Consider the following 72,089-nt stretch of genomic DNA (forward strand, 5'->3'; position numbering starts at 1 on the left):
ACTAAGGTCTGTCTAGTCAAGGCTATGGTTTTTCCAGTAGTCATGTATGGATGTGAGAGTTGGACTGTGAAGATGGCTGAGTGCTGAAGAATTGATGCTTTTGAACTGTGGTGTTGGAGAAGACTCTTGAGAGTCCCTTGGACTGCCAGGAGATCCAACCAGTCCATTCTGAAGGAGATTGGCCCTGGGATTTCTTCGGAAGGAATGATGCTAAAGCTGAAACTCCAGTACTTTGGCTACCTCATGTGAAGAGTTGACTCACTGGAAAAGACTCTGATGCTGGGAGGGATTGGGGGCACGAGGAGAAGGGGGACGACAGAGGATGAAATGGGTGGATGGCATCACTGACTTGATGGATGTGAATCTGAGTCAACTCCAGGAGTTGGTCATGGACAGGGAGGCCTGGTGTGCTGCGATTCATGGGGTCGCAAAGAGTCAGCCACGACTGAGTGACTGAACTGAACTGAACTGAGGCAGCAAGAAATTTTGATCAGCTGTGAAGATGAGTTTTTAATTTGGAAATGTTTGTATCCCCAGAAATGTGAGGCAAAGCCATTCTATGGGTGTTTTGTTGAGTCAGATACCGGCTAACAGAGAGGGGTCAAGTGGAAGTATGAGGAATCCTCCAGAAAAAGAAGCTAAAGGTGTACACCTCAGATGCTTTAAAGCAGATGACATGTATTTACCCAAGAGCAAGTAAGAAATTTGAGCATTTGCTCATTGGGAATGGAAATGTTTCCAAAGAACTCATAAACAGTCAAGTGCAAACACCTGCTAAGCTCAGAGAGCATCAACAGAACTGTACTAGTCTTGTTAAAAACCCTCTTGTCATTTCTTGTGTTTCGTCTTGGAAGAAGTAAGGCAACTGAGTTGGTGGTGGTGGTCGGAGGGGCATGAAGAGAGATTTTAGATTGGGACATAGGAAGTCAACCATTCCCCTTTAACCATGGCAAGCTCAAGCTGGCAGACAAGGAAAGGGGGATTCTAGAAAACATATTCATATAACTTTTCTTCTTTGCTATTTACCAGTATTTATCATGATTGAACATTTAGGTTTCCTTTGAACTACAATTCTATTTCTATGAATTCATCATAAGGAGTTAGTCAGGAAGCTACACAAAATGTGTGCATGTACAAAAAGCAACAGTTAGAACTGGACATGGAACAACAGACTGGTTCCAAATCAGGAAAGAAGTATGTCAAGGCTGTATATTGTCACTCTGCTTATTTAACTTATATGCAGAGTACATCATAAGAAACGCTGGGCTGGATAAAGCACAAGCTGGAATCGAGATTGCTAGGAGAAATATCAATAACCTCAGATAGATGACACCACCCTTATGGCAGAAAGTAAAGAACTAAAGAGTCTCTTGTTGAAAGTGAAAGAGGAGAGTGGAAAAGTTGGCTTAAAACTCAACATTCAGAAAACTAAGATCATGGCATCTGGTCCCATCACTTCATGGCAAATAGATGGGGAAACGATGGAAACAGTGACAGACTTTATTTTGGGGGGCTCCAAGATCACTGCAGATGGTGACTGCAGCCATGAAATTAAAAGACACTTGCTCCTTGGAATAAAAGTTATGACCAACCTAGACAGCATATTCAAAAGCAGAGATATTACTTTGTCAACAAAGGTCTGTCTAGTCAAAGCTATGGTTTTTCCAGTAGTCATGTATGGATGATAATGTATGGATGTGAGAGGTGGACTCTAAAGAAAGCTGAGCACCAAAGAATTGATGCTTTTGAACTGTGGTGTTGGAGAAGACTCTTGAGAGTCCCTTGGACTGCAAGGAGATCCAACCAGTCCATCCTAAAGGAAATCAGTCCTGAATATTCATTGGAAGAACTGATGCTGAAGCTGAAACTCCAATACTTTGGCCACATGATGGGAAGAACTGACTCATTTGAAAAGACCCTGAGGCTGGGAAAGATTGAAGGCGGGAGGAGAAGGGGACGACCGAGGATGAGATGGTTGGATGGCATCACTGACTCAATGGACAAGAGTTTGAGTAAACTCCAGGAGTTGGTGATGGACAGGGAGGCCTGGCGTGCTGCAGTCCATGGGGTCACAAAGAGTTAGACACGACTGAGTGACTGAACTGAAATGAACAAGAATATTCATTTTAGTATTTTTACAGTAGCAAAAACTTGGAAATAATTTAATTTCCCGCCCATGGTGGTGGTGGTGGTTGGTGGTTTAGTCACTAAGTTGTGTCTGATTCTTGTGACCCAGTGGACTGTAGCCTGCCAGACTCCTCTGTCCAGGGGATTTCCCAGGCAAGAACACTGGAGTGGGTTGACATTTCCTTCTCTAGGGACTCTTCCCCAAGCAGCTACTGAACCGGGTCTCCTGCATTGCAGCAGATTCTTTACCAGTAACTGAGCCACCAGGGAAGCCTAGAGTTATGTAAATTATTGTATTTCCACACAACTAAATACTTACAATTATTTTAAATCATGAATATTTAAGATGACAATACTTTTTATATCTAGTATAGAAGAGTTTATCATTATTTTGCTTGTTAAAAAGTTATATAATACATATATGTGAGGCATGTCAATACACAGAGATATGTAGAAAAGAACTGTCAAAATTTTTATGTGCTAAATAATAATTTTAAGCATCCATTCAACATTCATTATTCACTCATTTAGCATTATTAAGCTCTTAATATGTGGTAGGCATTATGCTAGGTGCTGGGAAAACAAAAAAAAGCAATCTTTCAATTTAATCTACTAAATTTACAGTGATTTTGAAAAATGACAACAAGCAATATTGGTGAATTTAAGAAAGGGATCACTCATACACAACGGTTGAGAATACATTTTGGTAAAACATTTCTCCAGAGCAATTTAGTACTTTTTATAAAAGCCTTAGAAATATCCATTTCATTTGACCCTACAATTCCATTTTCAGGAATTTATTCTAAAAAAAGGAGTGCAATGTGTATACAAAAGATATGTCATAAATAAGCTGCTTGGGAGAGGGGTAACCTAAATATTAAAGACTAGGAATTTGGGTAAATAAAATATCCAGTGCATAATACTAGGGAGTCATGTTTAACCTAGAAAATGTTTAACATGAAGAAATGTCCAAAATATATGTTACAAGGTTTAAAAAAAGAGTCTCATACTAAATTGCTGGGAACTTGAGCAAATCACTTAAGTGAGCTGAGTCTCTTCTTCACCTGCAAAGCTTAGATACTTAAGGACCCTCTCAACTCTTCCGTTATATGACTCTAGGTATGCATCCTTTCTTTTTTATAAAGAAAATACCATCCTTTGTGGTTCAGTTGGTAAAGAATCTCCCTGCAATGCAGGAGACCTGGTTTCGATCCCTGGGTTGAAACGATCCCCTGGAGAAGGGAAAGGCTACCCACTGCAGTATTCTGGCCTAGAGAATCCCAGGGACTATATAGTCCATGGGGTCGCAAAGAGTAGAACACGACTGAGCGACTTCACTTCACTTCATCATTGGCAGTCGGTAAATGTTAGGTTGGCAGCTGATTGCACAACTGTCCTAAACTATTTCATTTGAGGATTTACTAAAAATTGCTCACAAAGGAGAAAATATGTGTCTCGGAAGAAAATGTCCACCTTTTTCCTTAGTTGCCTAATCTTTCAGCATCGTGCTTGGTTTTGAAGGTACAGAAAGACACTGGCGCCCTCAGAGTGTAAAGTCTCTTCAGGTAATAATAATGTTAAGAAGACTGATGATAACAAATCCTTGAAAGATGAGTTCTCCAAGGAGTAGGAGAAAGGATTCCAAAGTAGAAAGAAAAGCATGTTCACAAACAAGATAGAGGATGGTTGGCACAAAAACGGACCATTATTTGTGGCCTTTCTTTCAGTATCGTTCTTCTCATATTACACAACACCTCATACATCGTTTCAGGGGAGACTGAGCCACACACTTGATCACCTGTAGTCTCTGGTGCATCTGGTCAGGCCGGTGGAAACTGACAGGAGTCAGCAACACGGAGGTAACTTCACCAAGAACCCAAGAAGGGGTACTTGGTAGCCGCAGCCCAGCAGCTCCTAGTTCCCGCGGGCACTCCTGGCCCAAGGTTTCCAGCCAATCTCAGTTCCTCTAGCTTCCCAGGCCCCTCCCACTTCTGAGCCGCCTGAGAGCTTTGAGGGCGGGGAAGCAAGAGAAGCCTATCGATATCTCTGGAATAAACTATTCTACCCTGCGCCGCCGCCGTCAAAGTCCGCAGTCTTCTCTGTAGATCGCCGAGCGGAAGTTTCGGCAGTGCTGTTCCATCCGCAGGTTTGCAGGAGGCCGAAGCCAGGCTCGCGCCGGAACCATGGTGCGTTGGATTCCGAGCTTAGGCAGGGTTGGGGAAGAGGTCCGCTGGCTGGGGAGGCGGGGGAGCTTCTTCTCATGCCTTCCTTAGAGCGGTCCGGGGCCATGGGATTTGGGAACCGTTGCCGACGGGATGGTTCAGGCGGTGATTCAGCATCTCCGGCCTGGCCCGGGAGAGTGGAGGTCGGTAGTCTGTGCTGCCCGCTGCGACCTTTCCCTGGGGTTTGTTTCGCTTTCCACGGGGCCTTGAACAGTATCTTCTCGGTCTACCAGCCGATTTCGCTCCTCAGGTTCCTTCAGTCGAGTAAATTCCGAGCGGTCCAGAGAGGGCCCTAGTGCTCTGTGTGGCAGAAAGGAAAAATAGGGGCTTAACTTCAGACCTCCTTGTACTGCCAAGTGCGGACTTGATTCCAGGGTTTGGGTTGCTGCCCGGACCGCGTTCATTTTCTTGGCGGGTCCCTCTGCAATCTTTTTCTTAGAGCTCTGTCAGAAAAACCCCTTTTCGATCACTTTGTTTGCTGTTGCTGCTAAGTCGCTTCAGTCGTGTCCGACTCTGTGTGACCCCATAGACGGCAGCCCACCAGGCTCCCCCGTCCCTGGGATTCTCCAGGCAAGAACACTGGAGTGGGTCGCCATTTCCTTCTCCAATGCATGAAAGTGAAAAGTGAAAGTGAAGTCGCTCAGTCGTGTCGACTCTTAGCGACCCCATGGACCGCAGCCTGCCAGGCTCCTCCATCCATGGGATTTTCCAGGCAAGAGTACTGGAGTGGGGTGCCATTGCCTTCTCCGACAAATGAGTGAACCGAAGCTGATATTAGTGATGAAATCAGGGTTATAGTGTAGAGCTCAGGGATTCCAGGCCTGTGCCTGCCATTCCAGCGCTCAGCCTTCTCACCCCCATGATTAGTCTCCCAAGTACTGTGCTGGTGGACTTAATACCGTCTTTAAAGCAGTAATGGGTCTGTTTTTATGGCAGTTTGTGTCCAGTTCTGACTTCCTGGGGATATTCTTGTGTTCTCATTCAGAATGAATGAATGAAAGGCAGGTTCAGTGTGTGCCTTTACATGTTCAGTATGAATGTTTTAAGTGCAGTGAAGGTTCCAGATTAAATTAGACATATCCCAAATCATAGTATGAGGCAGAAAAGTGTAGATAAAGAACTGGTGGGAGTATGTTTTGAGATTTGGGGAGAAAAGATGGAGAAGATTTCAAGAGGTAGACATTCGAGCTGACTTAAGAAAAGGTAGTAATGTTTTTGACCATTTATTAGGGTCTGATATAAGGGAAGAATATTAGCAAAGATAGAAAGGAAAGTGGACACATAGGAACTTTAGTAATTGACTAAACCCAAACCAAGTACTATGAACAGTGTTAGAACTGCAAGACTGATGGGGAAGCTAGGTACCATTTAGATCCGCCCCCACCCCCACCCCATCTCCTTATAAATGTAAAATTGACTTGCAACTGATTACAGTAGTAATCTTCCAATGAGACTACAGTAGCAGCTTTTCCTTAATGCTGGATGGAGAGAGATGGGAGAACATTTTTTAATGATAGAGCTTGTGAAGATTTTGAATTTGTAATGTTCTTGTGTTAATAGGTCTTTTTTCATTTACTTTCAGTTTCGCAACCAGTATGACAATGATGTCACTGTTTGGAGCCCTCAGGTAAACTTTTGGTTACTGCAATGTGTTTAGAAGCTTATGGGATTGTAGGAAGTGAGAAAACGGAATATAATCATTTTATATGTTCCTGAAACCTAAGTTTATCATTAAAGTCAGTCTTCTAGTTTTAAGAAACAGCATTTGAGATGTAACTATGCCCACTTGAGATTTGGGATTGCTAAATTATTTTAAATATATAAAAGGGTCTTGTAATGACTAAGGTGTGTTGGTGTTTTGTTTTGTTTTGTTTTTTTCATTTTAGGGCAGAATTCATCAAATTGAATATGCAATGGAAGCTGTCAAACAAGGTTCAGCCACAGTTGGTCTGAAATCAAAAACTCATGCAGTGTTGGTTGCATTGAAGGTAAGTAAAGCAATAAATACATCTTCCTCCTTTAGAAAACACTGTAAAATGTTAGTTTCACTATATAAATAATAAAATTATAAACTTACTCTTTTGTCTTAAATGATGTTTCTATTTAGAGAGCACAGTCAGAACTTGCGGCTCATCAGAAAAAAATTCTCCATGTTGATAACCATATTGGTATCTCAATTGCGGGACTTACTGCTGATGCTCGACTGTTATGGTGAGTATGATCCTGGAAAACAAAAGAAATATCCCTTTTGATTCATAATTGATTACATATCTAGAAACAATCCAGATATTTTAGGAAGTTGTCTGCTAGAGTGTTTATAAGTTAAGATTACTCATACCTTAATGTATTCGGGCTCAGTTACTAAGTATTCCATTTCTTGATCACTGTAGCAGTAATTAATAGGATTAACCACATTAACATTAATGCTTTTTAGAAGTCATTGAATAATGTATTACTTGTTAACTCAGTATATATAGTTTGATGTTAGATCTGGGAAGAGCTTGACACCAGGTTTCTGAAGGATCAGCTGAACCACCTTTGCTGTCTTTAATATACCAGTATTCATTTGACGTTTATTTTTTGCAAAGCTCAATACTGGATACAAAGAGTATACAAAGGTGAATCAGACATAGATCTCATCTTCTAGGAGCTTAAAATCTAGTAGAATATCTGCAATACAAGGTAGAAAGTGGAGAGCAACAGGTATATTTCTTTGGAGGGGGTGGGGGATAAAGATTATTTCCAGTTGAGAGGCATATTGCAGATGAAGAGCTGGGGCTTTGGGATCACACAGTCTTTAATTCCCACTTTTAACACTCAATCTGATGTTGCTCTAGTTACTCAAACTCTGAATTTTTTTAGTATTTTTTTCCAAGGTTATTGATAAATAGCCTAACATGTAGAACACTTCATACAGCATCTTTCAGTGTATGTGTTGGTAAGTAGGAGGTAGGTAGCCACAAGTAATCTCGTCTGTGATTTAATTAGGAAAGGAGGAATATAAACACCGAAGACAGTTAATAATGCTGATGTTTAAAATTTTCAAGTTATTTGGTGAGTTCCCTGTTCTCTTAGGTCAGCAATATAGTGATTACATTAGTGTTTTCTGTTAGCTGTTGAAAATATACGTTGCATTGTCAAACATTTTACTTAACCCAATCTTTCAAAAATATTGTCACATGTAATCGTTTAAAAGCTTTGTTGGATATTTTACATTATTGCACAAAATATTTGAAGTTTTATGTATATTTTGTACTGAAGATACATCTTAATTCAGACTAGCCACTTTTTCAGTGCTCACTAGTCACATGTTATTAGTGCCTGCCATATTGAGCAACGCAGTGTTAGACAGCCTTGGGAAAGGAACTTAAGTGAAAGTAGTGAACAACTAGCTTGGTTACAGCAGCCAACATCTGATCATCGGACGTGACACACACATAAACTAGACAGAGCGATATGAAAGAAAAGGTTATCCTCTTGGCTTTAATAGGTGTGAATTTTCTTTTCCCCAGTGTTGTATTTGCTTGCATCTTGTTGGGTTTGAGACTTAACAGTGTAGTGTCTCCTCTAGAGTACTGCTATGGAGAGAAGTAACAATGACAGGAACATGTTAACAGCACCCTAGTATGGATTCAGTTTCTTCTGTTTGTTCTGTTGGGGAAATTTTTGTCAGCTTTCAAGGAAAAAAGCAAAGTTATTCTTTTTGCTAGCTCAAGACATGGAATTAAGACAGTCTTGCTGACAGTGGGAAGGGTAAGAGAAGAGAGATTGCTCTTTTCCTATTGTGCAGCCTTTTCTTCTCTGTTATGTAAAGTGCTCTGAGGCAAAGGTTATCTAGAACCAAGAAATGTGTAGTCATAAACTTAGGTAAAATTGTGAAAATTTTAAGGTTAGTCACTTTCAATAATAGAACATTTAAAATATAGAGATTTGATAGAAAAATTTATCCTTGTCATTATATGTTTATGGTTCCATTGTATGGATGTACATGTAAACATCTGGAAGAAAGCAAAAAGAAACCAAATTACTTTGTTTGATTAGAATGACTCTGTGATTTGAAATTACCAGTTTTTCTTGTTTCTTTTTCAGTAATTTTATGCGGCAGGAGTGTTTGGATTCCAGATTTGTATTTGACAGACCTCTTCCTGTGTCTCGTCTTGTATCTCTAATTGGAAGCAGTATCCTTTTCATTTATGCATTTATTGTAGCATTTATGGATGTAGACTTTAAAGGGTCTTGATACTTAATCGTTATATTACTTATTAGGAATATGATAATATATAACATAGGTAAGATTGTGCAAACTTTAAGTTGAGTCACTTTTCAGTAAAAGAATGCTTTAAGTCTTTAGAAGGAGAATTGTAGGGAGTTTTACTATGGAAGAATAGATTCTAACTGAGTTGGTTTGTTCTTTTTATCAGCCTTTATAGATAAGCAATTAAATTGTTCCAGATATAGATAAGCCCAATTTCAGAAAAACTGAACATCAGTTTTAGAAGAGATTTAATGTTTGTTTATTGATGGTTATAGATGCTCCCCCTAAATCCTTAGATCCCTTAGATCCAAAATGAATGAAATTCTCTACACCAGAAAAGATCATCTTGCTAGCACTCACTTGGGGTTTGGTGGATAGTCAAACATCTTTTAACACTAAGCCAAAGAAATATTTATTTTCTTCTTCTTGGGGTAGTGGATTATGCAGCACTTAAAAAAACAGAACTCTTTGTTGATAATATTTAATTTGAAATTAAAGACAGTACTTTACTTCTTGTTAGGACAAACTCTTTAACTAGTTTAAGAAACCCAGATACCAACACAGCGATATGGCCGGAGACCATATGGTGTTGGGCTGCTCATTGCTGGTTATGATGTAAGTTCATAGAGTATTGTTATATTTTAATGATTTTTTTGAAACTAACAAATTTTCTAATTTTTAGCTCAATCAGAGTCAAGAATTATGCAGTGTATTTTTCTTCTATTTGTAGGATATGGGTCCTCACATTTTCCAAACTTGTCCATCTGCTAACTATTTTGACTGCAGAGCTATGTCCATTGGAGCCCGATCTCAATCAGCTCGTACTTACTTGGAGAGACATATGTCAGAGTTTATGGAGTGTAAGTAATTTTTCTTTTTTGCCCTTCTAGTCTTTATATAGTGAATAAACACAGTATCCTATGTGAAAAAAAGCTCTACTTTTCTTAAAAAGATTAAGCCCATGAAGCGTATATTATTTCTGCCATATATACCAGTTTTTACTTTCTCTGGCTACCAGGGCAGTTTCAGTCACTGGTCGAACTTTTTTAAAATATAACTATGTATTCCTTACCTTGAAGATTTTTTATTCAATTGGTCTGAAGTGTTGTCCCAGCCAGAGTTGAGAGCCACTGTAGTAGTTACTACTTGTAAATTCTGTTTACAGCTTTTATTTTCTGTGATTCTTATTTTTAGCCACATAGACATTTCTGCAATAAGTAGTTCATAAATAAATAAATCAGTTTAGTTGTGAGAAAGAAAAGTAAAAGATGTAACGTGATGATAGGGCAGGTTTTCAAATGGTTTGCTTATGCAAGGGTCTTAGATTTTAACACATGCTTTTTATGCATCAAGGTAATCATGCATCCACCGCCACCCCACCCCCCACCCCCCAGCATTCTATTGTGGTGTATCGCATTCATTGACTTTTTTTAAAATTTATTTTTCTATTGAAGGATAATTGCTTTACAGAATTTTGTTGTTTTCTGTCAAACCTCAACATGAATCAGCCATAGGTATACATATATCCCCTCCCTTTTGAACCTCCCTCCCATCTCCCGCCCCATCCCACCCCCTCTAGATTGATACAGAGCCCCTGTTTGAGTTTCTTGAGCCATACAGCAAATTCCCATTGGCTATCTATTTTACATACGGTAATGTAAGTTGCCATGTTACTCTTTGCATACATCTCACCCTCTTCTCCCTTCTCCCCATGTCCATAGGTCTGTTTCTCCATTGCTGCCCTGAAAATAAATTCTTCAGTACAATTTTTCTAGATTCTGTATATATGCATTAGAATAAAATATTTATCTTTCTCTTTCTGACTCACTTCACTCTGTATAATAGGTTCTAGGTTCATCCACCTCATCAGAACAGACTCAGATTTGTTCTTTTTTATGGCTGAGTAATATTCCATTATATATATATATATATATATATGACAACTTCTTTATCCATTTATCTGTCAGTGGACGTCTAGGTTGCTTCCATGTTCTAGCTATTGTGAATAGTGCTGCAGTGAACAACATGTGTCTTTTTCAATTTTGGTTTCCTCAGGGTGTATGCCTAGGAGGGGATTCCTGGGTCATATGGTGGTTTTATTCCTAGTTTTGTAAGGAATCTCCATACCGTCTTCCATGGTGGCTGTATCAATTTACATTCCCACCAACAGTGCAAGAACATTCCCTTTTCTCCACACCCTCTCCAGCATTTATTGTTTGTAGACTTTTGATGATGGCCATTCTGACCGGCAGAGAAGGCAGTGGCAACCCACTCCAGTACTCTTGCCTGGCAAATCCCATAGACGGAGGAGCCTGGTAGGCTGCAGTCCATGGGGTCACAAAGAGTTGGACACGGCTGAGCGACTTCACTTTCACACATTGGAGAAGGAAATGGCAACCCACTCCAGTGTTCTTGCTTGGAGAATCCTAGGGATGGCAGAGTCTGGTGGGCTGTTGTCTGTGAGGTCGCATAGAGTCGGACACGACTGAAGCAACTTAGCAGCAGCAGCATTCTGACCAGTGTGAGATGATATCTCATTGTAGTTTTGATTTGCATTTCTCCTTAATAATGAGCGATGTTGAGCATCTTTTCATGTGTTTGTTAGCTGTCTGTATGTCTTCTTTGGAGAAATGTCTGTTTAAGTCTTTTTCCCACTTGGAAAAAGTTTGATTGGGTTGTTTGTTTCTCTGGCATTGAGTTGTATGAGCTGCTTGTATACTTTGGAAATTAATCCTTTGTCAGTTGTTTCATTTGCTATTGTTTTCTCCCATTCTGAGGGTGTCTTTTCACCTTGTTTATAGTTTCCTTTGCTGTGCTTTTAAGTTTAATCAGGTCCCCCTTGTTTAATTTTGTTTTTATTTCTGTTACACTAGGAGGTGGGTCATAGAGGATCTCGCTTTGATTTATGTCATCGAGTGTTTTGCCTAGCATTCATTGACTTTTGAATGTTCAGCCAGCTTTGCATTCCTGGGACAAATCCTTCTTGGTCATGATGTATAACATAAATTATATATACGTAAAATGTTTATGGAAGCATAAACATTGCTGGATTTAGTTTGCTGATATTTTGTTGAGGTTTTTGTGTGTTTGTTAATCAGGGGTACTGATCTGTAGTTTTAATTTCTTCTGGTAGCTTTGTATAGTTTTGGTATCAGGGCAATACTGACCACATACAAGCAATTGGAAACTCTTTTGTAAAGAGCAAATACAGTGACAAACATTTCACAGAGTACATTTTACGAAACTTTGAGCTGTAAAATCCTGATTGTATCAGGATTTTAATTTAACTTAGCATAAGAAAGGGTAACTTTAGTAACAAAAATCATGTATTCTCTCATTAAATAAAACAATAGCAATCTAATAATAGATTGTTAGAGGATTATATGGCCAAACATTAGACTTTTTTTTATTATGATATATTTAGTGTGTGACTAAAACCATGATTTCAGACTATAGACCTGATAAATAAATAAAGGAAGCCTAGCATGAAAATAGAATTAAGAAATAATTGTTAATTTATTATATTTAGGCAATTTGAACGAACTGGTTAAGCATGGTCTGCGTGCCTTACGGGAAACCCTTCCTGCAGAACAGGACCTGACTACAAAGGTAAATACCACATTTTCCAATTGGGGATACTAACATTATAGTTTAATCATTTATTATACAAATGTAAGTAATAGAGGTGTGTCTACTTATAGTTCTTTAATTTGTAAGATGGTTTCCTCAGCTCATTCTTTCTCTTTAAGGTATTCACTAAATGACTGATTTTTAAATGATTTTTAAATATTTCTTTTTGGTATGAAGCAATAAAACATATAATTCGGTTGCAGAATGTCTTTCATCAAGAGATAGGAATATCTTTGTATTTTTAATATACATTGAGCACCAATCACGTGAAGGCAGGAGGCACGGAGAAAATATAATGCATACAACAAACATCTTGGCATTCCTGGGACATATATCCAGGTGGGCAAAGAAAGACAGTGTACCCACAAGTAGATTATGTAGGATATTAGAATGTGATAAAGGCTTAGAAAAAATAAAACAGGTTTAAAAGGAGAAAGAATGGCCAATAGGGTATAAGAAGGAGACATGGTGGGTATAATTTAACATAGAGTGGTGAAAGATGGTCTCACTGAGAAAGTGACATTTGAGGGAAAGATCTAAAAGAGTTGAGTGAGTGAGCTATGCATATGCGGGCCTTGAGTTCAGAATGTTGCTAGTATTCAACATAAAGAGGCCAGTTGTGTTGGAGTCAGTAATCAAGAGGAGAAGAAGGAATAAAGTCAGAGAGGTGATGGAGGCCACATAGCGTATGTCCTGTAAACATTGTAGGCACTTTGGATTTTACTCTTGAGTTTGAGCAGAGCAATACTGTGGCTTGATGTAGATTTTAAAAGTCACTCTAGTTGCCATTTTGAGTGGGGGCATGGGTGGAAATAGTTTCAAGGCTATTAGAGTAATTCAAGTGATAGACTGTGGTAGATTAGAGCAGAGTCATAGAGTTGGAGATGATGAGAAGTGGTTCTCTTCTGCATGTTTTGAAATTAGAACCAGAAAGCTTTGCTAATGAATTGGTTGTGAGGTGTGAGTTTAGAAAATGCCTTCAGCGTTTTTGCCTGATTAGAGGAAAGATAGACTTACGATTTACTGAGATGGATGAGACATTTGGAGGAACAGAAGATCAGGCAGTTAGTTTAGAACATACAAACTTTGAAATGCCTCTTGTTTGTCCATTTGGTGATACAGTATAAGTGATTATTGGATGTTCACCCCCTAGAGTTTGGTGGAGATTGGTTTATCCTAGAACTAAGGTTTTGAAGTCTTTGTGGAAAAATGGTCTTTAGAGACTGGCTAGGATTAGATTTCTGAAAGATTAGAATAAGTTTGAAGACAAGTTTGAAGACTTGGTCAAGGGTACTCTATCCTTTAGAGATTAGAAGGTGAGAGTAGGAATCAGCCAAAAGGGACTGAGAAATATGCCAGGGAGGTAGGAGGAAAACATGGAAAATGAGGCATCTTTAAAAGGAAATGAAGAAACTGCAGTCATCCATTGACATCAGTGGTGGGGGGATTAGTTCCAGAATCCCCTACCATGGATCCCTAAATCCAAGGGTGCTCAAGTCCCTTATGTAAAATGATGTCATACTTGCAAATAGCCTATACACAGTCCTCCTGTGTCCCTGAAATTATCTCTAGACTACCTGTGTCACCTAATAAAATGTAAATGCATGTAAATAGTTGTAATTGCAATATAAGTGCTGTGTAAACAGTTGCCAGGGCACAGCAAATTTAAGTTTTGCTATTCAGAACTTTCTGGAATTTTTTTCCCAAAATATTTTTGATCCATGGTTGGTTGAACCCACAACTAACAAATGAAGAACCCACCAACAGAGAGGTGAACTGACTTTTAAGGAGAAGAGAGTGAAACATTGCCAATAGGCCATGAAAGATGTGGACTGAGAATTAACATTTAGACTAGCAGTGATGTTACTGAAACTTGACTAGACAGTCTTAATGGAATGGAGGAGAAAAGTGTGCTAGGAATAGAGTCAGGAGAAAATGAGAGAAATTGGAGACAGCTCTTTGGAGGAGACTTTCTGTTAACGGATCCAGAGAAAGAGGGTGGTGGTTGGTAGAGAATGTAGTGAAAAAAGGGTTTTGTTTTGGTTTTTTAAGGTGGGAGAGATTACAATAGTTTGCTGCATGGTTATAAAAAAAATCCGATATCAAGAAAAAGATTATGGAACTTCCCTGGTGGTCCAGTGATTAAGACCGCACTCCAATGCAGGGGGCATGGGTTCCATCTCTGGTTGGAGAACTAAAGTCCTGCATGCTGCATAGTGCAGAAATAACAAACAAGTAAAGATGTGCACTAAGTAGATTAAACATCATTATTAAGAAAACACAGATAAAAACATCTGTATAGGATAAAAATGAGAACCGCTGGACCAATCACCAGTAGCACCTAGGTGAAAAGGTAGGCTTCAGAGAGGACTCGGGCTCTTCATTCCCAGTAACACGAAGGGAGAGAATCTAGGGACATAGATATAGGAAAGGTTGGATACTATGGGAGATTATGAACATTCTCTTCTGATTGCTTCTGTTTTTTCAGTTAATTAGAAGCAAGGTAGGTTTTGAGCTGCAAGAGAAATGGAGAATGTTAGAAAGAGTTGTCCAGGGGAGGGGAGATTGAATGATCTAGAAACTTGTATAATACAACAACAACTAAAGGACTCCTTGAGGTTAATGATCACTAGAGAGATCAGTTACTGTATTATAAAATATGTCTTGTTATGATTGGGTAATTAATAGTTAACATGTGTATGAAGACTTTCAGTTCAGTTCAGTCGTTCAGTCCTGTCCGACTCTTTGCAACCCCATGAGTCGCAGCGTGCCAGGCCTCCCTGTCCATCACCAACTCCCGGAGTTCACTCAGATTCATGTCCATCGAGTCAGTGATGCCATCCAGCCAACTCATCCTCTGTCGTCCCCTTCTCCTCCTGCCCCCAATCCCTCCCAGCATCAAAGTCTTTTCCAGTGAGTCAACTCTTCGCATGAAGTGGCCAAAGTACTGGAGTTTCAGCTTCAGCATCATGAAGACTTTATAACCTGCATAATCTTTTTAAATAGCATTTCCTATCATAAAAATAATTTTCTTTCAAAAAAATTAGGAAAGTTACATTAAAGTACATTAAATTGCTTTTATTTGTTTGTTTTAAAAATACCTATAATGCCATCACTCCAAGATGACTGTCTTTTAAATTTTGGGTATACAGTTGACTGTTGGCATTTACAACTTGGAAAAGTTGGCTCAGGTGTCTGGCTTTCTGATTTTACATTTTTACTGAATCATAGAGAATGCCGTATATATCCTTAATGTCTCAAGTTCTCACTGAAATTTTAATCTTACAGGAACTCTACTGTACTGGTTAGCATTCACTGAACATTTTAAGAGTTGCTTTTTAATTTTTCCATGTAGAACACAGTTCTAAGTTCCCTAAACTCAATATTTTAGAACCCAAAATTTATTTCCTTAAGAACCATTATGTCTTAACATATACAAGGGTAGGCTTTACCTCTCAGATGGTAAAGAATGAAGGCTTGCTGCCTAGCAAATGGTTTGTGTCCTCACACTGGTCTTCACATTCTGACTGTGAGCCAAGTTGGAAATTTCTAGGTGACATTGACCTTCAGAATTGTTCGTGGTTATCAAAAGTGAATATTAAATCTGCAGATTACAAAAGTTTACTAGTTTTCTTCTTTTTTTCCCTAAGTTTTTTTTTTGTCTCATTCAAGTGGTATATAAATTTTTATTCAACTTTTTTCTTTTTATCATAAGCATATTTCTAACCTAAATTCTCTTGATTTTTAAATTTTACCTTTTTTTCCCCTTCAGAATGTTTCCATTGGAATTGTTGGTAAAGACTTGGAGTTTACAATTTATGATGATGATGATGTGTCTCCATTCCTGGAAGGTCTGGAAGAAAGACCACAGAGAAAGGCACAGGTATATAACTAATTATAACCAAGAGACTAATTCTATTGTAAATTGCTATTCCTACCACAACAGTGTAAATCTACTGTTTTTGTCTTTAATTTTTGAGATAGGCTTATAATTCATGTGGCAGTAGGAAAACTAAGAACTAATACTGAGGGGGTCAGTGATCTCTAAAACACAAAAAGGGTGATTTGGTTCTCTGTTGTAGCTTCTCAGTTCTGTGTGTTGATGGGCTCAGCTAGATGGTTCTTTGGCTCATGTCACTTTGGGTGTCTCAAACATGCAGTCAGTTGAGTGGGTAGGGCTGGAACATCCAAGATGGCTTTACTCATTTGTCTTCTTTACTCACATTTGCTAGGTATCTTGGAAGGACAGCTAGAAGGGTGGCTGGGCCCTGGTCCATGTAGTCTCAGGGCCTCTCCTTCACCAGAGTATCTCTGGCAGGAAGCAGCTCAGAGGTTGCAAAAGTTCAAAAGCTCAGAAGCGCAAGCTGCCAGGCATTGTTAAGGCTGAGGCCCAGGATTGGCACAGCATTTCTTCTTTACATTCTGTTGGTTAAAGCAAGTCATAGGGCTATCTGAGATTCTATCAGAGGTGGGACTGAGAGAAAAACTCACTGGTGACCAGTTTGGGAAACTAAGTTGACTCTTCACAAATATTGAGAAAAGGATCAAGAAGTACTGGTGAATCTCAGGTTAAATACCAGCCTTTTTTGTCAAAAGTTTGAATACACATTTGCTTTTATAGGTGCTTATTTAATAGCTGTGTAATTGGTTAAAAAAAAGTATCTTGTTCAGAAATTTCTTCTACAGCATGAATTCTTTTTTTAACTTGAAAAAGATGTTGGTATTATTTGGAGCGGCGAGATTTGCATTATTTAACTGCTGTTGGGAACAATGCAGGATATTACTTCACAGCTGCTTTGTTGGAAAATATTTTTGCTGTGTTTATTAGTGATAAGAAAAGCCTTTATTCTTGAGCAAAACAAAGTATGATGCAATGTTGGAATTGTTCATTGCTTATTATGTAATATTTGTGAGTAAAAGTATATATTGGTTAAGTGTTCTTTTTACATACTTTCTTTTTTCTTCCTCTCTTAAGCCTACTCAACCTGCTGATGAACCTGCAGAAAAGGCTGATGAACCAATGGAACATTAAACAATAAGCCAGTCTGTATATGTATTGTCATACATGTAAGAATGCAGAAGCAGACACTGATGACAGTAATCTATACTTTGAACCAAAAGATGCAGAATGGTGGGAAAGAGTGGTATGTTTTAGGAATCAGTTCAGATGTGAGTTTTTCCTAAGCTGCCACCAAAACCATATAATTGGGTTCATTTTTCTTTAAGAGGGCCTCTATAATCATTTTCTAGAAAGTATAGTTCTCTCTACTAATGTTTTTATATGAAGAACATAGTGTCTTTGTGGTTTTAAAGATAACTGTGAAATAAAATTGTTTCACCTATGATGTATCAGGGTTTTGCTTTTTAAGTAGCTTCAACTGTAAATAGTAGTCTGCGATTACTCCGTGTCATCATCATATGTGGTCACCATGTTTGCCAATTAAATTGCCTTATTTTTAGTGACAGGAAAAATATTACCTCTTATATATAACAGCCTTATACTAATACCTCAGTGAATAGACTGGCTGCATGAGAAACCTCCATGGAGGTTTGGTCCAGAATACTGGTTTTTAGAGTTTAACCTTGGAGATTCCAAGTAAAACCTAAGAAAAAACCACTTTCTAATAATCGTAGTGGGAAGATTATTAACATGGGAATGATTTTTCATTAAAACCAGCAGATGGCAGTAGTAGTATCTGTAGTCTCAGTGTAGGGAATTTTTGCAAAAATCAGTTCAGTTCAGTTCAGTTCAGTCACTCAGTCGTGTCCAGCTCTTTTTGACCCCATGGACTGCAGCACACCAGGCCTCCCTGTCTATCACCAACTCCCAGAGCTTGCTCAAACTCATGTCCATCGAGTTGGTGATACCATCCAACCAACCCATCCTCTGTCGTACCCTATTCCCTCCTTCAATCTTGCTCAGCATCAGGGTCTTTTCCAATAAAAAGTCAGTTCTTCGCATCAGGTGACCAAAGTATTGGAGCTTCAGCTTCAGCATCAGTCCTTCCAATGAATATTCAGGACTGATTTCCTTTAGGATGGACTGGTTTGATCTTGCAGTCCAAGGGATTCTCAAGAGTCTTCTCCAACACCACAGTTCAAAAGCATCAATTTTTCGGCGCTCAAAGTCCAACTCTCACATCCACACATGACTACTTGAAAAACCATAACTGACTAGATGGACCTTTGTCGGCAAAGTAATGTCTCTGCTTTTTAATATGCTATCTAGGTTGGTCATAGCTTTTTGTCCAAGGAGCAAGCATCTTTTAGTTTCATGGCTGCAGTCACCATCTGCAGTGATTTTGGAGCCCAAAAAACCCAAAGTCTCTCACTGTTTCCCATCTACTTTCCATGAAGTGATGGGTCTGGATGCCATGATCTTAGTTTTCTGAATGTTGAGTTTTAAGCCAACTTTTTCACTCTCCTCTTTCACTTTGATCAAGAGGCTCTTTGGTTCTTCTTTGCTTTCTGCCATAAGAGTGGTGTCATCTGCATATCTGAGATTATTGATATTTCTCCCGGCAATCTTGATTCCAGATTGTGCTTCATCCAGCCTGGCATTTCGCGTGATGTACTCTGCATATAAGTTGAATAAGCAGGGTGATGATATACAGCCTTGACATACTCCTTTCCCGATTTGGAACCAGTCTGTTGTTCCATGACTAGTTCTAACTGTTGCTGCTTGACTTGCATACAGATTTCTCAGGAGGCAGGTCAGGTGGTCTGATATTCCCATCTCTAAGAATTTTCCACAGTTTGTTGTGATCCACATAGTCAAAGGCTTTGGCCTAGTCAATAAAAATAGCAAAAGGGAAATTTTAATCTCAAACCATCATTTCCTCATATCCTGCCCAGCCCTACTTTAGCATAATCTTTAGCCTGCCTTCCATTATTCCTATGAACTGTGTATGTAAATACTGCAGTACAATTTTTATCTTAGATCATACAAAATGAAGTTAGAGGAAATCTGTTTTTAAAAAACAAAGCCAGGGACTTCCCTGGAGGTACTCTGGTTAGGCCTCCACACTTCCCCTGCAGGTTCAATCTCTGTCAGGGAACTAACATCCCACAAACCCTGTGGCACAGCCAAAAAATAAAAGACAAAGCCCGTAATCCAGAATTTCACTGCTCAGAAGCCCAAAGGAGTTCTTTTCTGAGATTCCTCTTTCTAGAGAGGAACAGTTCATTTATAGACAGGTAACTTGGATTTTAGACTTAATCCTACTAATTAGCTGCTTTTGACTTGGAGCAGTTGACTTAACCCTGCTTTAGGGAAATCCTTTGGAGAATTATTGTGAAGGTTAAGTGGGAAAATTTATGTGAATCTTAATAGGTTTAACTCCTGTGACTTCTTGAAGGGAGAGTGGTAAGAGAAACTCTGGCATCCTTGTTGAAGGAATGAAAAGTGAAAATGTTAATTGCTCAGTCATATCTGACTTTTCAACCCCACGGACTGTAGTTCGCCGGGCTCCTCTGTCCATGGAATTCTCCAGGCAAGAATATGAGAGTAGGTAGCCATTCCCTTTTCCAGGGGATCTGCCTGACCCAGGGATCAAACCCATGTCTCCTACATTGCAGGCAGATTCTTTACCATCTGAGCCACCAGGGAAGTCCATCTGTAACTAAATACAGGGATGTGGAGATGTTCGTCTCCACTCTGGAATCAGCTTCAAGAGCCTGCCGTTTGAGTTTGCAATGAGCCCACCAGTGCCATTTGACCTACAGTAAAGCTGTGTCAAGCTCATGAAACACAAACACAAAACAGAGAAAGGGAGTCATTCCGTCTGTCTCCAGACTCAGTGGGTGTACTGATCTGTATTGTACTTTGAGGGAAATTTTAGTAATTTTTTTCAGTATGTAATTTTAGTCTGGCACACTGACTTTAGAACTTAAAATCCTCCCCACCCCAATAAGATTCAATTCTATTTGTACAGAGTTCATTTTGATGTCTTTTCATGTTTTATCCAGTGTGTTATACTCGGCCATTCCATTTAGTCTGTGTTAAATAATAAAATTCTTAATAATATCTTCATAAAACCTATCACTTTGATATAAAGATAACATTTAATTCACTTTGAATTTATTCAGTTCAGTTCAGTTCAGTCACTTACTCATATCTGACTCTGCGACCCCATGAATTGTAGCACGCCAGGCCTCCCTGTCCACCACCAACTCCCGGAGTTCATCCAAACTCATGTGCATCGAATCGGTGATGCCATCCAGCCATCTCATCCTCTGTCGTCCTTTCTCCTGCTCCCAGTCCCTCCCAGCATCAGGGTCTTTTCCAATGAGTCAGCTCTTCGCACAAGGTGGCCAAATTATTGGAGTTTCAGCCTCAGCATCAGTCCTTCCAATGAACACCCAGGACTGGTCTCCTTTAGGATGGACTGCATATATGCATCTTTAAAGAACTGGTACAGTTAAAAATAAGATGCAGTAAAGTAGGTAACAGGATTCATGCCAGTTTTTTCAGTATTGAGCCATTTTGTGATTTGGGGTACAAGTCCCTTTTCTCTAGGCCTTGATTTTCTAGACATCTAAATTTTTCAATTCTTATATGACAGGTTCTTGCTCTTAATTTATAATTTACAATGCATTCAAAATGATATAATTACATGCTAGATAAAAAGAAGTCCCAAAACAAAGTGCATGTTATAACAAGTGAGGAAGAATTAGGCTCTATAAGATCCTGATACCTGTTAATAAACTCTGTATTTAATACACAATGGAATATTACTCAGCTATTAAAAAGAATGCATTTGAATCAGTTCTAATGAGGTGGATGAAACTGGAGCCTATTATACAGAGTTAAGTGAGTCAGAAAGAAAAACACCAATACAGTATAATAATACATATATGTGGAATTTAGAAAGATGGTAATGGTGACCCTATATGAGAGACAGCAAAAGAGAAACAGATGTAAAGAACAGACTTTCGGACTCTGTGGGAGAAGGTGAGGTTGGGATGATTTGAGAGAACAGCACTGAAACATGTATACTACCATATGTGAAACAGATCACCAGTCCAGGTTCGATGCATGAGACAGGGCACTCAGGGCCGGTGCACTGGGATGACCCTGAGGGATGGGATAGGGAGGGAGGTGGGAGGGGGTTCAGGATGGGGAACACATGTACAATGATGGCTGATTCATGTCAATGTATGGCAAAAACCAATATTATAAAGTAATTAGCCTCCAATTAAATAAGTTAACTTAAAAAATATATACAGTAATGCATATGCACTGGCAATGACAATTTCCAGTGCAGACTCAAACTGCTGAGCTTTTGTTACTGCTAAGTTTAGTTTTTAATGCCTTATGGGTCATTTCATGCTGATAGATTGCCACTTCTTGGGAAGTGGAATTGGAAACTAGATAACTGCATTTGTGAAAATTCCATGTTAAAAATAAAGACAGAAATGGAATAACTTGTTGCACACATAGCTTGGGTTGATCTCAAGGGAATTAACCTTAAGTGAAAAAGCCAAACTAAAAGGTTACATTGTGTAATTCATTTATATTGCATTCTTGAAATAAATAAATTACATACATGGGGACCAGGTTAATAGTATCCAGGGGTTAAGGAGGGAAGGGACAGTGATGGAAAGATGATAGGAGGGAGATTTGTAATGGAATTATTAGTGGTGATCATATGAATCTTAGCTTGATATAATTGCCCAGAACTAAATACACAATGAGTACATGTAAAACTGGTAAAATATGAATGAGGACTGAGTTGTATCAATGTCAATTTCCTGGATTTGATATTGTACTATAGCTATACAAGATTTTCTTTTTTTTGTTTACAATTGGAAGAATGGAAAAACAGACTGGTTCCAAATAGGAAAAGGAGTACGTCAAGGCTATATATTGTCACCCTGCTTATTTAACTTCTATGCAGAGTACATCATGAGAAATGCTGGACTGGAAGAAACACAAGCTGGAATCAAGACTGCCGGGAGAAATATCAATAACCTCAGATATGCAGAAGACACCACCATTATGGCAGGAAGTGAAGAGGAGCTAAAAAGCCTCTTGATGAAAGTGAAAGAGGAGAGTGAAAAAGTTGGCTTAAAGCTCAACATTCAGAAAACGAAGATCATGGCATCCGATCCCATCACTTCATGGGAAATAGATGGGGAAACAGTGGAAACGGTGTCAGACTTTATCTTTTTGGGCTGCGGTCACAATCCCTGCAGATGGTAACTGCAGCCATGAAATTAAAAGACACTTACTCCTTGGAAGAAAAGTTATGACCAACCTAGATAGTATATTCAAAAGCAGAGACATCACTTTGCCGACTAAGGTCCATCTAGTTAAGGCTATGGTTTTTCCAGTGGTCATGTATGGATGTGAGAGTTGGACTGTGAAGAAGGCTGAGCGCCGAAGAATTGATGCTTTTGAACTGTGGTGTTGGAGAAGACTCTTGAGAGTCCCTTGGACTGCAAGGAGATCAGCCCTGGGATTTCTTTGGAAGGACTGATGCCAAAGCTGAAACTCCAATACTTTGGCCACCTCATGCAAAGAGTTGACTCATTGGAAAAGACTCTGATGCCGGGAGGGATTGGGGGCAGGAGAAGGGGACGACAGAGGATGAGATGGCTGGATGGCATCACTGACTCGATGGACGTGAGTCTGAGTGAACTCTGGGAGTTGGTGATGGACAGGAAGGCCTGGCGTGCTGCGATTGATGGGGTTGCAAAGAGTCAGACATGACTGAGCGACTGAACTGAACTGAGGTGAAGAATATATGGGATCTCAAGAAAAAGAGTTTTAATAAAATGAATGATGGGTTTGAGGAGCAGGTGGCTTTTGTGATATATTTTGGGTTATCAAAGAATTTACTTTTGTCTGATGGTTCTAGAAAGAACAAACCTCAAAATATCTGGATTCTGGATAGAGAAGCACTGTTTGTGTTCTGTCTCCCAGAGGTGAGCCTGTTTATGTTAGGTTCTGTCAGGTCTCTTTGTAGTCACAATATTTTGCTTAAGGCCTCAAAGAAGTTTTTATTATTAATGATTGGTCAGAAAATCCTCCTGTGGGGGGTGGGGGGGAGGTGGGAGGGGTGAGAATGTGGAACCTTAAATGTGCAAAATCAGAGGTACTATGGCTGATTGTAGCTGTAACAATTAGGTCTTTGGAAACAGGTAAAATCCTTTAAAACAGTGACTGTCAGTCTCCCTTTATGCATAAAAAAATTTAATCTAGGTTCTTCTAAAGGATCATGAAAGGGACCGTTACTAAACAAAGACCAGAAATCAAAACCAGTGCGACTTTGATGTTCAAGCAACTCCCTTTAACCGCAGAGGCAGAGGCGTTAAGAACTGAAATGGATCTTCATACAACTAGTGTCTCTCGGGAGAACTGAAGTTACTTCCTCAAATTGTATTTAGTTACTTTCCCAGTTTATTCGTGGGTGAGCTAGAAAAGGGATTCCAGCTCCCAGGATAGCATTCTTTCCCACTAGGCCATCAGTCCTGTAAAATGTTCTTGAGTCCAAGCACTCCTTCTCCTCCATTGGCTGCTGTGGAGTTTCTGGCAGAAAATACAATTTCTAAGTAGTGTTTAAATGACCTCAACACCTAATTCAGGCTTGCAGGGAAAACTTAGCTTGTGTTTCCAGTGTCCTCTTCGGCCTAAAACAGCCGACGATAACAAAACAGGAAGAGGCTTTTAAAGTTCCTTTGGAACCAGAAACGCTTGCGACGTACTCGGAGCGCGCAGGCGCAGGACGGAGACGGCTTGTCCTCTCTGAGTTGCCGTAGGGTCTAGGTGGCTGCGGCCTGGGTCGGCTCCCCACCCCCTTCCACGTCAGCGGAGGACTCTGCGGGTCCGCCGCCGCTGCTGCGGGTTGGAGCCGGAGTTTACGGTTCCGCGGTTGCCCCAGCTGCTGCCTCTCGGAGTCAGGTAACGGCCTACAAGCCCCCTCATCTTGGAGGAGCTCCCTGGGCTGGGCAGAGTCGGAGGAACCGGGCTCTAGCGGGGAGATGAGGAAGGGGAGCGACTAGGCCGCTAGCGTCCGGGCCTGGCGAAGTGGAGTGCAGGGTTGGGAAGCTCTGAGCGGGCCGCCCCATCCTGGCCTGCCTACTGGCCGGGGGTCTTCTCCCTTCCAGCCCCGGCTGGGGCTTCCTTTGCAGGAGGGAAGGAACGGGGAAGGGGCGTGGGGGTGCAGAGCACCAGTTGAGGGACTCCTGCTCCACAGAGTCGGGTCGCATAGGTGAACGTATTAAAGCGCTGTAAGGGTTTTAAGCAGAGTATTTTTGCACGGGATCTTTTTAACTTCAGAAGTTCAGATTGTGTAGTATGTTTAAAAATCACTCTTGTATCGTGATGGGGTGAGGCTGGGGGACTTGTCACTGTATTGTGGGCTTTAATTCTGCAGTACAGCTTTCTAGACTCTGGGCGGGGTTGTGGGGTGAGAGATAATGTAACTTAGGCTAAGGCTGACAAGTGTGTGTTTTAATACATCAGGATTTATTTCTATGCAGCGTAATATAGATGGACCCTCCCCGTCTAATGCTGTAAAATTCATAAGCCAAGCTGAATGAACTTTAGACAGAAAAGATCACGATAGTTGCTGGTTCTGTTTTTGTTTTTTCGATTGTAATATCTTTATATTTCTTTTTCTAGGTTTTTTTTTTTTTTTTTTGCATCTGTTATCTTTAAATCTTGTATCGAGAGTAGGCTGTAACCGGGAACCATGACGGCTGCCGAGAACGTATGCTATACGTTAATTAACGTGCCAATGGATTCAGAACCACCGTCTGAAATTAGCTTAAAAAATGATCTAGGTAAATGTTGGTAATATTTTGAAAATGAAAGTAAAAAGTTCACTTGCATTTCAAGTTCCTTTATAATTAGAAATACTTAATTTTTTTTAAGATCTCTTCAATGAAACTTTGTCTTGCTAAAAATGGAAATGTGTTACTTTAGGCCTGCAGTATTGGTTTTTGGAAATAAAAGAACATCTCAGCTTAGCTTATATCACGGTGGGGTGGGGCTAAATAAATATAAGGGTTTAGTTTTTAGCTATTCCTCAAGATAACATAATGGCTTGTTTAAATGTAGCTGACAGTTCTCTGTAGATAACAGATTAAGAGTGTATTAGAATGTTTTAATTTCTTTGCGCACTTAGCTTCATATTACTTAGCTTGTTCTTTTTGTTTTACTGCCTGTTGAACAAATGAAGTCAACACTGGAACATATATATGTTTTCTCAGAAACATTTATGCTTTTGATTTTTAAAGCATTTATGCAAGGAAGAAAACAAAAACTTTATTTCTGAATTTTAAAAGTATGTACTGTATCTCCTTTTTGTGAGTAATTCTGTCAAAATTTTTTTAAAGTAATGCACGTTCCAAGATAATAATTCTTGCTTAACTGAACTAATAAAAATAAGCTTTACTTAAAATGATAACTGCTGTTTAAAACAGACTAAAGGGAAATTTATGCTTCAAATCTTGATAGTGTCTTTTAGAAGATAGTTTACAGTTTGAAAGAAGATGATATTTTAGTTGCATGTTCCTGCTCTTAATCAGCAGTAATGGAATACCTTGTGATTTTAGGTTACATAATATTCGGTTTCTATTGAGGCCTATTTCTAGAGAAGGAAAAATATATTTTTTTATGGCATTTAAGGTGATCTTGTTTGTTTACAAAAACCACACATACTGTATTTCCTTTTTCCCCCCATATTCATGTAAGAGTAGAATGGAATACAAATTGAATAAACTTTCATTACTTTTTTTTTCTAATTTCAAAATCTTCAAATTTTCATAATTTAAAGGTTTTCACTTTTAAACCCCCCAAATACTTAAGTTTCTTGGTGGGTGATAAGGTAAAGGACAAACTTGTCCTTAACTGTAAAAATACTCTTTTCTTAACTATACTTTACCTACTAAGTAAATAAATAAGTAGTGTTGAATTTTACGTTTATTTTTGACTGTATTTCAATAGAGTTGAGATGAAAAGATTTAGAAATAGTTTTCAATTTGAGTAACAAATAGTTTTGTTTGGTGAAACACTGATATGGTTTAATTTCACTTTACCTTTGATCACTGGATATGAGCCCTGATGACTGTACATTTCCTGGAGTATATTTTGGTGAATTAAATTGATATTTAAAACTATTTTTCATAAAGGAGAAGAACCTCTGAAAATTTTGAGGATGTGAAAAGAAGCATTCTTCACCTCAATTTGCATTGTTAGAATAAAGGGAAATAAGGATTGAGGAACTTGAAATAAATGGTGCTGATTTTTTACAAGTTTACTAATAAACTTACTTTTAAAACTTCTTAACCTTTAGTTACAAGTGGATTTTTCAGTGGCTAAGATTGCATGCTCACAATGCAGTAGGGGCTGGGTTTGATCCCTGATCAGGGGACTAGATCCCATGCTGCCGCTAAGACTCAGAGCAGCCAAATGAATAAATACATATTAGAAAAAAAGAAAAAACTGGAGGTCTGCCCAGATTAATGCTTAACTTCATCCTTGTACGTTTGTTCATTTCTTGATTTGATATGGCACACAGTTTTTTGGGTTTTTTCCCATGTGTAGCTATTGTGAAGCATGGAGAGATGCATAAGAAGTTAGTCTGTTTTAAACAAAAACATTGACACTTAAAAGGCTTCCCTGGTGGCTCAGACGGTGAAGAATCTGCCTGCAGTGTGGGAAACCTGGCTTTAATTCCTGGGTCGGGAGGATCCCCTAGAAAAGGGAATGGCAACCCACGCCAGTATTCTTGCCTGGAGAAGTCCATGGACACAGGAGCCTGGCGAGCTGCCATCCATGGGGTGCAAAGAGTTGGGCAGTCAGGCACAACTGAGCATAACACTTTTTCACCTCACATTGACACTTACGGTATAACTTTGGCAGTAACCCTCACTGTGTTCGATTCTTTTAAAGAGGTTATTTATTTATTTATTTTTGGTTGCGCTGGGTCTCTGTTGCTTCTCACAGGCTTTCTCTGGCTGCAGGGAGGTTGGGCTGGCGGCTGCTCTTGGTTGCTGTGCACTGGCTTTTCACCGAGGTGGCTTCTCTTAACAAGCATGGACTCTAGCCACACTGGCTTCAGTAGTTGTGGCTCACAAGCCCTAGAACTTGGGCTCAGTAGTTGTGGCTCAGGCTTAGTTGCTCAGAGACTTGTGGAATCTTCCTGGACCAGGGTTTGAACCCGTGTCCCCTGCACTGGCAGGCGAATTCTTATCCATTGTAGAATTCCCACAGGACCAGGAAGTCCTGTGTTGCATTTTTAATGCATACCTTAAATTCGTTAGTATTCAGCATACTTGTCTCTTAAGTTTCTGCCTTCAAATTTTGGATCCAAAAGATTTTAACCGTAAATTCTTCAGTATGCAATAATGATGTGAAATTATAGATTGTTTTGCATAACACAGAGCGCTTATTTTTAGGTTAAGTAACAGTAAACTAGCATCTTATCTTAAATGTGTCATCCTTAATTATAAATAATGGTTGCTGATCCAGTACATTTTAACTTTCCTCCAATTTTTTAGGTAATTTCTCAAGAAAGATTCTGAAGTTTTATAATCTGTAGAAATATGATGAGATTTTGGAATTAATTTAGTCTGTTAATTCCCAACTTTTTCGAGTTTGAGGTTCTTCCTAATGTTGAAAAAAGGTCACTTATCCCCATCCCCACCCTTCATAATAGTGGCTGTAACTTTGGTTTAGAAAATAGGTACTGACTAAAAGCTACTTTGAATTCCAAAGCATATAACGTATCTGTTTACATTTTGAAAAATAGCTACAGGTGTGTTTGAGATACACGTTTTTTGGTATACCTATAGATTCATGGCTTCCACATTAACTCCATTGGTTTGGGGTCAAAGATCTAATCCAGTGCTTTTCTATTATATGTAAAGAATCATGAGGTTCAGAGATAAATGACTCTAAAATCATACAGCTTGATTTTGGCAGAGCCAGGTGGAAAACCCTTGTCACTTGGGTTGGTACCTTTATTACTATTGCCTCTAATAAAGTGAGAACATGTTTTATTTTGTTAATTGCTTTTAAAATTATCTGAGGAATTTTCTTTTAAAATAATTGTGCTTAAAAAAAATTTTTTTTTTTAATCAGAAAAAGGAGATGTGAAGTCAAAGACTGAAGCTTTGAAGAAAGTAATCATTATGATTCTGAATGGTGAAAAACTTCCTGGACTTCTGATGACCATCATTCGCTTTGTACTGCCTCTTCAGGATCATACCATCAAAAAATTACTTCTGGTATTTTGGGAAATTGTTCCTAAAACAACTCCAGATGGGAGGCTTTTACATGAAATGATCCTTGTTTGTGATGCATATAGAAAGGTAAACTAAACCGTAATTATTTCCAAATAGTGCTTAGATTTTTAAATAATTGTAAAGTTGGTGGTGTGGGCTCTGTTTTAATTTTTTAAATTAAATCTCAGAAATGTAAGTTTTAGATATTTGAAGCAGAAGTTGTAAAAAGTTATTGTGAAAAGTTTTATTGTTGCCTTTTTCCAGATACTTTCCATGCATTTTTATGTGTTATTAATAAAAAACAGTGACACATAGAATACAAGACATTGATGTGATAAGTAAAAATTGCTTTTATCTATAGGAATCTGATGGAAATTGTGTAATAATCTAGGTATTTGTCCTGAAACCTACTTCCTAATTTTTTTTTATTGAAAAATTTTGTATATAAACATTGTGGTTTTTTGTAAAATACTGGGACTCAGCATTTCATATTTGATTTTTATATCAGGATCTTCAGCATCCTAATGAATTTATTCGAGGATCTACTCTTCGTTTTCTTTGCAAGTTGAAAGAGGCAGAATTGCTGGAACCTTTAATGCCAGCTATCCGTGCTTGTTTGGAGCATCGACACAGCTATGTTAGAAGAAATGCTGTTTTGGCCATCTATACTATCTATAGGTAAATAAAGGTCCTCCTTTGGCTTACTTCTCTATGGACTGTTTAGTCTTTCAGACCAGAAGAAGTTTCAGAGTGGTTCCTTACAGATTTTGTGTACCTTGCAAATATGTTTTGATTAGCCTGAACATTTTTCCTTATTGAGTTGTTAACATTGAAAAGTCAAAAAAATCTGGCAACACCAGGTCCTGGTTTCTACATGACAGTAATCTGCTGGAAGTGAATGGCAGGGCCCCCATTTAAACAGGTTGTATGCTTTCCAGTTTACGTCACTACCTGTCTTTCTCAATTTTAGTACTCCAGCCCAGTTAATTAATTTATTAACTTGCTTAGCCCATAACTTTGAGGTTTTGGCCTTATTTTAGAATTCTCTTTTTGCAGGATGTGGGTCTTGTCTTTTTATACTTAGAGGTCTTAAGGAGGAAACTTTTTAATAGGAAGGGTTGCAGTTCTCAGCTGATTCCTGTTCTTAGAAAACTGAAAATTTTGGACTTTAGGCTGGAATGCTTGGTTTTTACAGTCACTGGTGTCAGTCTATTTAGAATTAGGATGTAATTTATATAAACATCTTTGTACTTTAATAGTCAATAATTTAGTAGTTTCACAGTTATATTGGATTTTGTATCTGTTCAGGAAGGTGGTAATCTGGTTAATAATATAGAGTTCTTTGGAAGTTATCATTACAGATTACACAGGTTTCAGAATTTAAACTTAGAGTACACACAAAAAAATTATGATGATTATAGGACAGCTGGAAATTTGAACAGTCTGTATGATGATAGTAAGAAATCATTAGTTTTTACTACATGATAACGTTAGTTTGAAAAGAAAGTTCTTAATTTTAGAGACGCATACTGATACATTTACAGAAGAAATGTTAAATGGTCTCGGATTTGTTTCAGAATAATATGGGAGGAGAGGAAGTGAGACAGGTGAAACCAAAATGACTATGAATTAATTATTGTTAAAGTTAGGGGGGAAAAGGGGCTAGGGGATGGTTTTTATTAAACAGGTGTTCATTGTTCTGTGTACAATACAAACACTTCCAAGTTTTCAAAGTAAGAAATTAGTAGATAAATACAGTGCATAAATAGTAAAATTGAAGGGACTATTTCTTCTCCAATAATTCTTTTTTTTTTTAATATTTAAAAAATTTATATGGCTGCAAGGGATCTCAGCCGCAGCATGCAGAATCTTTTAGTTGTAGCATGTGGGATCTAGCTCCCTGACCTGGGATTGAGTACTGGCCCCCCTCCATTGCAAGCACAGAGTCTTAGCCACTGGGCCACCAGGGAAGTCCCTCCAATAATCCTCAATGTAGGATCTTTCAGTACCTCAAAGTTGTCATTATGAGCATCAATATTATAGCCCTAAAGTATATGAAAGAGAAATTAGAGCTGTCCAGTTGATAGATAGCATGTTGAGTAAATCAGCTTTCTCTAAATTGAACTAAAAAACACAATTTGATAAATAGATGAATATGTAAATTTCTGATTCATACTTACAATTTTCTAATTGATTTAAAGTTTAAAAAAGCAAAACAATTAATAATGGTATAAGGTTTGATAAAGGTTAATTTTGGTAGAGTCCAGAGAGTTACTAAGTATGAATGTTACCTGTTTTATTTGAAGAAACTTTGAACATCTTATACCGGATGCTCCTGAATTGATACATGATTTTTTGGTGAATGAGAAGGATGCAAGTTGCAAAAGAAATGCATTTATGATGCTAATTCATGCAGATCAGGTGAAGTATTTTTTAAAAAATACTTTTATGACTATTTAAGTGAGAATTAAAGATATTACATAAGTTTTTAGTAATTTTGTTTGTAATACATATGATTTGTATTATTTTGATTTTTTTTAGATTTTTGAATTTAATTTATATAAAAATAGAGTTTAAAAATTCATTTTGTGGTATATTGCTTATGTATGTGTTCTTTTCTTTTTTTAAGTACACATCAGACAGACATTTTTAATAACAGCCATTTTACAGTTCTTCTGGATTGAAATTATTGTGGCCATATGCTTAGGCACCCAGGTTTGGGGCTTTATTTTTCCTTCTGTTGGTAAAGATCTAAAATTGTTTAATAGAGAAAAACAGAAGTTCTTTATAGGGTCTGTCCCGAGCCATAGCTTTGAAAGAGGGTGGACTTCAATGTAGATGTATGTTTTTGTTAGGCTTTTCAAACTTCGTATGTAAATGTCAGCCCTATATCCAGCTCTGCTGGTGATGAAAGTTTATTCTTCTGCTGGTTAGCAGAGATTCTGCACACATTGGTGGCATTTAATCTTAGAACTTTTGCCATCCAGTATTTATTATCAAAATATGCATGAAGACTGAAAAAATAATGGAATCTATCCATTCTTCTGAAATCTATATGCTATCATTTTATCTTTGTAAACAGGATTATAAGAATGCTGCTTATTTGGGCCACAAAGTTTTGTCCTTTTGTACAGTTGGTTTTATTGACCTGTGTTTTTGGTGTTATGCTATTTACCTACATAATTAGAATTTCAATAAAATTTATTGATACTTTTACTATAGAGATGTTGATGAGACCATAGTTCTCTATGTTACAGTGTTAAGGGTGTGAGAATCAGTGAGATTTTTATTTTAGCTCTCAGAAATAGAAATAACTGTATTCATAGGCAGTTGGTTTGTTTAGGTTGTGTAGATATCCCAAATCAGGTAATGTGTTAACCTTTATTTTTTTCCTTCAATTAATTTTTCTTTGCCCTGATTCCCTCATTTGTTTTAGGTTTAGTTGTGTATGCTTTTTAAAGTTCTTTAAGTCCTTTTATTGAATGAGGTTGAGTTTGGTAAATATATTCTTTTTTTTTAGGATCGAGCTTTGGATTACCTAAGTACTTGTATTGATCAAGTTCAGACATTTGGAGACATTCTTCAGTTGGTTATCGTTGAACTAATTTATAAGGTAAAACTAATCTATAATGGGTAAAATTAAGAGTTTGAGATAAGGTTAAACAGTCTTGAGGGCACAACTTAATTGGTGGGGTAATATGTTTTAACAGTAGAAATATTTTGCAGCATGGCCTATTCAAGTCTTCCCTACTCCCTTTGGTTTGTCATATTTTCCAGATTCTTCCATTCTTTCTAAATCTCCATAAAGAATTCTGTAAAAATTCATGGTTTGACCCAATACATATGTGAAGAAATTGTTGTGTACTGCTTTGTCACTGAATTGACTATGAATTAGGCTTTGAACTAAAAATCAAGATCTTTTTTTGAATACATACCCAACTACTTTGGAAATCTAAAGACAAACGAGAAAAAAATCTTAAATATATTTTTGTTCCTTGTTTGTAAAAGAGAATAGAGAGATTTTAAATATGTTAAAATGACATTTTATGCCATTGACTCACAGGAATTTTAAAACTTGATCAGAGATTTGGGTTTTAAAATGAAGTACTTTATTGACAACATTTTAATTCAATATATCCTTCAAAAAATTGATTGTATCTTAATATTCTGAGAAAATAAAAGATGCAGTAACATCCAGTGTTGCTTTTAATACCATTGGAGGCCAACAAAAATATATGTTAGGAATGACTTTTACTGCATAGAATGGCATGAACAGAATACATAGCGGGCCCTGCTAACTCATTACATCCTCTTTGCTTCTGCAGGAAAGAGGCCCCTTTCAACACAGGTTATCCAGTCATTTTGAATTGGCATTTAAGATGAAGCCAGAACTATGAATATTACATATGTAAATATATAAATGTAATTCATCTGTATGGTTCAGGGATGCCACTGAGATTCTCAAAAGTAGGAGTTCTCTGCTGTCCAATGACTTCTTTGTGTAGTAGGGTCCAGGTTATAGTGAGAGGAAAGAGGTTTTGAGTCTTAGTGGAGTAATAGAGATTTGACTGTGTACATTTTAGAAAAATCTAACATAAACGCTAACTTCAAGAGAGAAAAAATAAGAAATATTTACTTCACAGATAAAAGTGTTAAGATGCATTTAGAGTGGAATAGAAAATGTTAATTGTCTTCTCAACGTTGAATATGGTCCCAAATAATAAGTACAATAGTAGTATTTGAAAAAGAAGTGCTCTTGCTTTATTAAAAAGCTAGTATTTTTCTATTATTATTTATTGAAATTCATATAATCCATCATGTTTACCTTTTTGATGTGACATCCAGAATAGAATGTAGGACAAAATTTAATACCTGTTACAGTACGCATGTTAGTTACTTGGTTAATGTCTTGTGTATAGTGTGCATGTCTTTAATTATAAGCCATCTGAAAACCTTTTATGAAAGAGTGGAAATATAAATTATTATTGAATGAATAAATGAATGAGTAGCTGTAACAGTTAGTTATTTGAAGTAAAATCTATTTCTTCCGGAAATTACCGGTGTTGTATCATGGTGTCTCACCCTGCATTGGCCGACATCTCTTAGCTTTCAAATGAAGAAAACTATGGCAGCCCACTCCAGTGTTCTTGCCTGGAGAATCCCAGGGACGGGGAAGCCTGGTGGGCTGCCGTCTGTGGGGTCGCACAGAGTTGGACACGACTGATGTGACTTAGCAGCAGCAGCCGCGTATCCCATAAGCTGACATCTGTCTTTAAGAATGTGTTTGAAAGCAAGTGTTCCTGAATTCAGTTGAAACCTAAATGTTTTCTTGTCCAGGTCTGTCATGCTAATCCATCAGAAAGGGCTCGTTTCATTCGCTGCATCTATAACTTACTGCAGTCATCTAGCCCTGCTGTAAAATACGAAGCTGCGGGAACATTAGTAACCCTCTCTAGTGCACCCACTGCCATCAAGGTACTGTCCTGCTTTGTGTGTCTGTGTGCCAGTTAGATGATAGATATGCTGTCTTCTCACTTGATTTAGTAACCGTACAGTCAACTACAAATTTTAGAAAATTCTTTGATTTCCAATGTAGTCCAACATTCTTTTCTTACTTTCCGCTTTCGTATGTATATAAAGAGTAAAAGTGACAGAATAGCAGCATTTGTAGTTTCTGGAGCATGATATTGGTATTTTAAGATCTCCACCCCATACTTCAGTTACATTAAGAACTAGATCTGGGGAAGTGGATGCTGAATCCTAAATGATGGACCCTAAAACAGTTCCAGTGAATGTTTTCGATAATGAAATATTTTAATATACTGTCAAGACTATGTGAGGAACCCTACTCTATTCATAGAATGAATTATTGTAGAAAACCAGATTGTATAAATAGGGGAATTTAGTGCTTTTACCACCAATACTTAAAAAATTCTTTTTAATGTGTTATTTTGAAATAATTTTAAACTTACAGAAAAGTTGCAAAAATAGGTCAAAGTTCCCATTACCCTTCACCCAGCTTCCCATGATGTTCATGTCTTGCATAACAATTGTGTAGTTGTCAAAGTTAAAATTATCATTGGAACAATATTGTTAACTATAGACTTTATTCAGATTTCACCAGTTATCCTACTAAAGTTCATTCTCTGTCCCAGAATTCAATCTAGGATCCCATGTAACACTAAGTTATCATGTGTCCGTGTCCTCCAGTCTGGGACAGTTCCTCAGCCTTTCCTTGTTTTTCATGACATTGATACTTGTGAAGAGTACTGGGTCAGTTTGTTTGTAAAATATCTCTTAATTTTGGTTTGTCTGGCATTTTCTCCTCATTAGTTTAATGTGCAAATATTTTAGGGAAGTACCACAGAAGTGGTACACCATTCTCAGTGTATCCTATCCTACATGATGCTGATATACCTTAGTACTGGTGATGTTAACCTTGATCATTCGGTTAAGGTGGTCTCTGTCAGATTTCTCTACTGTTGACTTATGATTTTTCCTTTTGTAATCAATAAATATTTTGAGAACATACTTAGAAACTCTGCAAATATTCTATTTCTCCTCAGACTTATACCCAACTAATTTAGGCACATATCAGTAGATCTTTTCTATAGCAGTTTCTATTATGATATTCTAATGGTGATTTTTTGTTACCCTCATTCTGCACTTACTATTTGGAGTTCTGCAGGGAGGAGCTGTCCCTTCTCCTTCATTCTTTCTTCCCTTCCTCCCTCTCTCCTTTCCTTCTTTCCTTCCTTTTCTTCTTTATATCAGTATGGATGTTTTATTCTGTGGATTATAATCCAATATTATTATTTTGTTGATCAAATTGTCCTAGCTTTAGTCATTAGGACCTCTTTCAGATTTGCTTCTTTGCCCTTTGCTTTTAATGACTCAGAGCCATCTTTATATTCTTGATTTTTTCTGTTCTATAATGCAAGTGGGTTAGAGTTTGTACCTAAACTTAAAAGTTGCTCAGTAGCCAAACTGTTTGGGATTCTCTATCTGCTTTTTTCTGCCTTGTTCCTTAGGTTCAGCCCTTAATTTTTGGCTGTTAATGAGGGTTTCTGCCTGTAACAACCTCTTCTCATCCTTTTAATTTGTGATGCTTCCAATTTTTTGTAATTTAAAAAAATAATGAAATTTGTTAGAACTTGGATAGTAGAGGGACACATTCCTCTGAGGAAAATGCATAAATTTTCAGTGCAGGATAGTGAATGTATTTTGGCTTCTTGGAGGCTTTACTTATTTTCAGATTCTATGTTTAAGATAGATGAATGTGTTCTTAAAATGTATTTCTTTTTTTTACATAGGCTGCTGCTCAGTGTTACATTGATTTAATTATTAAGGAGAGTGACAACAATGTAAAGCTTATAGTTCTGGATCGATTGATAGAGTTAAAAGAACATCCTGCACATGAACGCGTACTACAGGTAAATATTTCTGAAACGGAGAAATCCTAAATAGAATCTTCTTTCAAATTGAAATGATTCCCAATACTTTTCATCTTGGTTAGCTTAAATGCTTGGAGATTTGGTGGTTTAAATTTTGGTCAACTAAGGTATAACTCTTGAAGCACCGTAGCCTTTTGGGGTATTGTCTTTGTTATTAAAAATAATTTCTAACATGAATTAATGTGTTACCTTTTATCTTTTCTGTTTGTACTGCACTTGATGTTCTTACAAGTAGAGATATATTTGTTTTAGTTTTAATTTACATTTTTTGCAAAGTAACACCAACGGAGAATGAAAGATTATTAGATTCTAGAAAATTATCAATATACCTGTTTAATCTGTGACAATGATTATTATAAAACTAAAGCCCCATGATAAAAATAAAGCTACGTTCAATGCTGATCCTGGATCAGTAACAACAAAAACATTTTCTATAAAGGACATTATTGGGAAAGTTGGGGAAATGTGAATGCAAACTCTGTATTAGTTAATAGTATCATTAATCAGTGTTAAGTTCTCTAAATTTGATAATTGTGTTATATACGAAATTTTTCTTACTCTCGGGTATACAGTGAAACATTTCGGAGTATAGAGAATAATACACAGCAAATGTGGTGAGATATTAACAACTGGTATATATAAGTAATGGTTATAGAGGAGTTTATCCTTAAAAATTTTAGAACATTTTTATCGGAATTTTAAAAAAATATAAAGTTTTAAAGAAGTGAAATATTTTGTTTTGCTATATTTAAAAACACTTGCTATAGAATTTTAAGTATGCTTCTTTAAAATATTAGTTTCCTGCAGAGCCAAAATAACATTATCGCACTTAACAAAATTGTTAATGAATCATCCAATTTTCCCAGATATTCCTAAAACACTCTTTTGGTTTGATTTTTCCTGTTTATAGCCATACATCACACTTGGTTGTGATGTATGTAATTGTGATGTGTGGTTCCTTGAGTCGCTTAATTTGAACAGTATCATTTTTTCAGAACACTGACTTGTTTGAGAGACTCCTCCTGGATGTATCTGGTTACTTTTTTTGGTGTCATTTAGCTTGATGCTCTGACTTCTGTATTTCCTATAAACTGCACGTTTGAGCTAAAGCTTGACAGAGTAAACGTGTTCAGTTTGAATGCATCATATGTGATACTACATACTTCATGTTGCCTTATATCAGGCAACTCAAATTATCTGTTTTGTCCAACAGTAGTGATTTTATTATTGATCAGAGAATTAAGGTCATGATAGAACCCTCTATTCTACAGTTAAGATTTTCTTCTTGTGACCGGAAATACTGATATTAATTCTAGATTATTTCTATTCTTTTTTAGGATCTGGTTATGGACATCCTAAGAGTATTGAGCACACCAGACTTAGAAGTACGCAAGAAGACTCTGCAGTTAGCACTGGATCTTGTCTCCTCTAGGAATGTTGAAGAGGTAAAACAAAATTCTGACAGCACTTTGTAAGCTGTCAAGTCAAACATGATGTCATTCTCACTTATTTTTGCTTTGTTCTACAGCTGGTTATTGTCCTTAAGAAGGAAGTAATTAAAACAAATAATGTGTCAGAGCATGAAGATACTGACAAATACAGACAACTACTTGTGCGAACATTGCATTCCTGTTCTGTCCGATTTCCAGATATGGCTGCAAATGTTATTCCTGTGGTATGTAATCCCAGTGATCTTAATCTTGAAATTCTCTAAAAATAAAAATTAGGAAATTTTAGTTATTTGACAGTTAAATTCTGGAAATCTCAGCTCTTTGTAATCACTAAATCTCACGGTAAGAAGAGATCTTTATGTCTGCTACTAAGCTAAAAAGGATAAGGACTTTGACTTCTTTCTCTCATATCTTCACTGAAAAAACAACAACAAAAATAATGACAAATATACCTCCATATACTATTATAACTAATGTTTGTTGGTGGTGGTTTAGTTGATAAGTCGTGTCCGACTCTCGTGACCCCATGGGCTGTCTGCCAGGTTCCTTTGTCTATGGGATTCTCCAGGTAAGAGTACTGAAGTGGGTTGCTGTTTCCTTCTCTAGGGGATCTTCCCAACCCAGGGATCAAACCCAGGTCTCCTGCATTGTAGGCAGATTCTTAACCAGCTGAGCTATGAGTGAAGCCCTTAATGTTTGTTACTATTACCTATAGTAAAATATTCTGTGTATATAAATCAATCAGTAGGGCAAATAAGTTTCTTTCAGATAATCAATAATTTTATCTCTTAAATTTGAAGGATTTAGTTAGAGGAAAAATTAGCATACCAAGAATGTTTTGCTTTCTGTCATTGTCAGACAAATGAGGTATGTTATTGTAATTTGAAATTTTGACTTTGAGCTCTAAATTTTCTCTGAAATGATTTTACTTTTGGTTACAACTTTGTGTCTCCAGTTAATTTATTTTGAATTGTGGGTTTCCAGCTTCAGTTTTTGGTTTTTTTTTTGGCTATGCTGGGCCTTTGTTGCTGCACATGGGTTTTCTCTAGTTGCAGTGAGCAGGGGCTACTCTAGTCGTGGTGTGCAGGCTTCTCATTGCAGTGGCTTCTCTTGTCGCAGCACAGACTCTAGGGTGATGGGCCTCAGTAGTTGCGGGGCATGGGCTTGGTTGCTCCAAGGCATGTGGATCTTCCTGGACCCCTGGACCAGGAATCAAACCTGTGTCTTCTATGTGGGCAGGTGGATTCTTATCCACTGGACTAGCAGGGAAGTCCTCTAGCTTCAATTTTATTATGTGTTTTGTAATAAACTTCGCTGCATGTAAACTGAAAAGTCATCATCCCTTTGTTTACATAATGGTACTTGTCTCTCAACTTATATTTTGCTGTGTATTTGGAAAGTATTAATTATTTTCTTTGTAAACTTGTTCAGTTTACTAATTAACCTTAGGTAATAGGTAATTTTCTTTCTGAAAATGTGTAATTGTTATCCCTTCTTTTTTTTTTTCTTTCAGTTAATGGAATTTCTCAGTGACAGTAATGAAGCAGCAGCTGCAGATGTCTTGGAGTTTGTTCGTGAAGCCATTCAGCGCTTTGATAACCTGCGAATGCTTATTGTTGAGAAGATGCTTGAAGTCTTTCATGCTATCAAATCTGTCAAGTAGGTTTGAAATCTGTTTAAATGTAAAGTTAAGTAAGCATTTTACCAATTTCTGTCTTTAAGGGTAAGTTGATAGAAAATATGACAGGAGAGCTGTTTTAAAACAGTTAAGACAAAATGAAACAAAATAAATGTCAAAAACATGTCACCCCTACTCTCACCCTTAGTGAATCCATAATCTATCAGTAAAAAAATTTTTGGTAGGTAGGTATGATTTAGATAGGTTTCTCCATTCTCATTTCCTCTAAAGCATCATAAATTCTAAAGTGACTAAGAAATGTATTTTTATTTATTTGTTTTTTTATGTACCTTGATCAAGTGGGTTTATTACAGAGATTGCAAGACTGTTAAAAAAATTCAGTCTGTGTAATCCACCATATTAACGAGGGAAAGAATTACCCCCACCCTGTACCCCATGCACATACAAGCAAAACTATTAGAGCTAATAAATGAGCTCAAGATTGCAGCTTACAAAATCAGTATTAAGTATCAACTGCATTTTATACACTTGCAAGGAATAATCTGATAAGGCAAATATTTTTAAAAGGTACTATTTTGGGATACCATCATTATTTATATTCCCTCTTTAGCATTTACTGAAGTGGAGCATTGAAAATAACAGCCTAAATCTGTAATGTTTCCCTTCAGATAGCCTTTGCTAATGAGAAAGGACTATTGCAGCTGAGTTTGCTTCATTTAAATCGTGATGGATTGTAGTAGACTTGCCTTACATCTGCCTGTATAGAAAAGAAGGGAGTACAATATTGGTTTTATGATATGAAAATGTATTGAGATTTATGGAAGTGAGAAAGATTTGTTTCTTTCTGGAAAAAAAAAAAAATCATGTCAAAGTTTAGCTTTTGGCAGCCATAACCTCTTAGGGTTTCAATTTCTAGAATTTTTTTTTTGAAATAAATTTAATGAAAATCTTAGGGAAAAGACTTAATTCACTACAACATTTTTAACTAGAAAATTGTTGCTTGCTTTATTTGAGGTTTTTTTCTGTAGTTTTGATTCTCTGCATTCCTTCCTTTTTCACTGGTCTATTTGGCACCCCTGCCTCTTCAGTGAATTACTTGTTATATAAAAATAATACATACTTTTAATAGTGGTAGGTTATAAAATCAAATTTACTTGAAATTCTGTCCGAAATGAAAGACAACACATTTCTGGGAAACATTTGGGTATTTTATTTTTTAACCTCCTGGGTTTACCAGTTGTAGAATGTTCCTAAATAAAGAACACTTACTTTCCTTTTAATTCTTGTGACTTCAGGAGAGAATCAAAGAAACTTAGTGTCTTGTTATATTCTTTCTTAACATTTCATCCATAGTCCCTTGGAACTGCAGAATATTTTTTTCTTCCTTAAGCTTAAATTCACAAAAAAAGACCACTGCTTCAAGATTTGTTGGCCGAGTCAGTTCTTCATAGCTTGTATTCTTGCCTTAGGATTTACCGAGGAGCATTGTGGATCTTGGGAGAATACTGTAGTACCAAGGAAGACATTCAGAGTGTGATGACTGAGGTCCGCAGGTCCCTTGGGGAGGTATGTTTTACTTTAATATATGCTACTTTATGCAGTGATTTTTATTTTAGTAAATCTGACTTTTATGTGGTGATTTACTTTTGTGTTTTTATTTAATAGTGTTTGGGCTAAAGAACATTGAAAAAATTTTTAATTAGTCAGATAATTAAGCCTCTGGTCAATGGGAAATTAAGGGAGCTGTCCTCCTCTGCATTGATAACACGTGTTCTTTTATCTGTATTATTTACCATTCTGGGTAAGATTTTATTTGAACAAAAGGCTATATATTTTAAAAAGGAAAAAGAATTGTAAAACTGCTTAATCCTCTGTATTATAAAAAGAATTCTTGTAAGAACAGGGCAAACTTTAGAACACCTATTTATATACTAAAACTGGCAGCATTTTCCTCATCTAAACAAGCCCATATAGTAGAATAGAAAGAACAGTTCTTGTTAGAAACCTGGATTCCATTCTTGCTTCTACCAGTAATAACTCCAGGACTTTGGATATAATTTCCTTAACCTGACTGGACATCAGGTTTTTCATCTATATAATAAAGGAGTCGGTAGATAATGATTGACGACTCTTGGAGCTCATAAATTAGATGATAGACTGGTATTAAGAAATAAATACATAGTATCTACTTGGTTTAAAAGAGAGGAAGGAAGTTGGGTGACTTCCTTGGCAGTCCAGTGTTTAAGACTCCACAGTTCCTATGCAGGGAGTGCAGGTTTGATCCCTGATGGGGAAACCAAGATCCCATATGCCGTGTGGCCAAAAAAAAAAAATTAAAAGAGGAGGTTGGTAAATCTGACTACATACACATAAGTCAGATTTATTTCATTTTGTGGAAGAATGGGTGCTGGTTTTGATTAGTATTTCAACGAAAGTGAGGGAGAAGAGGAATAAGGCTTAGTTACTGTCCTAAGCGTTTTCCTTTTCAGTAACTTATATGTAGAGAATTAAGATTTCTGTTTAACAGATTAAGAAACTGAGGTTTCAAAGTAGTTTTAATTAATTTGCCCTGAAGCCTTAGACAGTGAAGAATCTGTCTGTACCGTGGAAGACCTGAGTTGGATCGCTGGTTTGAGAAGATCCCCTGGAGAAGGGAGTGGCTACCTGTTTCAGTATTCTTGCCTGGAGAATTCCATGGACAGAGGAGCCTGGCGGGCTACATACAGTCCATGGAGTCGCAAAGGGTTGGACATGGCTGCGTGACTAATACATTCAACACATACAACTAAAAGTAGCATCCAACTCCAAAGCCCCTTTCCTCACTACATTATTCTGAGGAGGAAGGAAAATTGGAAGCAGAGTCCCAAGTTCCAAAAAACCCCATTGAGGAAATAGTTCTATAGAGAACTATAGAAATTATTGAATATTTAAATATGTTTGGCTTCCTACTGATATTTGATATTTCCATTTGATTTTTAGATCCCAATTGTAGAGTCAGAGATTAAAAAAGAAGCTGGTGAATTGAAACCTGAAGAAGAAATAACTGTGGGACCAGTTCAGAAGTTGGTAACTGAGATGGGCACCTATGCAACTCAGAGTGCCCTTAGCAGTTCTAGACCAACCAAGAAAGAGGAAGAAAGGTAATTTGTAGCACCTGGGACCTGCGAGCTGTACTTCTGTGTATAAAACAGTCAGAGGATTTCTTTCTCTTATTAGTTTACTCTTTTGACCCAGATAGAAATCTTCACTATTTAAGATACTTGGACGGAAAAGGATGTTTAAGTTTCTTCCAGAAATTATGTTAATAGTTTTAATTCTCTGCTCCTAATAAATATTCTCACTGAACTGTGTTCTATTTAAGATTACTCACATAGAAAGTACTAAGTGGAGGTAACTAATGACATTTGAGTTTTATTTCCAAATAACATTTGGAAATTACGTTACCACTATCCCTCTCCAGAACTTTTTCATCATCCCAAACTGAAATTTCAAGATTTTGCACTTCTAATTGATGGAATAAAATTTTGATGTTTTCCTCCATATTTGCTCTCTAATTATATAGTGAAGATGATGAAAATTTTGATGATGTCTAAAATTTTAATGGTTACTATATATTAGGCATTGTACTAAATAAATAGCTTGTCTCTGATAGTCTTTGACAGTGTCCTGTTGATTAGCCACATTTCATACAGGAGGAATTTGAGGTTTAAAGAGGTTTGGAACTACCCAAAGTGACGCAGTAAATGAATATACACCTTTAACTGTTTTCTCTTTATTTATTTAGCTCTTTTAACATTGCAGATATGTTACAGCCATGTATTTTTTTTAATCTTTTTCCTTTTTTATTCTGAGAGGTAAAGAGGGAGCTAGTTGAGATCTTTGTCATCGAAGGGTGGCAGTGAGAGTATGAAATAGGCTTCCTTGAGTCATTTATACAAAAGCTACATGCTGCTTAAGAAGTTGGTGGGTTTCATTTGCCTTGATTGCTTTGCAGACCTCCCCTAAGAGGATTCCTTCTGGATGGAGATTTCTTTGTTGCTGCCTCCCTTGCCACAACTCTGACCAAGATTGCCTTGCGCTATGTGGCTTTGGTTCAGGAGAAGAAAAAGCAAAATGTAAGTTCATTTATTCTACATTTACCTACCATGAATATTGAGTGCCTGCTATGCATTGAACAGTGAGGACCCAAAAGTGAATGAATGCTAAATTCCTGTCATAAAAGAGCTTATGCTTTAATTGGAGAAATGAACACAGTAATATAATGAAGTATATGTATATAATATAATGATTATAAAATTGACATAGTAATGTAATAACAACACAGTATGATTAGCCCATTGGAAGTGATACACGGGTTTATGAAGTTATTTCTGATTGCTGGGATTAGTCAAAGCCCAGTGAAGGAAATGCCTCTCTCTCCAGCATCTTCTTCCTGCTAGTCATTGTCTGTTTTATCCTAGAAATGCCTCTTGAATATATTCCCATTTTTGCAGTTCATACCTTTTTCATGGCTTCTGACTATTCTGACTGTATACTCATTTACAATAATGTACTGTCGTTCTACCCAACCCCTACTGCCATCCTTTATGTTACTGTCCTGTATTTTATTTCTATGTGTCATTTAATCAGCCCTGTGATGCATAATTATTATTTTTGCTTTAAATAGTCAATTATCTTTTATGTATATATGTAGCATTTCTTTCCCTTTTCTTATTTACCTAGTGACCAAACTCATGCTGGGAAGGGATATACTTAGCAAGTTTTAAGTAGTTGAGAGTTGGAAACAGGGCACAGTTCAGGTACCTCTTTGGGTGGGTTTTTTTTTTTTTTTCATTTTTGCTTTGTTTGCTTTCATATTTTTCTTTCTGATAAAGTACATGTAACACAAAGTTTACCATTTAAACTATTTTTAAGTGTACTGTTCAGTGTTGTGAGTCATTCAAATTGTTAGCCATTACCACTATCCCTCTCCAGAACTTTTTCATCATCCCAAACTGAGAATAACCAGCAAACCATAACCCCATATTCCCTCCGCTAGTCCATGGCTACCACCATTCTGCTTTTCTGCCTCTATAGATTTGCCTGTTCTACACACCTAGTATAAACGGAAGTATACAATATTTGTCCTTCAGCGACAGGCTTATTTCATTTAGCATAATGTTTTCAAGGTTCATTTGAATGATAGCGTTGTCAGAACTTCTTTCTTTTTTCAGGCCGTCTAATATTCTGCTGTTACTGTTTATCCATTCATTCATTATTAATAGTCAATTTTCTTCTAAATATTTTTTAATGAGAAAAAAGTTATACTTAAGTGTTTTTAATTTTTTGTATACATGCAGATTTCTATCTGATATTTTCTTCCTGCCTGAAGAAGTTGATTATTCTTATAATGCAGGTCTGCTGATGATGAATTCTCTCAGCTTTCATTTGCCTGAAAAAAAATCTTTGCTTTCATTAAGAAAAAAATCACTTTGTGGTAAAACTGAGTGTTTTTTATTTTATTTTTATTCATATCTTTTTTCACATTGCTAAAGTAAGGAGTGATGTAATGAAGATTAATGAGAAAAAAATCAGTCTTGGTTAAAACACTGAAGTACAAATCTTATTAATATTGTAGTAGAGATAGAAACATCAAAAAATAGGATTACATTCAGTTCAGTTCAGGTCAACGAAAACCTTTCCTCAGAGTTTATTATGACTTTTATCTTTGAAACACTTATTCCCTAGTAATGATCATTTTGTGTTTTACCATATTGTAGTTTCATTTAACTTTATAACATTTTCCCTATGCTCTTCTAAACCCTTCCTAATCATAATAATATTCAATAGCTCCATAATAATCCATTAGATTCTTTCATGTAGTCAAACCTGCATATAAGATGACACTTTATTTTTAGATTAGGGATTTTTGAAGGATTTTTTAAAAAAATGTCCATCATATAGCTTTCCTCATAAATCCATAAATAAGATTCAGAGGATCAGGTAAATTATAAGATGTTTTATCTCTTGTTAATTACTTTTGTTTATGAGGAGTAACTTACTTTGTAATTCTCTGAGGGCCCTTATTTATTTATTTAGGTCTCGTCTGTTCTTTAAATTATGCTTCTTAAAAATCTCCAACATTTTATGTCTTGGTTCTGCAAGTTGGGAGAGCATTTGCTGGAATCTGTTTAAGAGAACTAGCTTTCTGGTAACATACTAGTTCAAGAAATTTGCCACGTTTGGTACAAGGCAAAAGGAAGTTTGGTTGTTCATCACCGTGCTGTCTTGGCTTTCCTTCATTTATGCCTTTTCCAACACGCTTCATTTCTTAATGTAGATCTGACTTTCTCTCTGGTATCATACACCTTTGCCTAAAGAATTTGCTTTAACTTCTCTTGTAGTGCAGATCTGTTGACAGTTAATTCTTTAGGTTTTTGTTTGTCTGAAAAAGCCCTTATTTCTCCTTCAGTTTTGAAAGATATCTTTGTAGGTATAGCATTCTAGGTTGACAGTTTTTTCTTTTAGCACTGTAAAGGTGTTGCTTCATTGTTCTCTGGCTTTCAGTACTATCAAGATGTTGCTCTTGTGCCTCTCTGTGGAGTGTGTCCTGTTTTCCTCCAGCTGGTTTTGGGTTTTCTCCTTATCACTATAATTAGAATTTCAGGTTTCAGTCATTTGATTAGGATATGCTTTAGTGTGATTTTCTTAATGTTTCCTTTGCTGATGGTTCATTGAGCTTCTTGAATATGTATTTTATAATTTTTATCAAATGTGAGAAATTTTTGGTTATTATTTCTTTTCTTTTTTTTTTTTGGTTATTATTTCTTTAGCTACTTTTTTCTGTCTCTCCTTCTCTTTCCTTCTGGAGACCATATCTGGACACAAAGGATTATTAGATTTATTCTTCCCAGGCTTCTGATAATTTTTTCATATATGTATGCTGATCATAATGTGTAGATACATTTACATCACAGTGGTGGAAAACAATATGGAAAACCAAGGGACTGGTCTAGATTAAAAGGGGCTAAAGAGAATAATAATCAAATAAAATGCATGAACCTGATCCTGGATTAAAAAAAAAAAATCTTGTGACAATTAGTAAGATTTAGTTGAATTTGGAGTGTAGTAGATATAGTTGGGAATTGTTACATTTTTTTAGGTGAGATGATATTATGATTATCCAGGAAACTGTCCTGAATCAAGAGATGTTTGCTAAAGCACTTATGAAGTAAAGATTCTTGCTTTCATACGTTAAGCCAAAAAAATTGTTGTTGTTTAGTTGCTCAGTCAGAAGTCTGACTCTTTGTGATACCATGGACTGTAGACCACCAGGCTCCTCTGTCCATGGGATTTCCCAGGCTAAAATACTGGAATGGGTTGCCATTTCCTTCTCCAGGGGAACTTCCCAACCCAGAGATTGAATCCACACCTCGTGCATTGCAGGCAGATTCTTTACCATTGAGCCACCCCAGAAGCCCAAGTCAAAAAAATAAATGTACATATATGGTTAGAATAAGAACACAGTTTTGGCAGAATATTAACAATTGGTGAAGTGTATCATTCTTGGGCTCCAAAATCAATGCAGACAGTGACTGCAGCCACGAGATTAGAAAGACACTTGTTCCTGAAGAATAGCTATGACACACCAAAACAGTGTATTAAAAAGCAGAGGCATCCCTTTGCCAACAAAGGTCCATATAGTCAAAGCTATGATTTTCTGGTAGTTGTGTATAGATGTGAAAGTTGAACCATAAAGAAGACTAAGAGTTGAAGAATTGATGTTTTCGAACTGTGGTGCTGGAGAAGACTCTTGAGAGTCCCTTGGACTGCAAGGAGATCAAACCAGTCAATCCTAAAGGCAGTCAACTCAGAATATTCGTTGGAAGGAGTGATGCCAAAGCTGAAGCTCCAATACTTTGACCACCTGATGCAAAGAACAAATTGGAAAAGACCCTGATGCTAGGAAAGATTGAGGCAAGAGGAGAATGGGGCAACAGAGGATGAGATGGTTGGATGGCATCACTGACTCAATGGATATGAGTGAGCAAACTCAGGGAAATAGTGAAAGACAGGGAAGCCTGGCGGGCTGCAGTTCATGGGGTCACACAGAGTCAGACATGACTTGGAGACTGAACAGTAACAAAAAATCATTCTTTTATCTTCTGAAGTTGGAAAGTATAAGAGAAAATAGAGTAAGAGAAAAGTTTTTAAATCTCTGCTCTCTATCAGTTGAGGGTTAATGAAAGTTTTAGAGGGTGGCAGGAAGGAAAAGGGTGTAAAAAATCTAAAATATTCAGGTTAAGTGATATTAGGTTTAATTTCTTGGATTTTGAGTTATATTAAATTGACGTTATTGCATTTGGAGAAGCCTGACAATAAATAAACCGTTTCTCTCCTTGTCTAGTCTTTTGTTGCTGAAGCAATGTTGCTCATGGCCACTATCCTACATTTGGGAAAATCCTCCCTTCCTAAGAAGCCGATTACAGATGATGATGTAGATCGAATCTCCTTGTGCCTCAAGGTCTTATCTGAATGTTCACCTTTAATGAATGACATTTTCAATAAGGAATGCAGACAGTCCCTTTCTCACATGTTATCTGCTAAACTTGAAGAAGAAAAATTATCCCAAAAGGTAAGGTATATATATGATAAAGGCATAAAAGTGCTTTGTGTTCTTTGTTATTGATTTTTCAGTTCTCATGTGTGAGGAGTGTCTATGTTGAAGGCCTCCAAAAATTATCGTTTTTTCCAAATTAAAGAGAGTTGGTATATTGTTTTTGCAACACAGAAAGAATCTGAAAAAAGGAATGTGACAGTACAGCCTGATGACCCCATTTCCTTCATGCAACTAACTGCAAAGAATGAAATGAATTGCAAGGAAGATCAGTTTCAGCTGAGTTTGCTGGCAGCAATGGGTAACACACAGAGAAAAGAAGCTGCAGATCCCCTAGCATCTAAACTTAACAAGGTAACGATATACCCAATACACCAGTGGGTTATTTAAATTGGCTGCTTTTGAAAGTAATAATCAAGAATTTGTTGGTCCTGCTGTTTATTGTAAAAGAAAAATAACTAGTACAGCATATTTTTTTGTCCTTACTGTGATTGATAGGCTCATTAAACATGAATTGAAACTCGGTGGAACCTGATACTTCTCTATATGCTAGTACTATTAGTCCCATGGCTGATTTCATAACTTGTTCCAGTTGTGTGTCAAATTACCGTAAACTAAAACATAGAGCCAAGGGATCCTGAGAGGTTAACTAGAGCTTTTAAAAGGTAAAACACTAGCCTCCTCCCCGACACCCTGCCCTCAGTTTCTCCTGTCCCCTGCTACTTTAAACAGGGCAACTCCACTTTTATATTCTTAGTGTATTGAGTTCCATATAGGATTTCATTAGGAAAAGTATTCTCATCTCTCTCTTTTCTCAAATATTAAATTTACACACCCATGACCTAGTTTAATCCTTCCTCTGTTAGATAAGTAAACAGTCTCAGATTGGTTTTGTTGCCCAAGGTAAGATCAGTGGCAGAATAGGAACTACTAAAACACTTTCTCCCTTAAAATTGGTAATTGGTATTGACAGTATTACAGTTATAAAATTTTTTCACTTTTTTTTTTAAATTGTGGTAAAATTTACATAAAATCAAATTTACCCTCTTAACTTACTTAAAAAAATATATATATACATATATATATATATCAGTTGATTTGGCTGCGTAGGTCTTAGTTATGACACTTGCTTAGTTGCCCTGCAACATAAGAGATCTTAGTTGCCTGACCAGGGATCAAACCTTCATCTCCTGCATTGCAGGGTGGATTCTTGACCACTGGACTACCAGAGAAATCCCCTCTTAACCATTTTTAAGTGTCCAGTTCAGTGGCATTAAGTGCATTCACATTATTATGTAACCATCTGTACCATCTATCCCCTGAACTATTTTCATTTTTCAAAACTGAAACTCTGTGCCCATGAAACAATATCTCCCCATTCCCATCTTGCCTCAGCCCTTGGTAGTCACATTCTACTTTTTATCCCAGTGAATTTGACTATGCCAGGTACCTTATATTAGTGGAATCACACAATTTCATCCTTTTGTTACTGGTTTCTTAGTTCATTTAGCCTAATGTTTTCAGGGTGCATCCATTTTGTAACATTTGTCAGAATTTCCTTTCCTTTCAAGGCTAAATATATACCACATTTTGTTTATCTATTCATCTGTTGATGGACACTTAGGTTGCTTCCACCTTTTGGTTGTTGTGAGTAATGCTGCCTTGAAGGTGGATGTTTGGATATCTCTTTGAGGTCTACTTTCGTTCGTGTTAAACCCAGAAGTGGAATTGCTGGATAGTATAGTGATTCTGCTTTAGTTTTTTGAGGACCGCTGTACTGTTTTACGTAGTAGCTGCACTGTTTTACATTCCAGCCTTCAATGCAGATTTCTCCATATTCTTGCCAACACTTACTTTTCATTTCTATTACAGTAACCATCCTAATGGATATGAAGTGACATCTTGTTTTAGTTTTGATTTGCATTTCCCTAGTGATTAGTGATGTTGGGTGTAATGTCTACGCAAGTCCTTTGCGAGTGATTTTAATCTGGTTGATTGTTTTCTGTATGTTGAGTTGTAGGATTTCTTTTTCTATTCTGGATACAGGTCGCTTATCAGATGTATGATTTGCAAATATTTTCTTCCATTCTGTGGCTTGCCTTTTCACTGTGTTAATAATGTTCTTTGATGCACAAAAGTTTGTGATTTTTGATGTAGTCTAATTTACCTATTTTTCTTTTGCTGCCTATGTTTTTGGTGAAATGTTATGTTTTACATTTTTAAAATATATAGTCTGGATTTTTCTTTTCTTTTTTTTATGGAGTCGCAAAGAGTCGAACACAACTGAGCAACTGAACTGAACTGTTTTTTTAAAAGTTTTGGTAGGGGTACATCTAAAAATTTGTCTTCATGGAATTACAAGAATTTCTTGCTTGTAATTATTTTTCCCGAGTTTGAGTAACAACCAGTGAGTGTATGTGCTGAGGGATTTAACTGAAAATCTATTCAAATCTGTTCAGTTCCTAAGTTGAGATAGTGTTTAATGTATTTGCTGAACATATTTAACATGGTAATGTGTAAGTTTTAGTTACCATGTCTAAATTATAAAACAATTTTATTATACCCATTTCGAATGACTGGTTTAATCTAAGTACATCTGTTAATCACCTAACATTCCTAGTCATTTGGCTAGGCTATATTTGATTGTCTCAGTCATTTGATTGTTTTTGTTTGACAGGTTACCCAGTTGACAGGATTCTCAGACCCTGTGTACGCAGAAGCCTATGTTCATGTCAACCAGTATGATATCGTCCTGGATGTACTTGTTGTGAACCAAACCAGTGACACCTTGCAGAACTGCACGTTAGAGTTAGCTACTCTGGGTAAGGAAATTTACCATAAAGGGAGTTTTATTATATGGTAAATCTTGATGACAGGTTGTTAAGAGAAGTGTACAAGTTTTAGTGTAAGAATTCTCTTGAGCCCTTCGTGACATTTTGAATCAAGTCTTAGTGTCTGAGCCTCTGTGATACTTTCTTATGCTCACGTTCTTTGGTACTCCTAGATAGGTTCATTCAATGAGCTTGAGCTAACATATGTCAATTTTTAAAAATATACATAAGAACTGTTTATATTACAGATTTACCAGATATCTTAGTTAGTTTCAATTGCCTTAGTGCAGAACAAGGTATTTTCTGAGTTCATAACTCAATACATACCCCATGTGTGGCCAAAGTAATACATTATCACATTTAGCAATGTGAATTTTTTTTCCTTCTTAATAAAGACACATGAATTAGACTTTTTCTGATCATTTACGTATCTGGCTTTGAAGTTGGAAAATTCAAATTGTATATAGGAACAGTGCACTTTCCCTACAAAATTCTATATGACTTAAGCAAGAGTTAAGAGGCTTTAAGAAACCAAAGGAGAACATAGTTCTGCCCTGTCTTCCTCGGCATAGCTTGAGTCCTACCTAAAGAACTAATTCTTCCTTCAGGTTGTTTTATCTTTCTTTATAATGGAGTGTATAGTTTAAGACTTAAGCTTTTTGAAAATTTGTATCCATTCACTGAAATAAAATGGTATGCCTAAAACACACCCCCCACATAAGTGAATTTCAATATAGGATTATTCCGAGAAGCCTATTACCTTTTAAAAGAAAACGTGCATATTGATGTGCATAATAGTGCTAAATGATTTTTTTATCCTCATATTTGAATCATAATCCTTATTTTATTCCTTCTTTTGCCAGAAACTATTGAGCTGTATTTTAAGGTTTTATGATTGGAGAGGTTAATATGTATGTCTTTTTAGCCACGTCTAAATTTTTTTTCAGGGGACTTGAAACTTGTGGAAAAGCCATCTCCTTTGACTCTTGCTCCTCATGATTTTGCAAATATTAAAGCTAATGTCAAAGTAGCATCAACAGAGAATGGAATAATTTTTGGTAATATAGGTAAGGAATTGTTTTATAGCCTGTGATGTTTGGATGTTTTTATTAAAGAATTTCTGTAATGAGTAGCTGTGTGACATTTCTTGAGGACAGGACTTGAATCCATTCATTTATTGATTTATGGGGCATCTGCTGTGCTATTCAGGGTTGTACTATGTTCTGGATGTACAGAAATGAGAGTCACTGTCCTCAAACTGTCAAGCAAGAGAAGAAGAATAAGTAATATAAAGTTACAATACAGTATGCCAACAGCTAGGTTATATACTATGTGCTTTGGGATCATAGGGGGAAGATGCTAACTATGGAAGGCTTTATAAAGGAGGAATGAATGTTATTAACCGTTGAACTAAGTCTAGAACTGTGCACAGGTGTTTGTTGCCAGGCCACCTAGGGATTAGCTTGCACAAAGGTATTTAGTCAATAAGCTCTCTTTTTTAAAAAAGCAGTTTGTGTGGTAGGAACAAAAAAAATCTCTGTCCTCAGATAGCTTCTAGTTCAGTAAGGGGGAAAACAAATGCATGAAATAGGTAATGTGCAGTACAGAATGTTAAGCGCTGTGACAGAATCCTGTGCTGGGTGAAGTGGAAGTCTATGCAGAGATTCAGTTATTTCTCGCAGAGTGGTGGGGGGTTGGGAGGAAAGGCTTCGTGGAGGAGCTGAAGCTCAAGTGGGGTTTTGAAAGATCAGTAAGTGATCTACAGACAGAGATTCAGTTGAATCAAATGCAAGTAGTTTGATAGACCTGGAATTGAGAGTGGGCTGGAGCCTGATGGTAGAAAAGAATGAGCTTGAGAAGGTTAGTGACAGCTGTACTATATTTGTCATGCTAAGAATGTCAGACTTGATCCTGGATATAAAGAGGAGCCATTGAGGAATTATTGGTGAATCACATGGTTAAATATTTCTGTGGCAGCACTAAAGAAGACTGATTGGAAGAGGCAGGAAGGTTAGCTAGTAGACTTGAAGTAGCCCAGGTGAGAGATGACGGAGAGTTTGAACCAGCACAGTAATGGCCAGGATGAAGAGAAGGGCTGAATATAATAGATATTAAGGGGGTAGAATGTCCAGGACATGGTCACTGATTTAACAGTAAGTGGCTAGAGCAACCCTCAGATTTCCTTCCTGGGTGTGTTGGGTTGGTGTTTATGTTAATCACTGAAATGGAATATAGGAGAGAAGGACAAATTTGAGAGAGATAATAAATTAAACGGTCTTTAAGTTACTGAAGGGCAGTTCGAGATGACCCTGGAACTTGAACAGAAGGTCTAAAGTAGAGATGAATGTTTGGCTTTAAACCATAGAAATGGAAGAAATTACCTAAAAGGGGCATAAAGAGTTAGAGGGGGGAGATTTGAAAACTGAATCCAAGAGAACAAGAACATTAAAAGCTGTTCAGAGTTTTTTATTCAGAGCAATATTAAAAGAAGGAGAAGCCTGTAAGGGAAATGTGGTTAGAGAAGTAAGGAAAAATCTTGAAGACGTGTCCAAAGCTACAGATGATCTACAAGAAGCGTCCTTTAGATTGACTATCAGTGATACTAAAACATTGCTTATGGTATGTCTTGGGCAGTGGTGGTAGGTTCAGGGCTACATTGGACTTGGAGAAATAAAGATAGTGAGTGTAGATCACTCTGAGTGTAGGACCTTGGTTTTGATAAGATTGAGAGGGGGCAGTAGACAGAAAAGAAGTAAAGGATGAGGGAAGATTTTTTTTGAAGATGAGAGAGCCTTGACCATGTTCATAAGCTCTAATGGAAGAAAGTCAGTGTGAAGGTAAAGACATTAAGAGTGAAAGAGGTGATGACTGATGGAGTGAGGTCCTCAACCAAAGCAGGCATCACGGATGGCAGCAAGTATTAACCTTGAAGACAAGAGGCAGCAAAAGTGAGGTGGTGAAAGTTGATAAGTTGATTCAGAGAAAAATACTTTTATTTTTAGATGTGGGGCTAAAAATTAAAGGAACTTATTCTTGGTAAGCTTAGTTTTCTCTAAAAGTAGATACCATGGGGGAGTGTCAAGAGGAGAGGCTAAAAGGAGGAAAGGTAGGCTCCAGTCAGATTATGACTTTCTACTATGGAAGAAACATATATAGAATCAAACAGTATTGTGTCATTAAGTACTATAACTCAGCAGTATTCAGAAATGTTTGTTAGGCACCTGTTACTACTGTGGGAACACTATTACCTGTATATCTTTCCACAGTGTCTATAACACATTGCAACTGCTATGTAAGCACTCATTGACTGAATCCTGGCCTCTACCACTTAACCAGTTGAGTGACCTTGAGCAACTTAACTTTTCTGTTTTTGTTTCTCTGTAAGATGGAAAGTAATAATACTGTATTGATGGGAATATTAAGTAGGTAATTAATTTGTAAAACAGAATAGAGCCCAGTATATAGTAAGCAAAACTGTTTGCTAATATCATAGTTGTTTTTTAGAAATACGAAAACTTTTAAATTAAAATTTGCCTTTGGTGATTGGGAATCTTTTTAAATTGCAGTTTATGATGTCTCTGGAGCAGCAAGTGACAGGAATTGTGTGGTCCTCAGTGATATTCACATTGACATCATGGACTATATCCAGCCTGCAACTTGCACTGATGCCGAATTCCGTCAGATGTGGGCTGAATTTGAATGGGAAAACAAAGTGAGTCCTTAGATGATTTTCTTAAACTCCTTATCTTTCTTTTTGGCTAGTGTTGAGGGATTCTTTGATAAAATTAATCTCAGATGTGAAAAGCAAACACTTTCAGTATCTGTGCTTACAAATTAGCCTTAACTGGAAAGCATGCAACTGGTGTGGTTAATTCACTGTTGTAAATTGGTGAGAGTAACAGTTCTATAAGTAATCTAATCGTTCAAGACATTATAAGCAATGTTCCATCCCTTGTGTGTATGAATAGAAACTTACCATTGAATCAGCACCCAATAGAAGCTTTGCAGAGTCAGTGGCTTGCTAGCGAACTTTGTTCCTGTGACCCTTGATTTTTATTAGAGCTATTTTATATACAACATGTTGACTGTCTATGAAGTTATCTCTACTTGTAAGTTCTGATACCAGCCTACAGTTTGTTGGATTTTGTAGATGTCATTTACTTTTCGTTGCCCACCCCTTTCCCCTTAAGTGCTTGGAAGGAGGTTTTAATATGACACATAAGTGATTGTTTTATCAGCCCTAAGATAAGAAATTCATAACTTTCTCTTTGTTAAAAGTATAATCTCTTGACTTTTGTTTCTCTTCCTCTCTACAGGTGACGGTTAACACAAATATAGTTGATTTAAACGACTATTTACAGCACATATTAAAGTCAACCAACATGAAATGCCTCACTCCAGAGAAGGTAAGATTTGCCTGGGTACTTCTTAAATTTGATACAGAGTAATGATAGATTCTTGGCTTTCTTGTATTTCCTGTAGTATATTGTGTTTTTACTTAGCCTGAGAAAAGCAGTGTCATTCTGGACTAGTTAGAAAAAAACTATCCCATAGAATGTGTGAATCTGCTTACTGCTTTCTGCTGAAAAAAGAACAGTATCTGCTTGTCCCTAGAGCAGTGTCCCAACTAAATAGTCAGATTGACTTTTCTTTTCAGTCTTCTCCCCTTCAACTAAAGACTTACTCCAAAGTATACTAGGTTATCAAATGTCCATGACCTCTTCTTTTGATTCTGATTTTGGGTCAGAATATATCTGATCAAGTATGGAATTGTTAATATACTCTGATTTTCTGCTCTGTTTGTGTATGTATGTAAAAAAAAAAAGACTAGAGAGAAAGACCAAAAACTGTAACTGAGAATGTAAGGAAGTTTTCTTTATAAAATGTCTGCTAATGTTGCGGTACTGATTTAATCAGTGAAAGAATACTGCCAGACCAAATCAAGTAGGCTTTAATTCATGTTCGTCTATTCAACAGATATTGAGCCTGATAAATATTATATGCCGATACTCTGTGAGCTGCTGGATATACAATAATGAAGACAATAAAAATAGTCTCTTTCTTTATAGAGCTTAAGGTCTGGTGTAGGAGGCAGTCAGACAACTCTAAACAAAGAATATAGAAATGCAAATTAGGATAAGTGCTATTTCTTTGATCAGGTTTATCGAGATACAGACACAGTAAAGCTCACACAGTTTATGTGTATAGTTCTGTGAGTATCAACAAGTTCATGCAGTCATGTATGAGTACGTGGTGAATAAGCTGCTTTAAGTGGTGATAATTTACCCGTGCTGTTTAGTCTTGCTTAAGTGTAGTTCTCTAGTATTGAGTTTCTCACAAATTTCTTTCAGGCACTTTCTGGTTACTGTGGCTTTATGGCAGCCAACCTCTATGCTCGTTCCATATTTGGAGAAGATGCACTTGCAAATGTTAGCATTGAGAAGCCAATACAACAGGGACCAGAGGCCCCTGTTACTGGCCACATAAGAATCCGTGCAAAGAGTCAGGTAACAGTTGCTTTTTTTGAGATGGTCTCTGAACTGAATAAAAAGAGAAAGAATCTGTGTCTCTCTCATTTCTGTATATAGTAGCCTCTGGCATACTAGTGTTTTGTGCATTGCCCGTGCTCAGTGGCTCAGTTGTGTCTGACTCTTTGCAACCCTGTGGACTGTAGCCTGCCAGGCTCCTCTGTCCCTGTGATTTTCCAGGCAAGAATACCAGAGTGAGTTGCCATTCCCTTCTCCGGGGGTCTTCCCGACCCAAAGATTGAACCCACGTTTCCTGCACTGGCAGGTGGATTCTTTACCACTGAGCTACCTGGGATGCCAATCATCTTATGTAAAGTCCATTTAAATATACCAGTTTTATATACTTTCATCTCAATTCTATAAATTTTTATGCCTTTAACCTTTGTTTTCATTTGGGATCCAATCAATCCAATCAACAAGCTTGGTCTTAGAGGGAGGAGTTTTAGAAGTTTGGTTTTTTTTTTTCCCCCTGTCCATTTTACTGACCTTTGTGTAAAAAGTTCTGGCATCTCCAGAGTGAGGTTGAGCTGAGGAGTTCTGGCCCTTTGGTCTAACTGTTGCCCCAATAATTACTGGTCAAATATCTCAGTGCAAATTTTTGTAGCCTCTTAAATGCATATTTTAAAACTGGGTAAATAGAAAAGACTTGTTTGGCTATTAATATTGGGGACCAGTAGGGGGTCCCTTTTGGCGCATTTAACCTTAGGTAATACATAATATCAAATCTTGTTTTAATCACATAAATGCCTGTTTTATTTATCCCATTTTAAATAACCATCTAAAGATTTCTTTATTCTTGTGAAATAACTCCTCCTAAAAAAAAAAAACTTCTACCTTGTTGGAAATTATAGCCAGTCTTTCCTTATAGACTTTTACTGTTGACACTAGATGCTTATATATATGTATGTATATACAATATTTATATTTATATTTTATATTTATGATATATATTAATTTTATATTTATAACAATATTTTATATCTATAATATATACTATTTTAATATTTCTAATAATTATATATAATATATATGCATCTAATGCAACATCACTCTGGCTCAGACAGTAAAGAATCTGCCTGCAATACAGGAGACCTGGGTTCGATCCCTGAGTCAGGAAGATCCCCTACAGGAGGGCATGGCAGCCCACTCCAGTATTCTTGCCTGGAGAATCCCCATGGACAGATGAGCCTGGTGGGCCACAATCCATGGGGTCACAAAGAGTTGGACACAACTGAGCAACTAAGCACACACACATATTTATAATAATCATACTTGGTAAAGAATCCACCTGCAATGCAGGAAACCATGGTTCGATTCCTGGGTTGAGAAGATCTGCTGGAGAAGGGATAGGCTACCCACTTCAGTATTCTTGGGTTTCCCTGGTGACTCAGCTGGTAAAGAAGCTGCCTGCAGTGCAGGAGACCTGGATTTGATCCCTGGGTTGGGAAGATGAGAAGGGAAAGGCTACCCACTCCCGTATTCTGGCTGGGAGAATTCCATGGACTGTATAGTCCATGGGGTCACAAAGAGTCAGACATGACTGAGCAGCTTTCGCTTTCACTTTTCACTCTTGAAATATAACTCCTTCCTTTAATTAATGGCCCACCTTTTGGGTCTGTCATTCTGGTTTATTTGCAATCAGATTAATTCCTATGGAGTGTTTCTGAATGTATTCTTTAGTTTTTTGAAATCTAGTGACTCTTTATAAATCTAGCACTACAAGTACTTAACCAAGTAGAGTTTTGTTGAGTCTGTTTTGTACGTCTTAGTGTCAGTGTTGATGTGGTATCTTTGAATGGGGGCTTGGTAAGATGGAATAACCTACTGATTACATATAGTTTTAATAATTATGTATAAACATCTTCATTCTTTCTTACAGGGAATGGCCTTAAGTCTTGGAGATAAAATCAACTTGTCTCAGAAGAAAAATAGTATATAAGAATAAACAAAAGTCTTTGCAGCTTTACAGTTAAAATTTAGGTATGGGCTTACTGGACTCCAACATCTTTTGTACTCTTTTTGTGCTTTGTGTTATATAGAATCTGAGTTCATGCTGAATGCATTCCAGCCAATAATTTATAGCCTTTCCCTTAAATCAAGATTGATGTTAAAATTATAGTTTGTCTTTTGTCTTAACAGTTTTGAATGCTGTCCTCAAAGTATATAATGTTTCTCACATGTATCAAGACCATTTTCACAGTACAATAAACAGATCTATTCCTAAGTCTTTTGTTGTTTTATGAATAAATGTGTAATTACATAATTTTAGTTAGGCAACAATGAATTTCTTTTAGTTGCATTATAGATCTCTATTATAAATTTAAATTGCTGTTTGAGTTGTGAATATATGTGATATGAAATGAGATAGACCTTGATTTACTTGATTAATGGTTACTGATTTAATATTCTGACATCATTGTATCCAAAAATGCCTCATCGTGTTCTAAAGGGCTTTTCTTTGAAATTTAGGTCCTAGAAGAAAGTATCAAATATCTTGAGAAAACAGATCCATGTTCATTTTATCTTTTAATTAATTTTATTGGCGTATAATTGATTTACAATGTTGTGTTAGTTTCTGCTGTACAACAAAGTGAATCAGCTGTATGTGTACATATATCCCCTTTTTCTTAAGATTTCCTTCCCATTTAAGTCACCACAGAGCATTGAATAGAGTTTCTCGTGCTATACAGTAGGTACTCATTAGTTGTCTATTTATACATAGTAGTCTATGTATACATATTCTAATCTCTCCATACTCCCACTCCCCTCTTCCCCCTTGGTATCCATATGTTTGTTCTTTACATCTGTATGTCTATTTCTGCTTTGCAAATAGGTTCATCTGTAAAAATTTTTCTAGATTCCACATATAAGTGACGTTATATGATACTTATTTTTCCGGCGTCACTGTATATGACAGTCTCTGGGTCCATCCATGTCTCTGAAAGTGGCACAGTTCTGTTCCTTTTTATGGCTCATGTTCCATTGTATGTATGTATCACATATTTTTTATCCGTTCCTCTGTTGATGAACGTTTAGGTTGCTTCCATGTCCTGGCTATTGTAAATAGTGCTGCAGTGAACTTTAGGGTGCATATATAGTTCTAAATTATTGTTTTCTCCTGGTATATGTCCAGGAGTGGGATTGCTGGGTCATGCAGTAGTTCTGTTTTTAGTTTTTTAAGGAATGTCCATACTGTTCTCCGAAGTGGCTGTACCAACCTACACTGCCACCAACAGTATGGGAGGGTTCCCTTTTCGCCATACCCTCTGCAGCATTTATTGTTTGTGGATTTTTTGATAATGGCCATTCTGAGCAGATGAGGCGATGACCTCACTGTAGTTTTGATTTGCATTTCTTTAATGATTAGTGATGTTGAGTGGACCTTTTTTTTTCATGTGTTTGGTGGCCATCTGTATCCATCTTCATTTTAAAAAGAGTTTTATAAACTGACTAGACATACTATTCTTAATTATTCAGAATCATAATGAAAAGTAGATAATCCAAAATAGAGTTTTAATCTTCACATTTAGCTTTGGGTGTTCCTTTATGTTTGTTAGGAATTAAGTTGATTCCCGCCAGCCAATTACTGAAGGTGCACTGGGAGCATCCAACTCCAGAGGATTCAGAAAGCTGTCCTGTTTCCCTGTTGCCCCTGTGTCTCACCGTCTCCTCCCCTTTTCCTCACTTTATGCCAGGGCTGGACACCATCCCCAGGATGATTCTAAATGCCTTTGTGAGCTGAGCTGAGTTCCCTCAGGTCAGATTGTGCTGTTCTTTGGCCATTGCTTTCCTTGGGGATGACTGAGGTAGTCTGCTCTTTTACCTAAGTCTGAACATTAAACTATTACACTTTGTCTTCCAGCTAAGATTCAGGCTGCATTCAAGATGAGTCCATAGATAAGGTCTGTGAAAGAGTGAAAGCGGCATCTCCTATTTCAGCACTTGAGTAAGAATGAAATGGTTTATTTGGAGTGTGAAGGAGACGGATACATAGTATGATGTCAGAAACTTTGAAGCCACTTGCTTTTTTAATCAAATGAACCAGGGGATCATAGGGCATTTGAGATTCCAGAATACCAAGATCTCAAAGCAGAGTCAGTGGCTACCAAATAAGAAAGATACTGGGAATGCTGAAAAGGGATCAGGTGGGTGCAGTGTCCAGTGTTGGAGATTTGTGATGAGAGCAGAAGAACTGATGCAGTTTTGGATTAGATCATTTCCCAGGCTCTGTTCCAATGAATATTAGTTTCCTTGATGCCATTAGATATTATGAGAGAAAAGGGATTCCACAGTCAAGTCAGTTTGGAAAAGCTTTATATTGTTCTGTATTGGCGTTTCACCACCCACACTAGCATACTGAAAATATTGAGAGGTCCTTCAGTAAAGTTTGGTTTAACCCAGCATATCTTAATCTTACATAACCAGGGAATCCTTTTTCTATAGAACACCTATTGATGATAACAGGACAGGAAAAGTGGCTTAGCACATTAGAGATTTTGGTTTTGCGTTCACAACCATGATTTCATGTTAAATCTCAAGGGTTTATCTTTCTGTATGTCCAAGAATATATCTCTCTTGATACTCAGAAAATTGCCTAACACTCTGGTCACTTTTGTTGGGCTAAAGTTGGCTCCCATGGCCATTTTCTTAAATTCATAAATAAGGAGAACAAAAGAGAAAAAAGTTAAAACAGTTGTCAGATACCTATACTACATTAAGATATTTACTTTATTAGCATTTTATTGGTTTTGTGCCTTTACTAAATGTAAATTGAGTGGGAAAGCACTGTTTAGAAAAGCTGTTTACACTGTGCTCTCTTAATTGGGATTTAAAATACACTTTATATGCTCACATTTCTTTGCATTGTTCATGTAAGAAGGCTTTTTCAATAGAATGGGAAAGACTAGAGATCTCTTCAAGAAAACTGGAGATATCAAGGGAATTTTTCATGCAAAGATGGGCAGAATAAAGGACAGAAATGGTAAGGACCTAGCAAAAAAAGAAGATCTTACAAAGAGATGGCAGGAATGCGCAGAAGAACTATACAAAAAAAAGGCCTTAGTGATAACCACGATGGTATGGTCAGTCACTTACAGTAAACATCCTGAAATGTGAAGTCAAATGGGCCTTAGGAAGCATCACTACAAGCAAAGCTAGTGGAGGTGATGGAATTCCAGTTGAGCTATTTCAAATCCTAAAAGTTGATGCTGTTAAATTGCTGGATTTAATTAATGTGTCAGCAAATTTGGAAAACTCAGCATATAGCCCAGAGGTTAAGAATCTGCCTGCAGTGCAGAAGATGCAGGAGATGTGGGTTCGATTCCTGGGTAGGGAAGATCCCCTGGAGGAGGACATGGCAACCCACTCCAATATTCTTTCCTGGAGAAACCCAAGGTAAGAGGAGCCTGGCATTCTACAGTCCAAGGGGTTGCAAGGAATCAGACACGACTTAAGTAACTGAGCATGCACAGCAGTGGCTATAGGACTGGAAAAGGTCAGTTTTCATTCCAATCCCAAAGGGCAATACCAAAGAATGTTCAAACTACCATATAATTCGCTCATTTCACATGCTACCAAAGAGTATTCAAAGTCCTTCAAGGTAGGCTCTTCAGTAGTACATGAACCAAGAACTTCTAGATATACAAGCTGGGTTTAGAAAAGATAGGAACCAGAGATCAAATTGACAACATCCATTGGATCATAGAAGAAGCTAGAGAATTCCAGAAAAACATCTGCTTGATTGACTGTGCTCAAGCCTTTGACTGTGTGGGTAACAACAAACTGGGAAACTCTTCAGGAGATGGAAGTACCAGACCACCTTGCCTGTCTCCTGAGAATCCTGTATGCAGGACAAGAAGCAACAGTTAGAACCAGAAATGAACAATGGACTTATTCAAAATTGGGAAAGGAGTATGTCAAGGCTGTATATTGTCACCCTGCTTATTATCTTACATGCAGAGTACATCATCCAGCTGGGTTGGATGAGGTACAATCTGGAATCAGGATTGCCAGGAGAAATATCAACAACCTGAGATATGCAAATGATACCACCCTAATGGCAGAAAGCAAAGCGGAACTAAAGAGCCTCTTGAGGGTGAAAGAAGAGTGAAAAAGCTGGCTTAAAACTCAGCATTCAGAAATCTAAGATCATGGCATCCAGTTCCATCACTTGATGACAAGTAGATGGGGGAAATGTGGGAAAAGTGACAGATTTTCTTTACTTGGGCTCAAAAATCACTGTGGACAGTGCCTGCATCCATGAAATTAAAAGGTCCTCCTTGGAAGGAAAGCTATAACAAACCTAGATAGCATATTAAAAAGCAGAGACATCACTTTGCAGACAAAGGTCCATATGGTTTTTCCAGTAGTCATGTACAGATGTGAGAGTTGGACCATAAACAAGGCTGAGTGCCAAAGAATTGTTTTTGAACTGTGGTGTTGGAGAAGACTCTTGAGAGTCCCTTGGACGCAAGGAGATCCAACCAGTCCATCCTAAAGGAAATCAGTCCTGAATATTCATTGGAAGGACTGATGCTGAAGCTGAATTTCCAGTACTTTGGCCACCTGATGCGAAGAGCCAGCTCATTAGAAAAGACATTTATGCTGGAAAGATTGAGGGCAGGAGGAGAAGGGAGCGACAGAGGGTGAGATGGTTAGATAGCATTATCTACTCAATGCACATGAGTTTGAAGAAAGTCCAGGCGATGATGAAGGACAGGGAAGCCTGGTGTGCTGCAGTCCATGGGGTCTCAGAGTGGGGCAAGACTTAGGGACTGAGCAACAACAGCAATGCTCACATTATAAAATATCATATAATTAGGACCATAATATCTAGTAAGAGGATAAGCAAAGTATCGGACACCAGCTAAGAACTTAATGTATAAATGTATTGAATAAGTGTGTAAATCTTAACAGGAAAATTAAATGGCCTTGATGTTTTGCTGTCTTGACACTAGAGGGAGCCATGTGCAGTTACTTTCATTTTGGGATTAGAAGAGATTGGAGTTTAGAGTTGTTTTTATACAAAGAAAAACCAACATAACTTTTTATTAGCAAGGAGATTGATATTAGTGATATTTTGCTAGCTGTGAAAAAATTTTCCATTTGATTTGTAAATAATACAGAAAACAGGAATTTGTTTTAGGATGCCTAAAGTGACAGAAGCAAAATTATTTTTTAAATATGTATTTATTTATTTGGCTGTAGTGGGTCTTACTTGCAGCAAATGGGATGTAGTTCCCTGAAAGGAAGAAGTGGAAGTGATAGTCGCTCAGTTGTATCCGACTCTTCGCGACTCCATGAATTGTAGCCCATCACACCCAGGCCCCTGGGCCTGGGAGCACAGAGTCCCAGCCACTGGACCACCAGGGAAGTCCCCAAAATATTTTTGAAAACTCAAATATCATCAAGTATGAAGTATCTGTGCTATATATTGGATAAAGTAAGTAGTTCTAATGGTGACAAAATCTTCCACACTGGAGAATGTCCCTTAGCTCATAATTTATATTCTTTCCCTCAAACCAAGATCAAGTTTACAATTATAGTCTTTTGTCCTAATAGTTCTGAACATTGTCCTCAAAGTAGGGTCAGGCATATCATCTCCCTGCCTTACAGTCCTCTCCAGACTCTGTGTTATCTTTTCCCATCCTTGAACATCACTCTCTACCCTCAGGAATCTCAGGAACCTGAAGTGGTAACCAGCTACAGTGCAGAAGTTCAGTTTAGAATCAGAAGAAGTGTGGAATCCTGTCTGAATGTACTTGTTTTGTGGTCTTAGACAGTCGTGAATAGCTGATTTATTGAGTGCTTACATGTGTCAGGCATAGCACTGAGTGCTTTTTCAGTGGCATATAGAACCCCTCAGTGACCCTTATCAGGCACATATTATTAAAATCATCATTTACAGATGATGATCACAGTCATAAGAGAGGGTGTTACTTCCTATCAATTAAGGCTTAATTTTAAGAGTCGAACTCAGGGATGAAGCCTGGGTTTTGTATCTGACACAAGAACCTTGCAGCTAGTCATACATTGACACTACTGCCTCATCTCTTTGTGCTTCAGTGTCCTCATCTGTGAGATGCTTATAATATCTGGGGCTTCCCTGGTGGCTCAGACAGTAAAGAATCTGCCTGCAATGCAAGAGACCTGTGTTTGATCCCTGAATCTGGAAGATCGCCTAGGGAAGGGAATGGCTACCCACTCCAGTATTCTTGCCTAGAGAATTTCATGGACAGGAGCCTGGCAGGCTACAAAGAGGAGCCTGGCAGTTCACAAAGACTCAGATACAACTGAATGACTCAAACTTTCAAACTTTCACTATAATGTCTATTTCATAGAATTGATGTGAGGGATGAAATGATATAATGTATTATACATTGGCACATAGTAGATGTTAATAAGTATCCACTCTTATTTCTTTCCCCATTCACCTTCCTTACACTACAGAAAAGACGGAAACCTATTCTTCAAACTATCTTCATACCTCCCTCAGAATTTAAATCCTAATTTTATACTCTGTTTGAATGCTTTTTTTCTTTTTTTTCTTAACACCAGAAACTTACTTAGAAGAAGCTTCATTTCTCAAGAATTCTTTATAGTAGTATTCATCATGTCAGTTTTTTAATTAGCTTTAGCACTTTTGCGTATAAACTGTTGTTTTCACAGTTAAATAGAACTGTCACAACCCATACACCTCATGTGATGATAGATGGTCTTTGATGAACATACTGGTTTTATTTGCTTTCAGGATGATAGTAGAATCCTGAGGCCACAAGAGTGGGTCCCTGAGGTCCCTGTCGTAACTCGAGAGGCACCTGCCGCAACTTGAGAAAATCCAGGAGGTTCTCCCCTCCAGGCGAGATGAGGCCCATTTCCACTGAGGCGTCTCGAGGCTAATCACACCTTCCCTCTTGAACTTCGAAAGGGTCCTTCACACCCTTGCTGCAACTCAAGAAGTTCCCCGACGTACCCGTCTCCACTCGAGAGGAAGAACAAGGGTCCTGATTCTTTAACAACTGAGTACAGAAATACGTGGATCCATATCACAGTAACAATTATTTAGAATTGCTTACTTGAATCAAAAGTCACTTCTGATAATTGACCACTTTCTCTTGTTTTCTCTATCTAGCACGGCAGAATCTCTTTGATTAAGAAGTTAGTTATGCAGTGACAAAAACAAGCAAGTGGGATTGTGCCTTTTATCTGATTCTATATATAATTGTGGGATTCTTAGAAAACTATGTATTTTTGATTAATTGTAAAACCAACAAAATACACAAATGAAATGCAGCATGGTGGGCTGAAACACCCCTAAATGAGATTCTTCCCAAATTGAATCTCAGTTCTCTAACTCTCTGCAGCCCCATGAATCGCAGCACACCAGGCCTCCCTGTCCATCACCAACTCCCGGCGTCTACCCAAACCCATGTCCATCGAGTCGATGCCAAGTCGAGTCCCATTCTCCTCTTACCCCCAATCCTTCCCAGCGTTAGGGTCTTTTCCAACACCACAGTTCAAAAGCATCAATTCTTCGGCGCTTAGCTTTCTTTATAGTCCAACTCTACATCCATACATGACTACTGGAACAACCATAGCCTTGACTAGATGCACCTGTGTAGGCAAAGTAATGTCTCTGCTGTTTAATATGCTGTCTAGGTTGGTCATAAATTTTCTTCCAGGGAGTAAGTGTCTTTTAATTTCATGTCTGCAGTCACCATCTGCAGTGATTTTGGAGCCCAAAAGCATAAAGTCTGTCACTGTTTCCCCATCTATTTGCCATGAAGTGATGGGACCAGATGCCATGATCTTAGTTTTCTGAATGCTGAGTTTTAAACCAACTTTTTCACTCTCCTCTTTCACTTTTATCAAGAGGCTCTTTAGTTCTTCTTCGCTTTCTGCCATAAGGGTGGTGTCATCTGCATATCTGAGGTTATTGATGTTTCTCCTGGCAATCTTGATTCCAGCTTGTGCTTCATCCAGCCCAGCATTTCTCATGATGTACTCTGCATAGAAGTTAAATAAGCAGGGTGACAGTATACAGCCTTGATGTACTCCTTTTCCTATATGGAACCAGTCTGTTGTTCCATGTCCAGTTCTAACTGTTGCTTCCTGACCTGCATACAGATTTCTGAAGAGGCAGGTCAGGTGGCCTGGTATTCCCATCTCTTTAAGAATTATCCACAGTTTGCTGTGATCCACACAGTCAAAGGCTTTGGCATAGTCTATAAAGCGGAAATAGATGTTTTTCTGGAACTCTCTTGCTTTTTCAATGATCCAATGGATGCTGGCAATTTGATCTCCAGTTCCTCTGCCTTTTCTAAATCCAGCTTGAACATCTGAAAGTTCACGGTTCACATACTGTTGAAACCTGACTTGGAGAATTTTGCGCATTACTTTACTAGCATGTGAGATGAGTGTAGTTGTGCAGTAGTTTGAGCATTCTTTGGCATTGCCTTTCTTTGGGATTGGAATGAAAACTGACCTTTTCCAGTCCTGTGGCCACTGCTGAGTTTTCCAAATTTGCTGGCATATTGAATGCAGCACTTTCACAGCATCATCTTTTAGGATTTGAAATAGCTCAACTGGAATTCCATCACCTCCACTAGCTTTGTTCATAGTGATGCTTCCTAAGGCCCATTTGACTTCACATTTCAGGATATCTGCCTCTAGGTGAGTGATCACACCATTATGATTATCTGGGTCATGAAGATCTTTTTTGTATATATAGTTCTGTATATTCTTGCCACCTCTTCTTAACATCTGCTTCTGTTAGGTCCATACAATTTCTGCCCTTTACTGTGCCCATCTTTGCATGAAATGTTTCGTTGGTATCTCTAATTTTCTTGAAGAGATCTCTAGTCTTTCCCATTCTATTGTTTTCTTCTCTTTCTTTGCACTGATCGCTGAGGAAGGCTTTCTTATCTCTCCTTGCTACCTTTGGAGCTCTGCATTCAAATGGGTATATCTTTTCTTTTCTTCTTTGCTTTTCGCTTCTCTTCTTTTCTCAGCCATTTGTAAGGCCTCCTCAGACAGCCATTTTGCTTTTTTTGCATTTCTTTTTCTTGGGGATGGTCTTGCTCCCTTTCTCCTGTACAATGTCAGGAGACATAGTTCTTCAGGCACTGTGTCTATCAGATCTAATCCCTTGAATCCATTTCTCTCCTCCACTGTATAATTATAAGGGATTTGATTTAGGTCATACCTGAATGGGCTAGTGGTTTTCCCTACTTTCTTCAATTTAAGTCTGAATTTGGTAATAAGGAGTTCATGATCTGAACCACAGTATAGAGCTTCTCCATCTTTGGCTGCAAAGAATATAATCAATATGATTTCAGTGTTGATTATCTGGTGATGTCCATGTGTAAAGTCTTCTCTTGTGTTGTTGGAAGAGGGTGTTTGCTATGACCAATGCATTCTCTTGGCAAAACTATTAGCCTTTGCCCTGCTTTATTTGTACTCTAAGACCAAATTTGACTGTTACACAAGGTGTTTCTTGACTCCCTACTTTTACATTCCAGTCCCCTATAATGAAAAAGACATCTCTTTTGGTGTTAGTTCTAGAAAGTCTTGTAGATCTTCATAGAACCGTTCAGCTTCTTCACCATTACTGGTCGGGCTATAGACTTGGATTACTGTGACAGTGAATGGTTTGCCTTGGAAATGAACAGAGATCATTCTGTCGTTTTTGATATTGCATCCAAGTACTGCATTTCAGACTCTTTTGTTAGCTATGATGACTACTCCATTTCTTCTAAGGGATTCTTGCCCACAGTAGTAAATATAATGGTCATCTGAGTTAAATGCACCCATTTAAGTGAATGGGTGAATCCATTTTAGTTCGCTGATTCCTAAAATATCGACGTTCACTCTTGCCATCTCCTGTTTGACCACTTCCAGTTTGCTCTGATTCATGGTCCTAATATTCCAGGTTCCTATGCTCTTAAACAGCATCAGACGTTGCTTCTGTCACCAGTCATATCCACAACAGGGCTTTGTTTTTGCTTTGGCTTCTTCTCTTCATTCTTTCTGGAGTTATTTCTCCACTGATTTCCAGTAGCATATTGGGCACCTACCAACCTGGGGAGTTCATCTTTCAGTGTCCTATCTTTTTGCCTTTTCCTACTGTTCATGGGGTTCTCAAGGCAAGAATACTGAAGTGGTTTGCCACTCCCTTGTCCAGTGGACCACATTTTGTCAGAATTCTCCACCCTGACCTGTCTGTCTTGGGTGGCCCTTCAGGGCATGTCTCAGAGTTTCATTGAGTTAGACAAGGGTGTGGTTCATGTGATCAGATTGATTAGTTTCCTGTGACTGTGGTTTTCAGTCTGTCTGCACGGTGATGAAAGATGAAGAAAAACAACCAATGGGATGACAGCCATGAAGTTTGGATGTCAAGGAGACCCAGGGGTCTCTTGAATCTGGGAGCTCTTCTGAGTTGTGGGGCTTCACATGAAGAAACTTCACGTTCTGCTTGTCTCACACTAGAATGCTCTCTTCTAGAATATCAGGAGCATTGGTGTCAGAACACATTTCCTAGAGAAGTGAGAAGCATAGATTCAAAACCAAGTCTTTTGGCTTGCTTTCTCATGTGGTAGTCAAAGATGACCCTGTATCTATGAACGCCCTCTGTGCTCTGCCACAAAAACTGCTTCTGCTGCATGTTATCCACTTATCTTGCTCTTAAGAAAATAATTGAGTACTTTCCTCTCTGTGATCACCAGAGAGAAATTTAGAAGTAAGCAAATAACCCTCCCTCCATTACTGGTAGTTGAACATCTTTTATAGTTACTGTGTTTTTAAAGTCAAGTTTAAAATAAACATATACAAGCATCATGGTTTAGTAAAGGTAACATACTTGGATTCAAAAGGCTTGGTTTTGAGTCTAGATAAAGCTGAAGGTCTTTTTAGGCACCATGGGATCATTACAGAGATGGAACCCTGAAGAGGTGACCTGCTCACTGGGGCAGGAATCTGATGTAATATAGATGCATGTGTGTATGGCCATCAAGATTAGATGGTTGCTGCAGAGAACAGCATTTTAGAGGAGAACTTTTAATGAAAAGTTGAATGTCACTGAAGGCTGGAACAGTCATATTAATCTGCTTTTACATATGCTTCAGGGAGAAGGCAATGGCACCCCACTCCAATACTCTTGCCTAGAAAATCCCATGGACAGAGGAGCCTGGGAGGCTGCAGTCCATGGGGTCGCTGAGGGTCAGACACGATTGAACATCTTCACTTTCACTTTTCACTTTCATGCATTGGAGAAGGAAATGGCAACCCACTCCAGTGTTCTTGCCTGGAGAATCCCAGGGACGGGGGAGCCTGGTGGGCTGCCATCTATGGGGTCACACAGAGTCAGACACGACTGAAGTGACTTAGCAGCAGCAGCAGCAGCCCTATAATGGAGAAGGATAAGAGGCTTATGGAAGCTTCCTAATGGAAGAGACTGACTAAGGGGGAAACTGGATCTTGTTCTGATTGGGGGGGCATGCTCAGTAAATTTTTAATCCAATTTTCTGTTGATGGGTGGAGCTGTGTTCCCTCCCTGTTATCTACCTGGGGCCAAACTATGATGGAAGTAATGAAGATAATGGTGACCTCCTTCAAAAGGTCCCATGCAGGCACTGCTACACTCAGTGCCCCCAACCCTGCAGCAGACCACCACTGACCCACACCTCTGCTGGAGACTGCTGGGCAAGTCTGGATCAGTCTCTTGTGGGGCCGCTGCTCCTTTCTCCTGGGTCCTGGTGCACACGAGGTTCTGTTTGTGCCCTCCAAGAGTCTTATTTCCCAGTCCTGTGCACATTCTGGCAGCTCCTTGGTGGGGTTAATGGTGACCTCCTCCAAGAGGGCTTATGCCATACCCAGGTCTGCTGCCCCCAGAGCCCCTGCCCCTGAGTCCACTGCTGACCGTACCTCCTCAGGAGATACTGAAACACAGTTCTGTCTCAGTCTCTGTGGGGTCTCTCGGTCCTGGAGCATGCAAGGTTTGTTTGAGCCCTCTGAGCGTCTCTGGTGGAATGGGGTTTGATTCTAAATGCGAATTCGTCCCTGCTACCATCTTGTTGGGGCTTCTCCTTTGCCCTTGTACGTGGCGTATCTTCTCGCAGCCACTCCAGCAACGCGCAGCCACCACTCCAGCACCTACCGCTTGCTGGCTATTATCCAGAGACACCTCAAAAATCCACATTATGAAGTGAAACTTATGTTGCCGCTCAGACTTGTTCCTCTGCTGAGTCTCCGGTTAGTTGTGCTAGAGACCCAGTAGTCACTGTTAGCTCTGTCGTCACCCCTATGTCTCATCAGACACCAAGCCCAGTGTTCTCCCTTCCTCAGTATTTTTCTCATCTCTTTTCCTCACTCCTATTGCCATTGCTCTGGTTTAGACTTTCATCATCTTTATTGTGTTCTGTTACAGTGGCCCATCTATAAACTTCACAAATGATTCTAAATTTAAAGCCGACACTGCAGTCCTGGCCACATGCAACAGTAGCTATGTGACTCCTTGACCTGGTCAGACTTTTCCCTGGTAATACCGTTTTGGAAGACATAACTTAAAAAAGAAAAAAATAAGTCCAAAAACTTTGACATTATAATAAACATTATAAATAATGAAAATTTAAAATGTTGAGACACCCTAAAATGAATATTGATAAGCAAATGGTGTTAAGTATATGATGTGTACCAGAGTACCCAGTAGATAAATATTTATTGAGTAACCAAATGAGTGAAGCCTGTAGCTATAGAGATAACAGTAGCCATAAGAGATAGCAGGTTGTGGATATGAAGTGTTAGGTGGGGAAGGAAGAGGTAAATTAAGAGTTTGGGATTAACGTATACACCCTATTATATATAAATATAGATAGATAGATAGATAGATAATTATAGATAATCAACAGGTACCTACTGTATAGCACAGAGAATTCTACTCAGTATTTTGTAATAACTTGAAAGGGAAAACACTCTGAAAAAGAATTCTTAATATATATTCATATCTTTCTGACCCAGGGATCAAACCCAGGTCTTCCACATTGTAGGCAGACGCTTTACCATCTGAGCTACCAGGGAAGCCTACATATTCATATATTTATGTATAACTGAATCATTGTGTTATACACCTGAAACTAACACAATATTGTAAGTCAACTATGCTTCAGTTAAAAAAAAGAAAGAATGTTAGATGAGAAAAAAGACCCCACTCTATAAGAATGTCTCCTATATTGAGACGAATCAGGGTGTGTTATGGATATATTGCCTGTCTCTCTCTGAAGGTGAATAAAAAATCAAAATATCACATCAGTCATGTCACTGGTCATTGAAAATAAATGCTGTTTACTGCCTCAAATCACTAGGTGTGCCTAAGATATTTCATTAGCTGGAGTCCCCTATTCTAGCTCTTGTGATTTTTACATCTGTAATCTTAATGACTTAAACCCACCTGGAGAGCTAGCATCTCCTTGTAAGTGAGCACTGCATTCTCCTATAAAGAGAGTGGGGACTGAATCTTACCACATGGGGCTTCACCAGCCAGAATGTGGGGAAAATGCTATGTGGCTCAAAAAGTCTGTCCAGGAAATTTTCTGAACTCTGCTAAGCTATGCATATAGTTTCTTAAAGCCCAACAACATAAAGTGAATTTAATTAGTTGTAATCAAAATGTTCTTTCTGTGAAGTTATTTAAGGTCATACTTTTTTTTCCCTAATGACCCCATGCTTTGAGTAAAAGTATGATTATTACTCATGCTTTGAGTAAAGGTTTGACTGTTAAGAGCTTATTTTCAAACATATCTGCTAGTACACTATAATTCACAAGCTGGACCAGTATATTCCCACAGCTTATATTAAATAATGGTGGTCTTTTTTTTCTCAGCCCAAGAAAATTTGATAGAATTTTGTCAATTTTATGTTTCTTCTCCATAAATGTTAAAACCGGCTCCCAAATTTTAAAAGTAATAAAGAAGCATTAGGAGAGTGTTTGAGCTTCCCTGGTGGCTCAGATGGTAAAGAGTCTGTCTGCAACGTGGGAGACCTGGGTTCGGTCCCTGGGTTGGGAAGATCCCCTAGAGAAGGGAAAGGCTATCTACTCCAGGGTTCTGGCCTAGAGCATTCCATGGAC

General features: G+C 37.7%; 2 protein-coding genes across 3 annotated transcripts; both read left to right on the top strand.

Moving 5' to 3' along the window:
- The first annotated feature begins 4,200 nt into the window (after window positions 1-4,200).
- PSMA1 (proteasome 20S subunit alpha 1) lies at window positions 4,201-17,572 on the top strand. The gene is made up of 10 exons (XM_052652776.1): window positions 4,201-4,313; window positions 5,932-5,976; window positions 6,236-6,337; window positions 6,457-6,560; window positions 8,439-8,527; window positions 9,149-9,219; window positions 9,335-9,464; window positions 12,134-12,213; window positions 16,007-16,117; window positions 17,210-17,572. Exons 1-10 carry the CDS (start codon window positions 4,311-4,313, stop codon window positions 17,264-17,266), a joined length of 792 nt encoding a protein of 263 aa, XP_052508736.1. The 5' UTR covers window positions 4,201-4,310; the 3' UTR covers window positions 17,267-17,572.
- A 7,309-nt stretch (window positions 17,573-24,881) lies between these two features.
- COPB1 (COPI coat complex subunit beta 1) lies at window positions 24,882-58,185 on the top strand. Of its 2 annotated transcripts, XM_052652554.1 has the most exons (21): window positions 24,882-25,023; window positions 28,328-28,557; window positions 28,979-29,148; window positions 30,777-30,891; window positions 31,991-32,083; window positions 33,808-33,945; window positions 35,784-35,903; window positions 37,262-37,369; window positions 37,453-37,599; window positions 38,889-39,034; window positions 40,484-40,580; window positions 41,994-42,154; window positions 43,009-43,129; window positions 47,401-47,628; window positions 47,785-47,964; window positions 50,288-50,432; window positions 51,389-51,508; window positions 54,008-54,153; window positions 54,758-54,847; window positions 55,793-55,948; window positions 57,849-58,185. In XM_052652554.1, exons 1-21 carry the CDS (start codon window positions 24,933-24,935, stop codon window positions 57,906-57,908), a joined length of 2,862 nt encoding a protein of 953 aa, XP_052508514.1. In that variant the 5' UTR covers window positions 24,882-24,932; the 3' UTR covers window positions 57,909-58,185. The 2 variants fall into 2 exon arrangements, with proteins under 2 accessions (XP_052508514.1, XP_052508515.1); XM_052652555.1 differs by lacking the exon at window positions 51,389-51,508.
- The last annotated feature ends 13,904 nt before the right edge of the window (window positions 58,186-72,089 follow it).

This window comes from Budorcas taxicolor, chromosome 15, assembly GCF_023091745.1.
Source record: "Budorcas taxicolor isolate Tak-1 chromosome 15, Takin1.1, whole genome shotgun sequence".
Classification (NCBI taxonomy): Eukaryota; Metazoa; Chordata; class Mammalia; order Artiodactyla; family Bovidae; genus Budorcas; species Budorcas taxicolor.

Bases quoted from the DNA above. Each gene is read 5' to 3' on its own strand.
- COPB1 (XM_052652554.1), top strand. From the start codon at position 24,933: ATGACGGCTGCCGAGAACGTATGCTATACGTTAATTAACGTGCCAATG. The intron at 32,084-33,807 runs GTAAAACTAATC...TTTCTTGTCCAG, and splicing joins TCGTTGAACTAATTTATAAG to GTCTGTCATGCTAATCCATC. The intron at 43,130-47,400 runs GTAAGTTCATTT...CTCCTTGTCTAG, and splicing joins AGGAGAAGAAAAAGCAAAAT to TCTTTTGTTGCTGAAGCAAT.
- PSMA1 (XM_052652776.1), top strand. The intron at 5,977-6,235 runs GTAAACTTTTGG...TTTTCATTTTAG, and splicing joins TCACTGTTTGGAGCCCTCAG to GGCAGAATTCATCAAATTGA. The intron at 6,561-8,438 runs GTGAGTATGATC...TTTCTTTTTCAG, and splicing joins GCTGATGCTCGACTGTTATG to TAATTTTATGCGGCAGGAGT.